Here is a 72,089-nt window from a genome sequence, read left to right as displayed (position 1 = left end):
CGCTTTCTTCTTCTCAGCCTCCTCTTCCGCTTCACAGCCACAAAATAAGCAGTGTTTTTGAAAACAAAAGCTGGATTCAAATTCACTTAATCGCGCTACAGTACGAGGAGGACTTACTTTTGAAGTATTTGGCCTTGGAATTAAATCCTCACGTTGCTGCATAAATTGAACTTTTCCGGATGTATGATTTTCTGCAATCCACGCGAATTGTAACGGACTTTTGACTTCTTAAATAATCAGCGTTCTTATAACTTCTCCCGACTCTTGCATCGATTAAAGTTGGCATTCCACGACTGCCCAGCACATCAGTTTCACCTTCAGTCAAAAGTTTGTTGCAAATAAAGCTAAATTGTGACATTTTTCTTAAATATTGATCAGCACAAACAACTAGACGCTTGTAATAAATACGTTAATTCACTCGAATTGCACGTTTAACTCTAAAAGAAGCATGTACGTCAGCCCACCTAGAAGGGGTCATTAAAGGGCTCAGACTGCGCCATCGAAATTTTTAGGGGGATTGTTTTGAGGGGTATTTTTCTCAGTTTTTGGAGGGGGGCTCTTGCTTTTGAGGGGGGCTCCGCGATATTGAGGGGTGCGCTCATGCCCTTAGTGGGTTGGGCACCCCTGGGTATGTGAACGATGCCACACGGACTAGAATAGCCAGATGTTATTCAAGGCCATGCGAGTAGAGGGGATTCTGTAAGTGGGGACTGGCTGTCTTTTGAGAGTACGCAATATCTGGGAAATGGTTTGGTCTTGGAGATAAAAATCATAAGGACCATTTTTATAGAAAATTTTGAGGTCTACAACTTTGGTCTGAGGTACTTTTCGATAAAACTTATCGTTTTTGAGAAAAATCCAAAAAACCTAAAATTTTGACCTTTGACCCCAAATAACTTTTTTAGCGCACATGGGATCGACGGGGACTTTTGGCACTTTATTTGTAATGCTAAACCCAAGGTCTCTACAAAAATTTAGCTTTCCCGGAATTTTTGTTATTTCAATTGTCTAAATTGACCGGACTATCAGTAAAAAGTACTACTTTTAGTCATTGAAATGAATAGATTGAGCAAAAAAAAAATTAACTTGAATTCTGAAATTTTGAATTCAAATTATGTTTTTCGCAATCACGAGTTGCGACAGGGCCCTACTCATTGGGGGCTATTGTTTCTAGAAACAGCTCCTGCCCTCCCCAAGCCTACCCCTCCTCCTGGGCGGTTACGCGTGTATATAATATAGTTGTGTGTCAGTGTGCAGGCATGTAGGCGTGTGTGTATATGCTTGTGTGTGTGTATGCGTGTGTGTATATGCTTGTGTGTGTGTATGTATGCGTGTGTGTGTATGCGTGTAGGGCATGGACGCTATCGGCAGTGCGCGCTCAGAGACTTTCAGCTGTATTATTAGTAAAGATTCGTTGTGCGTGTGTTAATTGATTTACTTTTTAAATAGAAAGTCGCTACGCGAATTTGGCGATGAATTATGCAGTTTTTTAAATTTAAAAGCTACTGCAAATGTAATTTTGACGTAAGTTGTTTTTCTTTCATTCAACGAATTTTCTTTAAATTTTTAGCACTGGCATCGCTGTACGGGTACTGCTAGTAATTTATATACAGTCGATCCCAAAAAAGTGTCCGTACACTTATCATTTTCAATGAAATAATGCTCTATCCATTAGTTGAAATTAATATTTTGGGATGGGTAAGCAATAAGATCTATAATTAATTCTTAACAAAACCCTACAAGAAATATTTTCATTGTAAAATAAAATATGATTTCGAAGAAATTAAGAATCAAAAAGAATCAAAAACTTAATCTCACAAAAGTGTTCACAAAAAATATTTTTAAATAATTGGTTAGTAACCTTTAAAACAAATCCATGAAGTTCCATGAAAAAAAGCGCTACAAACAGTGATTATCAGCTTTTGGTTCGGAAATGATGCCCTCCATTTTTTTTGAGCAATCACGATTGCTTATTGTTCTCATTTGACCGTTTTTGAGGTCCGTGCCTTTTTCAGCTTGGACCAGAAGCCTTTGCAGCACCACCGCCCACCGTCCTCTGCAGGCGGCGCGGCGCGGCTGCTCCGGTCCTGAGCTACCCGCTTCTCCTGGTTGGAGGCGTCCGTGTCCTACACACACGCACGCTCACACACTCACACACACACGCCTACATGCATGCACACAGGTCTACGCACACACACAAGCCTACACATTTACACACACAACTATGCACACGTAACCGCCCAGGAGGAGAGGCTGGCTTGGGGGGGAGGACAGGAGCTGTTTCTAGAAACAATAACTCCAGTGAGTAGGGTCCTATCTCAGTTCGTGATTGCGAAAAGCATAATTTGAATTCAAGATTTCAGAATTCAAATTATTTTTTTTTTCTTTTTTTGAGCAATCACGATTGCTTTTTGCTTTTATTTGACTGTTTTTGGCGTCCTTCGATATTATTTTCCCACCGCCACCCTCCGCACCATCACCGTCGACCGTCTACTCACGATGCTGCTCCTATAGCGAAAGCCGACTCCAGGTTGCATCCATGTCCTACACACACGTGCATACATACACAACTACACACACAAGCACACATACATACATGCAGAAACACATATACACACATACACCTACACACACGTATACATACAGACACATACACACACGCGTACATACAGACACCTACACATACACACACAAATACCCACACATTCATGCCTGCACACAGACACAAACACATATGCCTACACACATACACATACCCCCCCACACACACACATATTCATACACACTTATGCCAGCACACAGACACAAACACACATGCCTACTCACACATACACATACCCCCTACACACAAACACACATACCCCCACACACAAACACACATGCCTACACCCACATACACATACCCCCTACACACAAACACACATACCCCCACACACAAACACACATGCCTACATACACACACTCGTGATTGCGAAATACATAATTTGTATTCAAGATGTCAAAATTCAAATTAATTTTCGAGCAACCACGATTGCTTATTGCTTTCATTTGACTGTTTTTGGCGTCCTATCATTTTATTTTCCCACCGCTACCCTCCGCACCATCACCGTCGACCGGGTCCTCTCCTCACGATGCTGCTCCTATAGCGAAAGCCGTCTCCAAGTTGTATCCATGTCCTACACTCCTACACACACGCGCATACATACAAAACTACAGGCACACATACATACACAAACACATACACACACAAACACATACACCTACACACATATACACCTACACACATATACCTACACACATACCTACACACATACACCTACACACACATACCTACACACACATACACCTACACACATATACAAACACATACACACACACAAACACACACACACACGTATACATACAGACACCTACTCATACACATAACTACCCCACACATTGCACACAGACACAAACACATATGCCTACACGCACATAAACATACCCCGCCCCCACGCACACACATTCATACACACAACTACCCACACACTTATGACAGTACACAGACACACATGCCTACACACACATACACATACCCCTACACACAAACACACATACCCCCACACAGAAACACACACTCGTGATTGCGAAAAACATAATTTGAATTCAAGATGTCAAAATTCAATTTATTTATTTATTTATTTATTTATTTTATTTTTTTTTTTTGTTAGGCTTGTTGACAGGACTTTAATCTTTTTTTTCCTTTCTGCTGCAGCTGTCTCCTGTCCCCTGTTTATGTTGCATTAATAGTTCATTATTTATTGAGCTTCTGTTTTTTTTTTTTTTTTTTTTTTTTTTTTTTTTTTTTTTAATGGTTTTACTTGCACAATAAAACATGAAGTAAGTATTAATTTAATACAAAACCTGTTAAGTTACAGAGAAAATTCTAATTTCCATAAAGAACTTTATCTTTGTGCTTTGCAGCTGAATATTCTTAATATTTTTTCAATTTTTCCGCAATTTAAAATAAGTTCTTGTAGGTAGAGTTTTAACCTCGATTTAAACAAAAGAAAAGATAGCAGCATGTTTGAAAATAATAACAATAACAAGCGTTTTTTTGTTGTTTATTTTCACATTTAATAAGCTAAATTTATAAATTTTTCTATGTCAATTTGTGTTACCTGATTTGTGATGATTATAATTTTTCCATTATGCATAGTTTCTACAGCTGAAATAAGCATTAATTTTATTGCCATATTTGCTGCCTCAAGGTATTGTCGGCTAATTTCCGGTGTACAGGCGGAAACGGACGAGTCCGCTTAGTTGAGTCCGGACGAGTTATCTTTCAGGGATGTGTTTTTCTGATACAGATGTGGTACCGTTTGCTTCTCGATTATTTCGACTCATTTTTTTAAAGAAATGACAATTTATTCACTGCAGTAATTTTTAAATCTAAAGTAAATTCGATCTATTTTCTCATTCAAAAATTAATTGATTTGTTTTGTTTACAACATAATTTTTAGCTTTTTTTTTTTTTTTTGAGCAATCACGATTGCTTATTGTTCTCACTCGACCGTTTTTGGCGTCCGTGCCTTTTTCAGCTTGGACCAGGCCTGCAGCACCACCGTCCACCGGCGGCGGCGCGGCTGGTCCTGAGCACTGTCCCCCGAAACTTGTCCCCCCCTCTTGATATCAGCCCCCTCTTTTAAGGTCAATTCAAAAAGGACAACATGAAAACACGCATTAATAAAAACAACACACAAAAAGTAAAGCATAGACAAAAACAAAGGGGTTAGGGGGGGGGCTATAAAAATGTTGCTCAAAAAAAAATTCCTGCCCCCAGGAACTCAGTCCTAAATCCGCCTATGCTCCCGATATCTTAAACCGGCGCTGGGGAGGGGGGGAGTCCATGCAAGGGGCGGACTGGTCCTCCCGCCCCGCCTGTGTGCCCTCGAACGCACGCCCTCTGTGCATCCTTATTCTTTTTTCTTGCGCTCAACCGTTTTTGTCAAACGACTTAGTTTCCTTTTTTTTTTGCGCCCTCAAACCTGTACGATTATGTTTTTTTTTCTTTTTTTCGCCCTCGCTTTTTTTTATCATTTTATTTTACCTGCTCCCTGGAGTGTGTGCGCTTTCGCTCCCCCCCCCTTTTTTTGCGCCCTTAAAGCCTGTAAGCTCTTGTTTTTTTTTTTTTTTTTTTTTGGGGGGGGGGGGGGTCCTTGAACCTCAGCATCTTCATTCCGTTTTTTACCCAGCGCACACGAACCTTTTTATATTTTATTTTATTTGCGCCTTTGTCCCCCCCCCCTTTTGCGCCCTCATACCTGTGTGCTTTTTTTTTGTGCCCTTGTTTTTCTTTCTTTCTTTCTTTCTTTCTTTTTTTTTTTTTTTTCCCCCACCTTTGGTAGTCAAGGTTGGCGCTCTCTTGGGGGACCCAGTCCGCTCCTGTATCCATATCCATGCGCAAAACTGAGCCATCGAAGTTTTCGGGCTGGGGGAGGGCGCTTTTGACAGGGTTTTTGATTTAATCTTGGGAGAGGGGAAGGGGGACTTGTTCGGGGGGGGGTGATTGTCCGCAGCATTTAAGAGGCGTGCACCATTGCCCTGGAGGGGGGATGGACACCCCTGCTTGGAACTAACCAAAAGTTATCTGTGTGCGATGTGAGGAATGCATAATGAGTATGAGCCGTTTGCTACAACTGATAAGATTTTATTTTATTTATTTATTAATTTTTTTTTTTTTTTTTAAGAAACGATTTAATTGAAGGAAAAATTGTCTGACACTAATGAAAAAATTTCGTGTTTTCATCACGCGTTATACGCACGACGCAAAAGAAAGACGTTGTTTTCGTTCGCTCGCGGAAAAACGCGTAGTGAGAAAAATCTCAAATTGCTAGGAAAAAGAATACTGCTCTGTTACCATGAAAAGAAAACACAAAAAGTGTTGATCGTCGCCCACGCGGTTCAGAGCTCTTCCCATTGGTTGAAACTAACAGGGAGGAAATGCCGCCACCTGCACAACCCCCGGCGGCATTCCGTAAACTTCCGATGCGCCGCGTAGCGGACAGTCACCTGTTGCAGTGAGAGTGGCGGTGCTCCATGCTTGAACATTAATCGCCCTTTTTTCATATTAAAAAAACGTAAGTATTTTTGAGTAGTTTGGATTGGAACTGAAATTACTGCACTGCACTGCGTTCTGCGTAGCGGATTGGCAGGGGCCAAATGCAAAGAAGCGTCCACTGTCTACCCAGTTGGGTGAAGAAGGGTCATGGCATAAACTGCACCATTGAAATTTTTAGGAGGTGGTGTTTTAGGGGACATTTTTCGCTTTTCTGGCAATGTGGTATCTGGAGGGGGGGAAAGGGGGAAGGCGCACAGGTTTGCGGGCGCAAAGAGAAATAAAGGCACACAAGTTCGAGGGCGTAAAAAAAAAAACAAATAAAGATGAAATTTTTTCGAGGGAGAAGAAAAACAAAGGCGCACAACTTGGAGAGCACAAAAAAAAAAAAAAAATGAAGGTGCTCAGGTTCGAGAGCGCAAGGAAAAGTGAAGTCGCATGTAAAGGAAAGAAAGGCCTCACAGAATCAAGGCAGCAAAAAAAACTTGGGGAGGACTCACACCCTCCTCTGCAGCAGACCTAGCCAAGAAGTCGGCTCTTTCATTGCCTTCAACTACGAAATGTGAAGGGATCTACTGGAAATGAATGGTGGTGTCCGGGTGAAAATCTCTGAAGAAGATTCAAGATGTACAAACTAGTCTGATCACCAACCAAACCCCAATTAATAGGGATGTCAAATCAAGGCACGACTACCAGTCAATATCCAGATATCCTGGGTACCTATCCCTATCCTCCATCTGAACTGTACACTGCAAGCCCTTCCTGATAGCAATGCAATAAACTCTGATCTAAACATCGAGCGGAAATCTGAGTTTTTAATTTTAAATTCCAAAGCTCCGTGGTAGGAGTAGGTGTGTACATTCCACTCCCCAAAATTCCAACCCCCTAAAAGTTTTGCATATTTAATATTGTGTTCTACAGTAATAAAAATATGAAAGCGTATGTGAACTTATTGTTCACAGTGTATATTTATGATGTACATGTGATGCACACATGAATTTAAGGAAATAACGTGTTAAAAAAAGCAATGCAAAGAAGTGTTATAAAAACGATTAGATGTGCTTAAAAAAAAAATGCGCGAATTTTATAAAATTTCTTATTTTAATTATTAATTTCTCCTAATTCTTTGATCGTCCAATATTTGATCATTAACTAATTTGTTTCAACAAATGCTTCAACATAGAAGGAAGGTATGCTTGCTTAGTTCTGGACTAACTTCTTAATGAGCAGGGGGGTGCACAGAAATTTTGAGGCCCGCCACAAATGACTTTTCCGGGCCCCTACATTTCACGCCTAGGTTTAAAAATATTGGGCCCCCTTCAGGCTCGGGCAAGAGCAAACAGGTGTCCCTTCTCTCCCCCCCCCCCTCTGTGCACGTCCCTGCTAATGAGTAAACGAAAGCGAATTTACATCTCCAGGCTATAAAACACCTGGACGATATTTTCCTGGAAAATAAACTCTCTTGTGCTTTTAATCTTCCCCGAGGGAAGAAATATTGCCTCTGTAACTGGTAATTCTGCACATCAAAAATTCATGTCTTGGACGTAGAGAGATCATTATCAAGGTTCATTCACTGGTGAAATTAAAAGCAATTTTATAAGGCAGCGCTATTGGTTAGTATTTTGCCGAGTATAAATGGTAATCATGAATTATTTATGCTATATAACTTAAAATGAAACAGAGTCAGGGGCGTATTTGTATTATTATTCGCTCTGGGCTGTTGAATCTGACCAACTTCTAAGCCATTGAGTCATACACAATAACACGCACTAATAAATTACTTAAAGATAGCAAAACAATTTCATAATAGTTAGAAAAGAGTTTTTTTTTTATTACCAAAGTAACACATTTACAAATGTGATATAGACTAATGCTTTTTAGTATAATTTACGTGTGCATATCCTCATATAAATAATAGCCGATAATCGAGTAACCCGCATATTTCATCCGTTTCAACAATGAAACTCGCATCATAATATGTTTTGGTCTCGTTTAAGAGTCATTTTAAAAAAAAAAAAAATTTAATTTAATTTTTTTTAAAGCTGGATAAAGTGAATGGGGGCCTGATAATTGACACCTTCAATTTTCCTGAAACTTTCAGGGTGTTTTACTAGTATGGTGATCAGAAAAAGTGAAGTTTCTTTCATCTCTAATTTGACTTGTTGGCCCTCGAGTTTAGGACAAACTTTAGGGTCATCAGAAAAAAGAGCTAAATATATGATTGCTTTGCTTCAAAAGCAAAGCCAATTCTTTTAAATAAGGATACTACTTGATACTAGGTACATGTTAGCTTAAATATTTTGGTGGCTCACTCATGGCTTTGAGGGCAAAGGTCAATTGAAACTGCAACTTTTTAAACTTTTTTTGGCTTGTTTAGGTCCGGATATCTGCTAAAACCGTGAGTAATCCTCGGAAATAAGTATATGATTAACTACTCACCACAGTAAAGTACTAAGAAAAATATAAAATAGCTTTCATTTCTCTTGACTTTAGTAGTTAAACGTCTCAAAGTCGATGAATATTGGGAAAACTAATCTGTGAAAAACGCTTTTTTGCTTCGGTTCGCAAAAAACTTGGAGTAATAATATTTAAAGTGTTTTTTGTTTACTCCAAGGCACTATTATTATTTAATTGAGGTAAAAGGAAGTAATGGTGATGCCTTCTTTTGATGGATGATCATCAGCTTGTTTTCTCTTTGAGTTGGAGTTTCAAAGGAAACCTTATGCTTGAGGAAAGTAAAATGTGGCTGGATTAAGATACCGCAACCGTTTGGCGAGATTGGCGGTGCATTATGAAGTTGGTGAGCTGCTTGATATTTTAACTAAACTTTTAACGTAATTTAGCAGTTTTTTAAAATGTAATTGGCGGATTATATTACATTTAATATTACATTTATACTAATATGGCATAATACATTTTATATATATATATATATATATATATATATATATATATATATATATATATATATATATATATATATATATATATATATATATATATATATATATATATATTGTATATATATAAAAGTCTTCTGTGCGGACGTTTGTCACCATAATGCTTTTAAACGGCTGGACCGATTTTGATCGATTTTTTTGTGTGTAATTAAGTTGTGGCAAGCATGGTTTAGAAGGGCGATGGATCGAATCGGAAACGTTTTTGTTAATTAATTAATTAATTAAAACATTGGATGGTTATATCTCCCAAATGATTAATATTTATTTTAACCTATTGTTGAGCGAGAACTCAAATAAATATTTAACCCATTGCCAAAGGACAATAAGAAAGCCAGCTCTGCTTTTTGTAATGAAATTTTCTACTGTGTATATCAATTGAGAATAGATAAAACGTAGAGAGAGAGAGAGAGAGAGTGAGGCCTTCATTTCTTGAAAGCAACGATTAAGTAAAGTACTGGAAGGTTCACGCAAAACGTGTGTTCTGTAGTCGTAATTAAACCATGTGACCGGATAGGTGCTTTCGGTTTTCCTAACCAAATGATCAGAAAGTACCGTACCTAGCAACATTTGTTTCTCGCCTCAAATTCATCTGAGTTTTGGCACCAATGTCAAGAATACTTTAAGGATTATCAAACTAATCAGTACATTATTAAAGGAAAAGATGATGGAATTTAAAAATGAAACAAATTTTATTTTCGTTATACAACAGGGTAGTTCTGTACACAAAAGATCAGTGCAGTGGAAGATCTTTATTTTGGGGGAAGAACAAATTCGGCAATATATGAAGTTTTAAAAGTTTTCGTTCAAAAGATCGGACCGCTAATCGGTCGGAGTTAGCTTCGCTCACTGATCGACTGGATTACAGTAACGTGGTGGCTTGATGACTTCGGATATAAACAGTAGAGTTGCGTGACCATTTGATTACATTTTAAAGCTACTGTTAATACAATTTATTGTATGTTATGTTTGTTTGGCGAAATATTTCAAATTGCAAAGAATTGTTTTTCGTTTTTAAAGAGTTTTTAGTCATTTTAGTTGAAGAATGTGTTTATTTTACATCGGAGGGGGGGGGGGGATGAGTGATTTTCGCTTATTTAGAGAACTGTTTTTACCTTTATCATTTTTCAAACGATATCCTTTCTTTTACATATGGGAGATGTTGCAGCGGGATTTCCCGCTGTTCTAGATGGGTAGTTTTTTTTTACACTTAATATCTGAGGACGCTTTTTATCCTTTGAGTATGGCTGAAGGAACAAACCATCAAGTACGGGAGAAAAAATAGTTAATAAAAAAAACTGCTCAGTAGGCATTAGATAAATTAAATTGTAATAAATGTACGAATTCTGACACCAAGCAGCTTAACACATTTCCTTACTTATTTTTTTCAACAGAACGGTTCAAACACTTGGTAGTTTATCGAAATTTTTTAACTTTTCAATTTACAAAGTTTAAACAGAACAACGTCTGTCGGATCCTCTAGTATATATATATATATATATATATATATATATATATATATATATATATATATATATATATATATATATATATATATATTAGGGTGGTCCTTATTTTTGAAGTTGTAGATATTTTACACGACGCCCCCTCAATTTGTTCCATTATACAAATAAATGATCCATGCAAAATTTTGAGTCAATCCATGAATATTAACACGTGCCCCTAGGGTCCCCCTTTTAAGAGTTTTGAAGAAAAAATTTGCCGATTTTCTCATTTTTATGTAAAAATATTCCTAGGTTTCATATTTAAAGTAATTTTGAACCTCAATAGATGTTACTACTTCCAGACCAACCATTCTCTCACTTTCATTCTGCAAAATTTTACATATTACATAGGTTATACGGCAGGTTGGCGTGTTATGTTCATGAAGAAAACGAAGTTACACAAAAGTGACACATTTATTCAAACATTTTGGACAATACAAGAAGGGAAAAGAAAATGGTAAAGATATTCCAAGGATTATCTACACGTGATTCGTACGAGTGCGAGGCGCGAGTAACTTGGCGCAATGACAACATGTAGCGCTTCATTTCACTTCAATAGCAAAAAGTTGAGTTGTCAGTATTTGTTGCCGCATATTCTCCTCCCAGTGTCAACGATATCTAGCGGGAAAATGCACATGACATCCAGAACGTGTAGTCCTTGGTTGAACAGTTGCTTCATCTTCTGATGAAGGAGTTGTAGGTTTCAATGAAGAACCACTCGATGAGGTAATTGGTTTATGTAGCAGATTGGGTAGTGTACACTTGAGGCTGGGGAGTGGTGCTCTGAGAAATATTGAAATTGCTCTGGGACTAATGAGGCTGATTAGCAGTCTGGCTGTACTGTATTCTCGATTGTTGTTGGCTAGCGGGAGAATGCTGGGATCCGGCCCGTTGCTGATGTGGCTGCTGTTGTGTTTTCTGCTGGGGTACAGGTTGCTGTGGTTGTTGCGATGCTTGTTGCTGCTGCTGTTGAGCCTGTGGTTGTTGTTGTTGCTGGGGCTGTTGCTGTGCCTGCTGCTGTTGAGCTTGTTGAGAGACTGGAGATTGCTGTTGCTGCTGTTGTTGTTGCTGCTACTGCTGGGGACCAGGTGAGTGACCAACAGGAGGGTGAGGTGTTGTACTAAAATTTTGTGGAACACCAGGCCCATGAGGTTGATTTCCACTGACTGCTTGACTTTGCCGCATTGATTGATGAGGTTGTCCAACAGGAGCTTAAGGGCCAGAGGCAAAACCTGGCGGGATGCGAAGTGCAACTTTCGCAACCTGATTTTGTTGATCGGGAGCAGTCATCGCTAATTCACAGTAGTAGCTCCAAATACAAAAACTTACTAATCAAAGTCCTCAGGAAAACAATGACGCAAAATGCTTCATTAACACGCATTCTTAAGGCTGCATTCAGATAACATTAACTGCATACATTTTTTTAAATAAGTCCTCAGGTCACCAATTTACGGCAGGTTGGCGTGTTATGTTCATGAAGAAAACGAAGTTACACAAAAGTGACACATTTATTCAAACATTTTGGACAATACAAGAAGGGAAAAGAAAATGGTAAAGATATTCCAAGGATTATCTACACGTGATTCGTACGAGTGCGAGGCGCGAGTAACTTGGCGCAATGACAACATGTAGCACTTCATTTCACTTCAATAGCAAAAAGTTGAGTTGTCAATATTTGTTGCCGCAACCATGTACACCAATGACCTTGGGACAGGCATACCGCTATTCGCGCTCGTTTCAAACCAAGCGGCAGGGAAACATTTCTTTCCACCAAGATGGACACAAGGGATTCTAAAGGCCATTAATGAATGGCCGAGGCCGTTAATGAATGATTTTTGACAACAACACATTGCCTCCTCCAGGCTTTGAGTGTGTTGTTTTAGAAAAAATTTTGTGTATGTAATAGGTGTGGCAAATAGGGTCACTAGGTTTCCATGCTATAAATATAAGTAATGATAATTATATTTTAATTCGCTGTTCTTTAGTTATGTACTTAAATGTTTATGCATTCTTATAATTTAAATTTTGAAAAATCCTCGATTACCCTACCATAAAAATAAACTCTATTTTCCATATCTAAAACATAAATTAAAAAAAATTCCAGATCAGAATAATGTAAAAATCTATACTTTAAACTGTCTTCTATTTCAGTACATAGTCCTTTATTATCATCAAATTCCTCTTGCAATTTATAAGATTTAGAAACTGAAATGGGTATCTATCCTAGCCTGTTGAACCTTTTTTCTATGTCTGGTTTACCACAACGCAAAAAATCTTGACAACTATTGAGAAATGCTCGCATTTCATCAATGTTAGACAAATGCCATATTAGGAACAAAGATACTGATTATTTATTAACAGCCTATGTAGGTGCAGTAAATTGAAATCCAACTAACTTTATGATCAATCGTACATCCCTTAAGAGAGCAAGAGAAAATCTTCGAGAGGTAAAATCAGATTTCATGAATTTAAATTTAAATTTTTTAATTATTCCCTGGGATACAAAGCTACATCCAGATGTAGCTGGAAAAAACGCCAATAGGCTTACCATGATAGCTTCAGGTTCCAATGTTGAACAGCTACTCAGAATTTCTGAGATATCTCTTCAGTTGTATATGATATCTTAGACGATTGCTCTTTATTGCTAACTGTTCAAGCTGTAGTGTTTTATACAGCGGCTTACAATACCGGCCGTGTAAATTGTGCATGTAATTTTTTAGAGCAAAAGCTGAACGGTGATATATTGCATTTGTATTGCTATCATCATGCACTTGAAATCGTACTGCAGAGTGTCTTTAAAGAAGTTCTTGCCTTTCTTAGTTCTAGACTCGATATTCCATTATTTAAGCTCTTCAAAATTCAAAAATTACACATACCACTTAAATTCTAAAAGAAGAATTTGATGACATATTATTGTTCGTAGAAAGCGGAATTAAGAAATATTACAGAGAATTCTCATAACGTGTTGGGATATGTTTTCGGCAACCTGGAGCTTATCTGTGAGCCAGATGGGTGGCAAAAGGAATTTATTGTTTAAATATTTATATATTTAGGAAACAATTTAAATTGACCTTACATGAAGAGATTGTCCGTAAATGCTGTTTTACAGTTAAATGTTGTATGAAGATATAGTTTTTCGAAGCAACCCATTCTAGGCCTTTTAAATTAATATAAAGTGGTTTTCCATCTCCAGCTCAGTTACTTTCCTATGCCGGGCTGATGAGTGCTAATAAGCACGAAACTGCAGTCCTCGGCTGGAAATGACTGAGCTGGCGGTGTATTTCATGTATTTCTGCATTAGCCCTGGCGATTGGGCGGTAATTTACTGAATATAAAGTCTAGTGTCTAAAAAATCTGCAGCGTACAAAATGATGACAAACATACAGCAGAAGCAGTGATTGAAAAATTCATAAATCAATTATGGTACTTAGGGGATGAACTAGTAGCTTTGTCCGTATTGGATGAAGGAATTAACTTTGAAGATAGGAAAAGACTACTTCAAAAAATATGCTTGCTGAATAGGAAGACGTGTCTGTTACTGTATAAAAAATTTCAATTAACAGTAGATGATTTGGAATACTTTCTTAGAAAAGATCTTCTTGTTTATAGAAGCAATTACAAGTCAATAAAACCGTTTGATAAGTTACAAACACCAAAAGATGTTTTCCTATTTGATCCTGATTCATGGCAAAATGAAGGAAACTATTTAAAGGGAAGAGATATCGTTAAAATGCTGAAAGTTGTGAAAGATACAATTGAAAGAGGAGCACAATTAATCGAAGAATTTCACAATCAATTTACCAAATATGAGTCACAAAAGCAATTTAGTATTTTACAGACACTCCAAGACTATCGGAAAAAAAAAGGACACGATTGAGATACGGTGAGAAAAGCGTACGATTAAGGTCAAGTTTCTAAAGGAATATTTCATTCTTATTCAATGTAAAATCTTTAGACGATATGAAGTAATTAAAAAGATTAATTTTAGTGCTACCTCGCTGTAAAAATATTTTGCAAACATAGGAGAAACGATGTACGGGGTCTGAAGTAAAAACTCGAAGATTTGTGGGAAAATTATCAAAAGTGTTAAAGTTCAACGTCCTAGGGGCACGTGTTATTATTGACCGATCGAGTTCAAATTTTGAACTGATTACTTTTTAATATAGTGTCACAAAACTAGGGGGCGTCACTTGTTGAATTCCGAAAAAAAAATTTTCCTATATAAATAAGGACCACCCAAATATATATATATATCTCACTACTATTATATATGCGAAAGTTTGTCTGTATGGATGTATGGATGTTTGTTACTCTTTCACCAAAAACTACTGAACGGATTTTCATAAAACTTTACAATAATATAGCTTATGCATCAGAATAACACATAGGGTAGTTTTCGTCGCGTTATGGGGGGCAAAACCCCCTTAGGGGGGCAATAAAATACAATTTTTGTATACATTCCCTAATATTGGGATGAAAAAATACTTGCACATATTTACATTATATGTCCATCGAAAGCTCTGATTTTTCTGCTGAAGATGGCACCTGTTCGAAATTCCTAAGTAGAATAAAAAACGAGTTATGAGCTTTTTAGTTCCATGTTCGAAGGCTTTCCTCAACTCAATACAGTATTTAGTGTAGCATCTCAACTCCCTGTCGATAGCGGCAATTGTTGTATTGTTGACTATCTTTGCTTTTCGTGACTGTTCAAGGCTTTTCTGAAGTCAAATCTTGAAGTAAGATTTTTGCACAAGATTGGCAAATAATACATGATTTGGCTGATCATTTTCCACTTAAACGGAACTTTAATGTAATTAATGGTTTTTATTATTATTTATGCTGATTGAACGCTTACTCATTATCCAATCAACCAGCAGATCGCCAAAATTTTTGCAGAAAGATTTCCGTAGCTGATGCATTTGGCAGTTTTTTCAACGTCGCTGTTTTTGAAGCCGAAGACTACGTCATAATGTTTCTCAGCTTTCACCATGTGAACAAAATATCGCCAATCAAAGAATTTTCAAAAGACTTTTTTTACTGTGTTAAATAATCCAGCAACTAAATTAGGCAAATCCATAAACAGCACAAAAACTTCCATTAATTTTCCTTTTTGCACAATTTCAAACTATCACCAGATTTTACAACTTATTTTGGAAACATTTCGGATGAAACTGTTTAGCGCCATTTTATGGTGACCAAAAGTATCTCAGAATCTGGCGACGATATCTCTGTAACGAAAATTAATATCATATCGTTTTACAAAGGAAGGAAAGAAGGGGGGAGAATCATTGAAGGTACCCCAAAACGACTCTCGCAATTTCGGTAAAATCGCACCAAGAGCCCACAATGATTGAAATTTCCCAAAATAGCCAAAGCAAGTATAAGGGGATTACGAGCGCAGCTACTTTTTTTAAATCACTTCGTACTTCATTAGTCATACAGAAAAGGTTTTAGACTCCATGTTAAAAAAAAAGTATCAACAGATTAATCTTTTTAAACATGAGAAGATTAATTTCATGTTTTGGAAATTTGTATATGCTTAAATATAGTGCTTTCGTTTCTAAATCAATACTATTTTGTTCTTTATACTTATTGCTATTTTAGTTTTATGAGTAAGGAAGAAACTCGATTTTTAATCACGTCAAAAAGATGTGTTTTAAATTCTTTCACTTAAAACAGAAAACAAAAGCAAGTAACGATTTTTTCTCTTAATTATTACTGACCCAGGCAACGCCTGGTATTTTCACTAGTATATATATATATATATTAATGTTTTTGACGGGATTTATTCATACATCAGTACTGGATTATCAGCAATTACAAACAATTTCATTTCAACAGCAGCGCAGTCAGAATACACCTGCTGAGGAGGGGGCGGGGGCCATAACAAGCCTTACATGTTATGTACAATACGACTTGCCATATACATTTAAACCTGGGGGAGGGGGGGGGGGGTTCTGGGGTTGACCCCCTTGTAGTCCAAACTCCATAAACCAAGTTTTCACATAACTTCGGGTCCCAATGAGAAGATCTTTTGGAAATGGTTCCTATGAGCATTATAATATAAACCATGCAGCAACCAAAACAAACATTGGTTTTGAATAATAATTCACGTTTCAAACCGAGGTCATTAAATCTTCTCCCAGTTGTGAAAAGATAATTCATTTCTGCTCTCGAGCTAGAAAAGATCGTTTTCGTGATTTTCAAACAATCCTCCTAGGTGCGTTCAATGGATGTCGCGCATCGCTGACGAACTCCGAAGACCCCTCATTAGCCACCGGCGTTATTAGATGAGTCACCAAGCCTTCCGGGCAAACCGCAAGGGCAATTTGGAACGACTTGACTCCTTTTATTTTCTTCATTATATCTCCAACCGGACGAGTTTCCTCAGCAGTTCCAGTTGTTAATCCAGCGAGGACGATTAATGAGTTCGTTTTTTTGTTGGTTGTGCTTTTAACCCGAGCAGAGTCTGATTTACCAAAGGCCCTTAGATTAGACCTACGAGGATGGCTCCCCGAAAATAATACGCCATCCTCATATATATTATAGCGAATGATCGAGTAACGCTCCTAACGTCACCGGCAATGAAACTCGCGCCACGGCATGATAATTTGATAATGCGTTCCAGTGATGTTTAAAACGCAGGGAAAAGCTTTACTGTGACAAGGCTGAACTGGATTCGGTAACTTCACTGTTTTACTAGTACGAATGTCATTTTAGGAGAATGAAGAAACGAAATAATGGTCTACAGTTAACACTATCAACTGGAGTTATCCACGGGAGTGAGGGTTAAAATTTCAGCAATCAAAATATCACCAAAGAGGCAATGGCTTCGTTCAAATGTACAAGCAGTTTTCACCCGTCATACCTCGACGGGTGATTTTCTAGTATATAGATAGTTGCAACAAGTAACAAGATATCGTTTTACTTCGTTTATTGCGATATTTAAAATCAAGAACTGTATAGGGGAAGAACTTCCTGGGGGTGCTACTCCGCATTGCTGGAATAGGAGTTGCTCGGCTCTTGGACGGGATCAAAAGGACTTAGCTCTGAGCTGTCTTAAAAGCCCCATCTAACCAGTAACCCATCTCTGTGAGAGCTCTTTTATTTCCTTGTCTCATAATAATGAGTAAAATAAAAACGGTTTAAATTTAAAAAAAAAAAAAAAAAACGAGCTGATGTGTACATCACATGACTTCATTTTACTCAAATTTAATGTAATTTTCTCATTATTGGCAGTTTTAATATGATTCAACAGTTTACTCTCTAAATATCACCAACAGTGGCCAAATTGAAACCAGATTTAAAAAAAAAAAAAAAAGCCAAATTTGTTGCCAAGTTGGCGACAAAACTTGGCAACCAAAAGACTGGTGATATATCGCCAATTGTCCGCCAAATTATAACACCACGTGAGTTTACATCGAAATTAACAATGGTTTCCCCCCAAAACGAGCAAAAGACCCCCTTTGGAACATACGAATGCAACCAAAAAGGAAGGTGCACAACTAGACACCACTAGGAGTCTGCGTACCAAATTTCAACTTTCTAGGACATTCCGTTCTTGAGTTATGCGACACACATACACACATACGCACAAACACACGTACACACAGACGTCACGAGAAAACTCGTAATTAACTCGGGGATCGTCAAAATGGATATTTCGGGTGTCTGTACGTTCCTAGGCACATATCCACCCACGTGTGGTCGGGTTGAAAAAAAACTCAACATTCATTTGGGGGTGAGCAAAATGGAAATTAAGGTCGATTTTTGAGTGAAAATTTTTTCGCGAATACAATACTTCCTTTTTTGTAAAAGGAAGTAATAATAATAATAGCTTTTACAGAAAAAAAAGAAGACAAATTTTGGAATTGGTGGTAGTGCGTAAGGAAGTACGGTATTTTACGGTTGGCTGAAAAACCGAACGTACAATTTAGTCCAAGATACAAGCTTTAAGTCGCAAGCTTATAGTTGTCAAAAAAAAAAAAAAAAAAAAAACTTTTAAATAATTTTATCTGCATCAGGTTGAACATTTTCTCAGCAAAACCGCAGGCTGCGGTCTAATGCAAATATTGTAGCAGTTGAACACGTGAAAATCACACTTGTTTACGTCCTTCGCGTACACAACCAATCTGAAGAGATAATCGAGACGCAGGGTGTTTTATCTCTAACTTTTATGAATGGACTATGTTCGTATTTTAATCACTTTATCCAAATAAAGTAAGTAACGGATGTGTGCTTACTACATCCTGTCTTTAGATCAAGCAAACTGTTTACAATACAAAGGGAGTTTTGATAGCATAATAAACACGATCCCCATCGGATAGTCTAATTGAAAAAATAATCTGATATATATAGTATATATATATATAAATGGCTGTATGTGGGAAAGCTATTTTTTACGGTTTTTACGAATATTCTATGCATGAAAAGATCCAAAAGTTTAAGGTTGAAAAAATCCAACCTTCAAATTTTTAATTTTTTCTTAACCGCGAATATTAAAGTCAAGTGCTAGAAATTTGTCAAACATTTATTATTTTTTTATACGTATTTAAGCTCTTTAATTTCCTCTAAGAAGTAGTACAACGAGAGTTACTAAGATCACATATTGTTCCTTGCGCTCTGTCTTTTTGCCAATTTCATCGCTTCCGGACCACTCTTTCTTAGTGCTGCATTTTCAATGTCGAGTAGTGTACTGGTCACAGGCCTGGATTTACGTACAAGCTAAGCAAGCTATAGCTCAGGACCACCGCTTTGTTAGGGGCCCCCAATTCTCAGAAATAAGCATGATTCGTACCAAAAAAAAAACTTTAAATAATAAATATCATTTTCTAGTGCTTTGAAAATGTTCTAAAGAGTGGCTATAAACCAGAAATGGGAGAGAGGAGGTAAGGAGAAGAAATGCCAATACGTATATGACAAATTCAGCTCCTTGGTACTAAAAAAACCTTTGTAAGTTCCTGCGTTTCTGAAACACATTACAAATTTTTGCGACTCACATGTATCTCGCTATTTATATAATTGCGAATGCAGTATTTTGGAAGTTGTTTTGTTATTGTCTGTTTATATCTTACTTCTGCGTTTTGTCTATTTGATTAGCACGAAAAAAAAATACACTACCTCTATTTCTTTTTGTTTTCTGGCTCACTTGCAACTGAAAAAAAGTGGTTGTCATGAAAAAATCTATAGTTCATTTTTCCTTTTAAATTTAAAATAACTGTTAATGAGTTAGAACAAGACTGTTAAAATTTACAATCAAGTACTAAAATATCAGAGACTGGAAAGTACAAATGAAGTGCGTTGAATAATTTTAATTGTTTTAGAGTTCTTGAATATTATTATATAAGTCTTTGAAAATCTTAAGCAAAGTGGGGTCCAACTTTTCTTCTTATCAAGTGTATAAATTATGAATTGTTCAAATGGGCAGTATGTACTCTATTGATACTTATTTTCTAAATCTGTACATCCTTTTTCTTAAAGCATTTTTTATTATTGATCATTTTATATTTAATTCATTGTTCTATTTGTCGATGGGTGGGAGGGGTGATTAAAGACTAATTGTACCAAAAGCCAATGTGAGCAAGTAACAATGCATTGTCTTTGCTCTTCCAGCACTCTTTCTCTCTGTCAACTGCGGTCATTGATTTGTCGAATAAAAACAATTTTTACTGATCTTAATTTGCGAAAGAGTATATAACTTTAAAAAAGTTTTGTTTGCTTATCTCTTTTCTGATGTTTTTGTATTTCCAACAACATGTTATAAGGCTTCAAAATGCAGAATTTTATATCTATTTTTGAAAATTTCCTCCGGGGAAGAAACCCCACCGGACCCACCCCAACAATTGGGGATATTCTATATTCCACTTAAAGGGGAGTCCTGGAGTCACTCTCTTGATACCATTACCCCTCTTAAGGTCAATCCAAAAATGACATCTGGGAAAACACTAGAAAAAACTATGGAAAAAGTAAAAGTATTGCTGTATGCATCAGAGGAAAGCGACAAACACATAGTAAAAAAGAGAAAAAAATAAAAAAAAAGCCTCTTATACCACCGAAAGAAACGTTGTTCAAGCTACAAAAGGGGTCCCATACCTGAAATAGCTTAGGGCCTGGTTAAATATAAATCCTGCCCTGGCTAGTCAAAAACTTTAAACTTTATAACAGGAATTTAATTATTAGCTTCAAGTGAATGGTCCGGACCTGAACATCACCACTGAAATAAAAACCGTTACTTCAATCTTACCAAATACTCTCAAAAACCTCAAAATATTTAATTATTGACTGTTATTGTGCTAATATACGTATCAGCACTCAATAATTAAACAGCAGAATTTTGACAAATCATTCACTGAAATCACGAAGTCTCTAAGTGGTCTATAGTTACTGAGATATAAGCAAAAGCAGGCCTCAGAATTTCTGTGAAAAACGTAACAAGTAATATTAAAAGTGTTTAAAAAAAGCAAAAATAAAGAAATATGAATAACATCCCAAACGGTACCAGTAGCTTATTTATTAATATTTAGTAGTTCATTACAAACTATTAATAAATAAGCAAACCGAAACATAAAACATAACAATAAGAATAACATGTAGTATACCGACTGCCCAGTTATATCATCTAGAGACTTCAGTTTCGCCTATTTTATGGACTCATCACTTGTCTATTTCAAACTGATGACTCATCAGTCTGAAATAGACAATAACCAATGTGGAGGCAGATGTCATCTCATTGGAGCTGAGTGCCAACAAACTGGCAGCGTGGCAGCTAAGGAAATATAGCGAGACAGAGCCGCCGAGAGCCAAGCGCGGGCCCCTTGTCAGTTTGGTCGCCAGGGCTCCCTCACCCCATGCAACTTATTAAATTAAAACTACTCTGATCTCGAGCCGTGCTCCTAGTTTCTGACTAGACTGACTTGGCCTCTTGTCGGCCCTGCAGCGAGTGTCCGCAGCAGTGGCACGTTTTGTTTCAATAGACCAGTCTGAACCGTACGATTGCTGCGGACTCTAATTACAGTTCTGTCACAGTGATCAAGAATTCTTTGAGAAGCATTGCCGCTACTAATATAACACAATTTTATCTTTCCTGCGCACTTCCCTTCATCTCCTGGAAGTAGAAGCCTTCCGCTTTCAAAATGGAAAATCACAAGCAAATGAATTAGTGCTCTTCATAATCATTTGCTATGCAATTAGGTATGAAAGCTGTTTGCCTTTTTCATGCTGCTCTCGGATTATTAACGTTGTCATGTTTAGCAGAGGCCAAGAAAGCAAAAGGTAAGCTGTCAACTAGAGTTTGTTGAATTTACATCTCAAGGCTGTAATAGTCGATAGTATTTCGTACAGCGATTAAAATAAAGTTTCTGTGGTTAGATTTCACATTGAACTCATTCCGTGCGATACATCGCTGTATGAACAAAATATTATGTGAAATCGGCAGGGCCTTCAATTTACAAGTTCAACCGCACCATGTCTGCGGTCTCTCGCTGGTGATATAAATTTACTTCACCAGTTTGTTGGCACTCTCAGCTTCAGTGAGATGACATCTGCCTTCAGTTCGGTTAATCCCTATTCCAAGCTGATGAGTCCAAACAAGGACGAAACTACAATCTCTTGATGGAATGACCGGGCTGTGTGTCGGTGCATTGCATCATGTAACCATGTATAAGGGTGGAAGTGAAAAAAACGGTATTGAGAAATATGCGAAGCCTATATGCGGGAAAGTTGCCTCTTACCAAGCCTATTTATCATGCAAAATTTCAGCTAAATCAAATAGTATCTTTAGCTACCCATTTGACTTTGAATTTTAAGTGATTAGCCTGATTTTTCACCAAACTGGAGAAAATGGAATGATTAAATATAATTACCTCTCATCTGAGACTTTGTGTGTTTGAAATGGAACTCTTCATAAATAAATATTTAATATATAGTTAGTGGAATTACCTAGGCGATTGCAAAATTGCTTTCAAACGTGTATTAAGCGCGCTAATCGCAATGCTCTACCAGCGCACTTTCTTATTGCGTTCACTGGTATCAACTGTGTTCTTTGTTCTAGTTGGTTCTCTCTCTCTTTTAAAGTAGTTCATTTAGTTTGAATTAATTCAAACCATTGAAATGATTACTTCAAATATAAATGAAGACGCTGTTTTTGCATATAAACAACTTGAAAGGGGAAAAAAAAAACGCAATCAAGGTTTTTCTTTAACATCGTAAATGAGATCAGCTTCAATTTTTATAAGTGCAACTGAATTCCAGTCACTTAAAGTCAAATAGTTATCTGCATTGAAATTTACTGTAGGAATTTTGAATTATTAACTGTTGAAAAGAAAAATGAGGAATAACACTTTTCATAAGAATATGCTGTAAATTGACGGTCGAAGGGGTAATATTTTGATTCAAATTAAGGAATTAAAAAATAAAGCTAGAAAGACAACAGATGACCAAGCTGTTTTACTCTCATAGCTTAAATCAAAGTATGATATCCTTGTAACTCCTGTGTCTGGTAGATACATGACATTAAAATACGCATATTAACTTTTGAAAGCAAATTATTGATATTTCTAAGTAACGCGCTGCCGTTTAAGTGCAAAAAAGTTGTCAATACAGGTTTTTAAAAGTGGAGTCATAAGGAAAATTGGAGTCATAAGGGGTATTATACAAATGAATTACAATAACGCCATTTACTCCAACATTTGAATGGAAATAAACGCTGGGCCAAAAGGATATGATTTAGAAATTGGGAAACAACTCGAGTCCTTTGAAGATATGACTGTAGCAAACTTTTAAAAATTAGATGTATCTTTGGCAGAGGTTTCTCCTGATGAACTTAGTACAGCTCAATGGTATATCTACAAAATTTAGAATGGAATTTCAAACAAAAATATTTTATTCTGCTTGTTAAGAAAGAATACAGTCATTGTAGAAGGTTAACGACAACAAATAGAACTTTTCGGTTTCGAGAAAATGCCCACAAGAGTACGCGAAAGTTTCGACACAGAATATGTTGTTAGAGTATACTTTATAATAAGTAAATCTCTAAATTATCACATCGGATTGGAAGTGAATACTTTTACAAGTTACAGCATAATAAAATAACGTAGTCATGCCAAGAAAATATTTCATTGTCAAGGCTGACCAACAATAGGCGAGAGAGATGGTCCTTTAACAGCTTTTAAAACGGAAAAAATGGCTAAACTCGATAATTGTTTAATTGTTTTTAAGAACTCAAGATTCCTACAGTAAATTTGAGTGCAGATAACTATTTGACTTCAATGTGACTGGAATTCAGTTGCACTTATAAAAATTGACGCAGATCTCATTTACGATGCTAAAGAAAATCTTTGTCTAATAATTGCGTTTTTTTCCCCCCCTTTTCCTTTCAATTTGTTTATATGCAAAAACAGCGTCTCCATTTATATTTGAAGTAATCATTTCAATGGTTTGAAATAATTCAAACTAAATGAACTACTTTAAAAGAGAGAGAACCAACTAGAACAAAGAACGCAGTTGATACCACTGAACGCAATAAGAAAGTGCGCCGGTAGAGCATTGCGATTAGCGCGTGTAATACACGTTTGAAAGCAATTTCGCTATCGCCTAGGTAATTCAACTACTATATATTAAGTATTTATTTATCAAGAGTTCCATTTCAAACATAAAGTTTCAAATGAGAGGTAATTATATTTTATCATTCCATTTTCGCCAGTTTGGAGAAAAATCCGACTAATTACTTAAAATTCTAAGTCAAATGAGCAGCTAAAGATATTATTTGATTTAGCTGAAATTTTGTATGATAAATAGTCTTGTTAAGAGGCAACTTTCTCCCGCACAAAGGCTTTGCCAGTTTCTCAATTTCTTTTTTTCAGTTCCTAGTGATCACCCTCCCTAAGCATCCCTCTAAAAATCACGAAGACCTCGCCCCCCCCAAAAAAAAAGCCCCCCAAAAGTAAAAAAGTATCCCCCACCCAAAAAAAAAAAAAGAAAAAAAAACACCCTCCTAAAAAAAAACTTAGTGTTTAGAAGCATCCAACCGTGGGTTTTAAATTCACTATTTAAAGGGAGCAAAGAGACTCGCGGGAGCAAAAAACTAATGTAATTTCGGCGCATCGAATTGTTGAACATGCATCACTTGACACAACTTTTCTGTTCGACGTAGACCGTGTAACAACAGGCAGCGCAGTTAGTAATAAATAAAGCAAAAGCAATCATAAAAAGAAGAAAAAAAACTATGTATGCAGTAAAAAATGTGTTGCAATTGTAATATTGAATGAAATAAAGTCAATAATAATAATAATAATAATAAATAAATAAATAAATATGTATTTAAAAGAAATAATTATGTATTAAAATCCTTTAATGAATAATATAAAGGTCGGAGCTTTGTTTTGATTGTCAGTTAACTTCAACAAAACTTCCGTTTATAATTTTCCGTGGAAAAAAAAAAGAGAGAATCATATGTAAAATAAATGAAACGGAAAAAAGAAGAAACAGTGCTAGGGGAAAAGATAAAACGTCAGGAAAAATAAATTAATGAATATTTAAAACTAATTAAAAAAAAAACCGCAATGGACATAAAAGCCACTAGCCACTAACCACATAAACATTGAAGTGGGAATACATGAGATAAAGCAATGGATCTTGTGATTCGCCATTTACCAATCATACAGACAATTGAATAAAAAACAACAAGCCGCAAAAAAGTCAAACACATAAGCAATTTTAATTGCTTAAAAAACGATAAAAAATAACTAATTGGCAGAGCGTAGACCTTTGAAGTAATTTGTAGTACCACATTAATTTTACAGTCATTATTGAGATAGGTGGAAAGGGGACAAGTGCCTCCCTTTTACGCACTTTTGAAAATATAATGCTAATAAGTGCATGCATGATACATAAACTGACATAAGTTTTTTTTTTTGTAGATGCCGAATGTCCACCCTATCCTTATATTTCCCTGGAACATGGGAATATTACAAACATAGGAAGGCAAAAATTCACGTTCCAGTGCGATCAGGGATATTTTCTCGCTTCGGAAAGAATAGTTCGATGCTGGAAGGGAAAGTGGAGCGATACTAAGAAGCCCGTCTGCCTCCCGAGAGGTAAAATGTATTTCAGAATGTTATTTGTCCCACAGGAATAATAGTTTTTTTTTTTTTTTTTTGTTTATTGAATGGCATTAGTTGCTGCGAAACATTGCTGTAAACATTTTTATTGAGAACTAAAAACTTTATGAAAGGAGCAACAGAGTTATTTTCCTGTATTTTCAGTAAAGCCGCCGTGATTCAAGGCGGGCCCCTTGTCAGTTAGGTCGCCGGGCCGTATGTAAACAACTGTACTGCCCAAAAGCGTAATAGAAACAGTTGGAATGGAAATGAAGGAAAAGGATGTAAGTCAGTACGAAGGAGTTTGAAGGGGAATTTACGTCTATAAGACATGGCCTTGCGTCCGTAGCCGAAACTGCCACTCCTAGTTTTGCTCCTATAACGTTCGATAACGGCCAGCGGTGGAAAAAAAGATGGTCATTTGGTGAGCTGGTAGCGGATGAGTGGTCAACGCTAAAGGTGAGGTCCCGACAGGGCCCGCTTAACATCTGAAGTTAGGGAAGCTAAGCCTCTTTTCAGGGCCCCCATCTTTTGTTTTCAGGATATATTGTCTCAAAATTTTATGCACATTGAAACAAAACTCACAAATGCTACATGTATTGCTTCTAAAAACGGCCAAGCAGACTTCCAAATAAAGTTTATCCCCCCCCCCCCCCCCCGACGTATTGAACTTTCGTACACTAATTTTTATTCCCATTCATAGTAGATAAGTTGGTGTTTCAGATTTATCATTTCATAAAATTTATAAAGTGTCATAAAAGTATATTGTAGCACATTGGGGCAAATTCCACAGATGAAAATAGCTTACTACCTTATTTTATGAACTGTGTCATCACTTTTTAAAATTCTTCCAAAATCTTTATTCAACGAGTTCCAAGGTTTGAATACATCCAAAAGCAGAAACTGAGAATTTTAAGTCATTTTGGGGCCCTCTGTTAATTCTCAAGCTTCCTGAGCCTATTGGGTAGTCAAGCCCTGGGTCCCGATATTGCTTAAGCTAATAAAGGTACACCCAGTGTCTTCTGCTGGAATATTCTTCTATGGCGGTATCGGAAGTGGAAGCCTCATGCGCAAGTTAAATTGGGCCAGAGAGCGAAGTGGATGGTCAGAAGGTTGAGCTGTGTGACCCGTGAACGTGAACATTGAAGTGGGAATACATGAAATACACCGCCAGCTCAGTCATTTCCAGCCGAGGACTGCAGTTAGGAAAGTGACAGCTCAGTCACTTTCCTATGCCGGGCTGATGAGTGCTAATAAGCACGAAACTGCAGTCCTCGGCTGGAAATGACTGAGCTGGCGGTGTATTTTATGTATTTCTGCTTTAGCCCTGGCTATTGGGCGGTAATTTACTGAATATTGAAGTGGGATTTGGAATTTGGTGCAGCCTGGAGGATTCTCAAAACGTTCCGTCCACTTTAATTTGTACTGTCATATGCCCAGCACGGGAAAATTCCCGAATCAATAACTAGGTTCAAGTAAGTTACGACAATTCTTTAAAGAAAGAAACAGCTTTATTTCTACGAAGTGGCATGGTTAAGAAGCAGCTTCATTGCAAAGTTAAAATTGCAACAATATTACTTTTATAAAATTTAAAAACTAACCTCCCGTTGGATTACTAAAATCACGAAATAATCCATATTGTAATAGGGATTATTTCGTGATTCAGTGGCAGTTTTGGTTTCGGAAACGGACGCAAGGCGAAATCTTATACGTAAAATTCCCCTTCAAACTCCTTCGTACTGACTTATACCCTTTTTATTCATTTCCAACTGTTGCCATTACGCTTTTGGGCAGTACACAACCTTTACTCGGCTAGGGACGTTGCAGTAGTTTTGAGACTTGTGATTGGTCAGACGAGGCAAATGCACGTTATCTATGATCCCCCAAATGCAACGCATGTGAAAAATTCTGTTCTTTAAAAAGGTCTGAATTTAAGTTTGAATATTTCATTCCCCACTCTTTCGGAAAAAAATTCCAGAAGATCTTGTTTCAAAAATTAAACAATAATTAGCGCATGCAAAACAAGCTACGAAGGAGATGAATAACTTTTTTAAAAGGTCTGAATTTAAGTTTGAATATTTCATTCCCCACTCTTTCGGAAAAAAATTACAGAAGATCTTGTTTCAAAATGAAACAATAATTAGCGCATGCAAAACAAGCTACGAAGGAGATGAATGACTTTTTTACGCGAAAGCCAATCGGCCGTCTCTCCTATTTTTTGTATGGTCTCTAGCAAAATAAAGGTTGCTTATATGCCGCCGGGCCCCCATTAGCCAATAAAACCTACAAAACCTATACTGCTCCGACGCCAAGTTGCCCCCTCCTCAAAGGACTAAGTGCTGAATTTTCTACTAGGTAGGCTGACATGACCTCTCGGCTGCCCTGTGTATTCATAGCAGGAACAATTAGTTCTGTTTCAATGAATAATTAATCTCCAAGCGTTTAAGTTGATATTATTCCTGAGAACTGATGCTGGGATTCTTTTATTCATTGCTCTCTCAGAGCAAGCTGATGAATTACTGCTTTAATTCAATTCAGAAAGTTAGTCTATTTTTATATGTTTATTTGGATCTTCCCCACTTGTAGAAGATACTTGCAGTGAACCACCGCCTGTACCCCACTCCGAAATGCACGGAAACTACCGATCCGTAGGGTCGTCGGTGCTGTACATGTGCCACACCGGCTACACTTTACTCGGAGATAGTACTAGGACGTGCCTGGACGGAAGACGATGGACTGGTCTTACGCCTATTTGTGTGGGTAAGTAGTCCTCATACATGAGATATTCTTTGCTTTTCCCCTAAGGGCTGGTTTTTGCTAATGTAATTAATCAATGGTGCCTAACCTTTTTTTTTACAGGAGGGTATCTTATACTAAGATGAATCTCGCCTATCTGGCCATGTGTGACGCATATAAATACAAAAAAAATATTTTTTTTTTTCGAGATAACATATGAAAAAACGTGCCTCCCCCCAAGAGAAAGGGCGCACCTCCCCTAAATACCACGAAGACTCGCCGAGAGCAAGATCTCCCCCAACAAGCCGCAGTCTGCGCCATGTCCCCTCCCCCTCCAGATGGGCTTCTTTGAAAGAGCTAAAACAGTTTTAGCCATTTGGGAGACTCTTAAAATCTGGGGCCCTAGGCCATGGCCAAGTTAATCTATTTCTTAATCAGGGGCACCACGAGGTTGTATTTTTGGGAAGAGGCAACCTCTCAATTTACCGAATGAAACACTGAATTTTATCACCGAATAATGAAAGATACATGCATACACATTGCACACATACCTACATCCAATTAAAAGAGACATTGGGTGTCATATAAAAATTAATTTCAATATTGAAATACTATCTCTGACTTTGCTGATTCGTCAGAAAAAAAATTCCCGAATAAGCAGTGTTTTGGGACGTCAGATAGTGACTTCCAGAGCCGCGTCCAAGGGGAGGGTTTTTGGGGGTTAAACCCCTCCCATTGAAAAACAACAACAACAACGAATTATTAAATGATTTTTTAAAATGTATTTTAAGTTTTAATTAGTTTTAGAGTTAATGCAGTGATACAGTGTTCACCCTCTCAGAGGGTGAACACTGTACACACATATTGCAGAGGGTCCCTCTGCAATATTTCCCCATCTTTAAAAATTAACACTTTCCTTGTAGGATTCCCAAGCACCTTGATTGCTAAATGTTTGAAAAAAGAAATGGCTGAAGAATCTGGCAATGCTGAGCATGCAGGGGATACTTATTTAAAAGGAGTATTAGACAATGATATAGCCAAAAGAAAAAAAAAAGAGGGACAGGGGAAATGGTTACTTTGCTTATTACCATTAGGTTTTTTCATGACCAAAATAGGAAAGCTTTTTGAGTTTCGGAAAAGAATATATCCCCAAATCCCTTCCCTTGGATACGCCTTTGGTGTTGGGTGAATTTGTCGTTTCACGTATTAGAAGTATGTTTCTATGCGAAACAGCAATTTTTTGGTGTAAAATTAATATTTTCATTAAATTCCTGTTTAATATTATTTTATGAAAAAGAAAAGAACGTAACTAGCATTTGGTGGCATAAAAGAACTATGTGTTCAGTTTTTTCCACTTTTGCAAATTGTTGAAGAATTAAAAATAAAAATAAAAAAAGAAAAAAAGATATCATTAACAAAAAAAAAAAAAAAAGAAGGAGCTTCGTTATAGAACTAAAAAGTATTCAATATGTTTAGTTAGTTTACCTTCGACAATCTAAGTTATAAAGGGAAAAATTTTAAACCCCTCCCTTTTTGAAATCCTGGACACGGGCCTGGTGACTTCCAAATTTTTGCTCAAGATTGTGGTTCAGCCATTCAGCAATTTTTTTTTCTTTTCAATTTTCCTCATTTTTTCTTTCTTAAAATAATTTGGGTAAAATCAAGTGCAGAAAATCCTTGCATTATTGAAAATATGCCTGCATATCAGTTAACAATTATTTCAGAAATTTATGGTTAGATGGCGCCACCAAAGAGTAATAAGCTCCATTTCTCAAATGCCGCAGAATAAATGAATTATTTCCATCTTAACCATAGAAATCGAAAAGTGTATATATAGTGTTCATTGCATTTTTGCATGAATATATTTTGCATTCGAAATTTTACAGCTTTAATGTTGCAGTGAGTTTTGGAATCAGGGGCGTCCGAACGAGAGGTCACATCACAGGAAGGCACTGTGACCTCCCCAAAAAATTTCTCATTCAGGAAATTTTCTAAAACGATTCGGCAAGTTCGGAGACATTGCAATGTTTTTACTTCCTTTTACAACGAGCTGACGGGTGCATCACATGGGGGCACATTCGGGTCTAAAGAGGCAAAAGACTCCTTTAGACCCGAATGCGACCAAAATGGGAGGTGCACAACTAGACCCCACTAAGAGTCTACGTACCAAATTTCAAGTTATGCGACATACATACGCACATACATACATACGTACATACGCACATACATACATACGTACATACGCACATACATACATACGTACATACAGACGTCACGAGAAAACTCGTTGTAACTAACTCGGGAATCGTCAAAATGGATATTTCGCGTGCCTCTACGTTCTTAGGCAATTATCCACGTGTGGTCGAGTCGGAAAAAAAACTCAACATTCATTCAGGGGTGAGCACTGAGCAAAATAGAAATTAAGGTCGATTTTTGAGTGAAATTTTTTTCGCAAATACAATACTTCCTTTTTGTAAAAGGAAGTAAAAACGTTTTTTTTTTTGCCCCTTCTTGGGGGGGGGGGGAATCATTGTTAATTTCGATGTAAATTCAAGTGGTGTTATAATTTGGCGAACACTTGGCGATATATCGCCAGTCTTTTGGTCTGCAAGTTTTGTCACCAACTTGACGACAAATTTGGCGATTTTTTTCTTTTTTTTCAAATCTGGTTTCAATTTGGCCACTCTTGGTGATATTTAGAGAGTAAACTATTGAATCACATTAAAATTGCCAATAATGGGGAAATGACATTAAATTGGAGTAAAAGGAAGTTATGTGATGCACACATCAGCTCGTTTCTTTTTAAATTGCAGGTATTGTGTTATTATTATTGATGCATAGAATATGTTCTCATTAGAGGTGGGCATGTGTGTATGCTCATGTTTCATCATTCACTAATTTAGGAATTTCATTTGGTAAATTAAGAATTGCCCCCTTTCAAAAATTCGAGTTCAATGTGCTCCTGTTCAGAATAAAGAAATTTTAACTGAATTATAAGGTTTATAAAAAAGTTTCTGATACCGTGTTCTTTTGATTTGTATCGGAAAATTAAATTGTAAAGTAGGGCGTAGTCGAGAGAGCTTGGGAGACGACCCCCCCCCCCAACCGACCTTTCAACGACCCCCCACTCCTTAATTGCAATAAAATAACTGTGTGGCAGATAGGGAGATGGAAAGTTCACATCTCCCTACCTTTTCTTCAAGGGCAGAAATCGAGTAGAGATTTATGTACTTTTAAATATATTTAAGATTAGATTTCAATAGTATTGAAAAACAAAAATAATATGAAAATTAGAATGTGTTAAAAAAGAGAAACAAAAGTAGAATATCATAGCAGATGCATTTATTTAGAGCAAATGCAACAACTAAGATAGCATTTCTTAGACTGCAGACGGGGAAGCCGGGGGGGGGGGACATGGTCGTGCATATCGCGTCATTAAAAAGAGGAGGGGGATTTGAGAGGATTTTGATTTTATTGTAGGGAGTGTTCTCTTTTCGGGGGAGTGCTTCGTAGTTATTGAAAGGTAGGGGGTGCGTTATCGCACCCATTGAGAAGGATAGGCATCTCCTGCTACAGATGAAATCATTTAATTTTATGTACTCTTAATATTGAACATATTAATTTTCCCTTTGTAGAAGAATCTGAGCCGTTATCCAGCATTGCGGATCGCATGAAAAATGATTTCATAACAGAAATGGGAAACTACTCGTCGGATAGTAAGTATTTCAAACAATTTGAAAATAATAATATTTTTGTTCTGAAGTTCTGATTTTTTTTCCTCCCCGTTTTTTGAGAGTAAAGGGAGGAGGTGGACCTTTTATCTTCCCCAATTATCCAAAAACATCATGATAAATTAAAATGTGACAAAATTAATGAGAAAGAAAAACAACGTCAATGTTAGTTATGATTGCTGTTACTATTATTCTGTATGTTGCTGTAAAATGGTGTGAAATTTATAAGAACATAAATTTATGATCTGTAATATGAATAAATAAACTTAAATAACTAATTAATAGCTAATAAATAGCTAACTGGTAAAGGATCGAAAGGAAACCGGACTTTAGTGCGAGTTATTGAAAGTAAGTGTGCATACAACTTTCGCTTATTTATAGTGTGTGTTTCAAATTCGCTAAGAAAGTCTTCTGAAAAAAAATCCTTGTTTGCCAACGCATTTTCTGACAAACTAAGAAACGCTTACAAAGTAATTTGCAAATGCAGTAGAACTTCAATTTGCCGAACTAAAACCATCCGAATCGTTGATTCTCTGAATCAGAATTACAGTAAAAGAAATGACTATTAACTATCTGCGATTAGCAAAATAACGAGTCTGTCTACTAGTACAATTTTGTCTTTCCCTCCAGGGCTTTACACGCAGCGCGAACATTATTTGGATGATGAAAAAATCACCGTCTCATAGCACAGTTCTACCATTATTTGCTTTTATTTTACAGGCAGCACTTCTGGAAAAGTGTTGATTTTTTATTTGATTAACAAAGAGTTATTTTTCATAAAGCAGGTTTTTTTTCCCATTTCCAACATACATGCAGCAATTAATCAAAAATAGATTAATTAATATCGCACTAGCCGAATGGGATTCGGTCACAATTCATACGGAAAAAACTGGGGTTCTACAGTACATCCTAAAATGGAACTAGCAGAGCGTGGTTTCGATCCACGGACCTCTGGGTTATGGGCCCAGCACGCTTCCACTGCGCCACTCTGCTGCAGGGAGGAAGCGCAAAACAAAAAATTTCAAACCAAATTATTATTACGCAATCGGGGGAAGCTGCTTCTTCGGGCCCTCTGGTACTTCTGGGGGGAGGGCAGCAGAGCTCAGGGTCTTTGAGCAGAGCTGCTCTCCGTCTACTTTCGCGGCGGTCCCGATTGGAGTCGGTCACTTTCCCTCCAAGTCTGCAGCCCCTTTTTCCCCACCATGACTATTGTTGAGAGGCGGAGTCGTGGAATCCCAGTCGTGTTGACTTTGGGGTAAGACGGAGTCAGAGGATTTAAAATTCCGACAGAGAGTTGAAGTCTTTCATTTCAACTCCGACTGAGCAGGCTTGGTTTAAATCTGATCTGTTGTCTGAAATAAGCTACATAGGCTGATTTAAGACTGAGTTCGGGGGGGGGGGGGGAGAGGTGTGACGTAGTTGCAGCGGAGGGGCGCTCCACCCCGGGCGGCACTATTTTGGGGGCGGAAATTGGACACATTTGAAGTGGAAGAAAAAACGATTCAACTTATTTTCCCAAGAAAGGAATCATGCTTTTAATCGGTTACTAGAAGCAAAAAAAAAAAAAAGCTTCAAAGTGTAGGCAAACTTTTTAGTGTGACAATGGTAAAAAAATTATTTTGATACAAAACATGTGTTTTACGGACATATCTATTCAGTGGCGGATCCAAACGATCTTGTTGGAAGGGGCGAATGAGTAATGTATTATGGGGGGTGGGGGTGGGGGGTGACTAATGAAAATAAAATTTAAAAAAAGTTTTACGAAATGAAGCATGATTTTTTTTTTCTTGTGAATAATGTATATCGTTCAAAGAGTTCGAATAAAAGTTACAATTGTTTCGAGTACCACAAGCATAAAAAATCAGGGGGGGGGGGAAGAATTTCCACTAATATTCTGTATCTATTATCCAAATTCAACCCTTCAACTTTTGATTCGTTTGAGGACTCCTGAAATATTTTCAGTAGCCATTGTACTAGTTTCCTTATAAAAGAAATGTTGCAGTATCAAGAAGATGGCATTTCTTTTTACAAGTTTTCGTACCAAAAATATAGAAATACTAAAACTGCATTTGTAAATAAAATTTGAATATAGCATGAATTTATTTGTTGGTTGAGTTGTTTAATATGCATGCATAAGTAGGAGTGCTCGCAAGCGCTCCCCTGAAAATTTTTGTTAAGAACGCATTTTTAGACTATTTGGTGGTTAATAATAAGAAGGGAGGCTTGGAGATCCTCCCACCACGATTTTTTTTTGAAATTTATGGGTATATTTTCGAAAACACAATAATTTACAAAATTTGGGGGGGGGGGGGACCGCCCCACCCCCTCCCCGGTGGATCCACCACTGGCACTATTGCTTGTTTTTCTATCCCTTAGGAGGCTGCGGTGATCAGGAGAAGGGATTTTTTTTAATTGCACACAGTAGCGGATTTTTTTTGTGGGGGGGGGGAGCAGGGCGCCGGCCCCTTAAAGGATGAATTAATTAAACTACATAATTAGTTGTTTTTAAATTGAATTCTTTATAGCATTTTTTTATAGTTATTTAAGAGGAACACAAAACAAACACCGTATATTTTGACAAAAGTATTTTTGCAAGGAAGAATTTTGCTAAAGAAGTAATACTGGAGTCATAGGAGAAGCAGAATGCATTTAACTCACTGGTTTCGAATTCAAAGGAACGTAATACCGCGATTTTTCCACTAATTCTTCTTTGATAATAGATCCAATAATTAACTTTTCACAAAAAAAAAAATGTGTAGGCGTGCCTAAAAGAGTCATTTCGATGCAAGAAGTTATTTGCGAAATAATAGATTTCTTTTTCAGCTTATAAAATATGCAAAATGAAAGAAATCATATGATAGCTTCTTGGCAAAACCATGATACTAAATGGAATTGGCATGTAGTATCAACATGTCATCTCAACTGTACCATGGCTTTAAAAAAAAAAATCGGCAACTGCTTTGAAATTCACACAAAAATAGTTTCTGAATTCTTCAGTAAAACTTATATGTTATGAAGCTATGATTTTCTTAATCATGTAATATTTTACAGTTAAAATATAAATGTATTTATAAAACTCAAATGAGATATGGATTTATTCAATAACCTTGCCCTCGTGCAATGGCGGATCCAGACGATCCTCTTGGGAAGGGCGAATGATTAATGAATATTGTATTTAGGACTAACTAAAATATTTTTAAAAAGTTTAAAAACTGAAGCATGTCTTATTTTTTATTTTCAAGAATATTTGTGATAAAAAGAGTTTAATTGAATGTTCCGAGTGCCTTGAGTGCAAAGAATGAAAAATTAAAACATCAAAAAAGAAAAACGCGTATGGCAAACGCAATTGGAGGCCATCTTTTATGACGTTCGGAGAAGGGACGGGATTTGGAAATTTGATCCTTAAAATTTTTGAAATTGAAGTCCAAAAACGTAATTTTGGACGAACTTCGGTAACCGGAGGCTGGAGGACCTTCCTTCGGAAATTGCTAAAAAAATAGTCTTAAAGAAGCTATTGTTGGCCATCTTTGGCAGCGTTAAGAGAAGCGATGCAGATGAGAAACTCTCCCTCACGTTTTTAATATTGTAATTTCTAAAATACAATTTTAGGCAATTCTTAATGACGGTATGGGATGAAGACTTTTCCCCGGAAAGTTTCTAAAATCGAAAGCATGGGGTTCAGAACTCTCCCCCGGAAATGCGTTGATATTGAAGTTCCAGAAACACAATTTTCCACGTTTTTTTGTGATGTTAGGAAGAGAGATTATGTTAAAAACGCGATTGTATAATCCGACTTTGCCAACGTTAGGGGAAGGGATTGGTTCAAAGAATCTTCTCAGGGGGGGGGGGATTTTTTTTGAAGTTTTCAGCTCCAAGAGCAGAAAAATTTAGATGATCTAACGATGACAAGAGGGAGAGGAGGTTCTTCGTTGAAGATTTTTGGAATTTGTTCTAAAAGCTCAACTGGAGGTGATTTTTGTGATGTGGGAGGGGGAGGAGGGGAGGGGAGTTCTGTGGTCTGCTAATGGAATTTTTTTTGAATTTACAAACCTTTGGGGGGGAGGGGGGGGTATTGCCCTAGTCGCCCCCTGTGGATCCGCTACAATATTCCTAATTAAAACCGCTCATTGTACAGTATCTCGGTATAGGGCCTCAAATGTATTAGAGGCCCTATTTTCAAGTGTTGTTCGTAGAGTCCGCTCTAAAGGTCATATTTAAAGGCCTAAATATTAACAAAAGGGCCTTGTTTTTTAGGATTTGACGAACCTTTCGAATTCGACATTTAATGAACGGGCATTTGCTAAAAAGCTAAAACCTAATAAACTGATAATTTGGTAGATATTAGATTTGACAAAGAATTTTCTATTTATATACGTGATGCTTATTTATTGACAAATGCAAATGAATTGGTTATAAGGACACCCGATGAAAGGTCATTTCGCAAAGTCACGAAGAGTGACCGTATGTAACGATGTCCGACTGTACACTGGTGTCCAAAAGTTAAGCATAATTGTTATTCATGTGAGTAATGTGAGAAATATACATCGAAATAGGGGGAAACGTGGTATGCGAGTGCAACACGGTTACAAAATAAGGAAACTACTAAAGAAAACGGTAATATTTACTTTTATCATCCTAAAAAAATTGTTTAAATGAAAATTAGGCATATGAGGAGTTTACTCTTTGCACAAAAAATTTTCTTTAAAAGATGATGCTGAAGTTCAATAGTGTGTATGGCCACCTCTGACTGCCAGGCACGCTGCACAACGATTACTCATACTTTCTATGAGGTGGTGGATGAGTTGTGGGCTTAAACAGTTTCAAGCATACTGAAGCGCTCTTTTTAGCTCCGGAGCGGAGCTTGGCGGGGGCGAACGGACTGCAAGTTGTCTCCCGAGCATATCCCAGACATGCTCGATAGGGTTCAGATCAGGGGAGTTCTCAGGTCACGTCATTCGCTGGATATTTTCTGATTCGAGGAAGTCATCGACCACAGCTGTTCGGTGACATGGCGCGTTATCGTCCATGAATATGAACTCAGGACCAACAGCACCTCGAAACAAGCGAACATAAGGCTCAAGAACCTCGTCTCTGTATCTTTGACCAGTGACTGAGCCTATTTCAAAAATATGGAGGTCGGTGCGGCCATCCAACATAATACCCACCCACACCATTACTCCTGCTGACGCAAAGTGATGTCTTTCTCTTATGTTTTGCGGTTGGAAACGAGTCCCCTTTTCTCTCCAGATTGTTACCTGACGAGAATCCCCCTGTAGAGTAAAGCGGGACTCATCACTGAACATCACATTAGCCCACTGTCCCGGACTCCAATGCCGATGTTGCAAGCCCCAGTTTAAACGAGCGCGTTTATGCGCTGATGTGAAAGGAATGCAAAACTGCTGGTCTTCTGGCATTGAGTCTCCTGTAAATAGTTTGCCTCGAAATTGTTATTCCTGTGACCGGCACTGAGCGCCGAACCCAGTTCTCTGGCACAACTGTCCCTATGACGTCGTGCAGAAATTGCCAGAAAACGATCTTGGCTTGCGGTTGCGACTCTTGGTCGACCTGGTACTGGTCGGCGGGTAACATCTCCCGTATTTGAAAACCTCTGCCACAGTCTCGAGATTACACACTGAGGCACATTAAGAATACGTGACACTTAAGTTTGTGATCGTCCAGATTTTAGCATTCCAACGATTCTTCCTTTCGCAAACATGTCCAATTGGCGTCTTTGTGCTATTATTAGTTCTGTTTCACTAGATCCAATGTTTCTTGGTACAGCAATTGCATGAAACGCGCCTGAACTCTCTAAAGCGTGCGAGCTGTTTTATCCAAGTTCCGAAACGCGCACCTAATTCGCGCATGGCACCATCGACTATACTATTTTGCATTAACATATTGTTTCTTCTTCAACCAATGAATCTCCATAAGTAACTTTATATAATTTTACGAAAATTTACAGATTTTTCTCGTATTTTATGAATTATGCTTAACTTTTGGACACCAGTGTATATATGTGTGTGTATGTATGTTTATAAGCGAAACTCTTTCCACTATGAAATATTTCTTATTGCACCACTGGTGTGAAGTGGTCCTATATCGGTAAAAATGTCGGCCTGATGGAAGAGTGGGAGCCCTGTATTATACTGGGTTTAGTATTTAATTGGCTTGAAACGTTAAAGATATCTTACGTCCACATTGAAAGTATATTTGTGCATAATATTTATGTACTTAAAAGTAGATTCATTAGCCTGTAGGGATCCTAAAAAATAAATAAATAAAAAAAAACACACATATAAAAATAAAAGTTATGAAAATATTGTACTGAGGAGGGGAGTGCTATTCAATTTCCCGGGCATCCTCCGAAAGATTTTTCTGTGTCTGCCCCTGACTGTAGAACAGAGTTTCTCAAAGTGTAGTCCCGCGGGACTAGCCTGTAAAAGGTTAACTATAGCAAAGGCAACAATGAAATTGAAAAAATTTTCTTTCGAAGATAAAGTTAGCAATGGATTTTTAACAACTTTTTTGAAAAATTTCCTTTTTGGAAAAAAATGACACTATATTTTCAGGAAAGGGACAAAAAGAGTAAGAGAAGAAGAGTCTTAAATGGTCGGTAATTTACTGCTTATACCTATGGTCCAAAATCTGATTCAAGCAATTGCTTCGATTGGTCATTCATTACTGAATTTTCATTAAGACCGAATGAATTTTATGTTCATTTCAGAAAATCACTTTTTCACTACTCTAATAAATAATGCGATCATTACATTCATATTGTACAATCACAATCATTACATTCAAACGAAAGTTTTATAATCAGTAAAATGCCTAGGTAGGCCTTTCCAATTTACATGAAAAGTAATTGTTTTTGATTCACAACCTCCTCCGTCCTCTCTTTCACCTAAGATTATTATATTCCTGTTATTCTAAACAAAACCTAAAGTCACGTTTTTAGGACGTCATTTTCAAAAAGTTTCCAGTGAAAGATGTCTAACTTTCGATCATATTTTGTGAGATTCTGCCATCATCTAAATATTGCGCATTATGCCAGTAATATTACAATTTGATTAGTCATTCAGGGTATCTTTGAGTCCCCCGGCTAACTTAGTGCCACCTCATATTTTTAGTTTATTTGACTTGGAAAAAAAAAAAAAAAAAACTAGTTGGGGCAAACAACCACGTTTTCAATTTTGATTGTATTCGTTCTGCTCATAGGCCGCTACTGCTTCATATTTAGGGGAAGTTTCTTCGGGACCACCTTCAACAGTCACATTTTGATTTTAAATGACGATTTTAACAAGAGAAATACTAATTACTGACTGATAGTTTATTTCCATCAGGTGTTGCTTCGCAAGGTAGGCTGCTTGACACTTCATCGATAAAGGAGGGTCTAGAGCTCGTGATTTTGTTCGATCGTTCCAGCAGCATTGACCCAAAGGATTTCAGAATTGGGAAAAAGTTCGTCAAGTTTTTACTGAACCAGTTTGGAGTCCGGAATGGCGAAAATCCAAGTAATTTCTCATTCATATTTAACCCTATGAATAACTAATATAAGATTAATAAGAATCACCGAAAAGCATAAAAAATGTTCAACTTACTTATGTTATAGCTTGTCTCACTGCCGAATGAGATAGCTTAAAATCTTAAATTTTGCGTTAAAGTTTAGTTTTTCAAAAATGTAAAATGTAGTTTTTTCTACTTTACTGTAGCTGGCACACGCGCCGCAGTACTGACATTCGGAACCAAGTCTGACATTATCTTTAATGTCGATGAGGTCTTGATAAGTGGACCGCAAGCTGCGAACATGGCTATAGATAAAATAGAGGTAATATTATAGCATATTATGTATGTGCCCAAGTTTTAGTATTCAAGGAAAACATTACACTGATTTTTTTTTTATTTTGAATGAACCTCATACTGATTCAAAATCTTAGAAACAGCGTTGCTTTTACGGAGGTAGCTCAACTTCGCTCACATAACAATTATCTTTCTCTGATTCCCCCCCCCCTAGGAGGAAATGATCTCGCTCAATGTTAAAGCTCTCCCAGATGGAGTTGAACAACGTGCTCTCTTACATCAGCGATTCATATAAACAAGGTCTTATGAGTTGTGCTTTAACCTTCTTGTACATGCGTCACTGACAAGCAGCGTTTGGGTGAGGTAGTGTGTGGTGCTCTCGCCGGTTTTTCTATTACCAGGAAAATGTCAGAGCGATTGAAGTAGCGCTACTGCAACTGCATCACATTTGGCCGAAAACTGGGCGGCATTCAAGTGGAAACCATTCGGAAGCAACAGCTTTCAGGGACATTGTTCCAGTTCATTCCTCGCACACTTGATTTAGGTTTTTTCGGGGAAAAAAAAACAGACTTTTGTGGATCATCAATAAGCGCTTCACTCTCCTGATATTGCCTTCTGCAACTCCTGGTTGTTTCCAAAAATCATGAAGCTATTGAAAGGAACGCGATTCCAGACAAGAGAGAACATTGTGTCTGCAACTACGGATGAGTTAAACTTTATTCCGAAAGAGGAACGCCTCCAGAAATGTCAGCCTTAGACAAGTGTGTAAAGTCCCAAGGAGACTTCCTTGAGTAATTATGAGTCCCATTGCATGGATGTCTCCGTGCTTCTTTGTGGGTGGACGCATCGCTTCGTATGCCGGAGGTTCTGGGTTAGAATTCTCACCGGTACTCTAGGTGTTATTTCCTTCTCTTTTTGTAGTAAATTTTTCTTGTATTTTTTCAGAGGCAAAGGCGCTTTGTTCGTTTGACTCAGACTGCGCCATTTAATATTTTTGAGGTATTCATTTTATAGAGTTTTTTTTTTTTTTTTAAGCCATTTGGGGTGCGAAGAATTGCTCTGTCGAACTCCAGGGGAATGGGCCATCCTCTTTGGAGAGATGGTAACCTTTGTGGTAAGTTATGTGGATAGGTAAAATTCAAGACCACATAACACCAGTCACCTACTTGTAGCTCAGTAACAACCTTTGTTTTATTTGATCTGTCATCAAAATTCACTATCGTTTTATTTGATCTGTCATCAAAATTCACTATCAAATCTTTTGCAGGATCATCTGCATGCCATGATTTTGCCCTTCATGGCTGACATAACATTCATTCTTTTGATACCTGGAGTATATTTTACATTTTTGAACAGATTATTTTCAAGTCAATATCTACTTAATTGAATAAAATACTTTAGTTGAATGTGTAGGATCCTTTATTACGTTAAGGAAATCAGTTGATGACTGAACTTTTATGTTTCTCAATTTACTGATACTTTTCTGCCTAAACCAAAAGGTTACCTTTTCTTTCAGCTGTCACCTCTTTACCATGTATATAGATAACAAATATTCAATTTGAATTTTTGTTTGGGTATGGAACTAATTTTCGCTTTGGTTCTATTCTTTTTCTTCAAGTACAACCCTTTTTAAGCTCATATTCATACATGAAACATTATTTCATTTTTTTCACGGAGGCATAGTTTTAGAGTCAGCACACAATATTTTTAGATGAATCATTTAAAACAGCTTTACCTTAACACTCAATTGTAAAGATCCAACATTTGAAGAAAATCATACAAAAACGTTACGTGTTTATGAAGCTCTAATAAATATTTTCTATCAAATGTAGAAAGATGAAACTTCAGGTATATGACTAACATATCAAGTTAATTTATAATATGAGATATTTTTCTTTTTACCTGCTAATTTAGGTTAGAAGAAAAACTTGACTACTTTACGCGTTAAGTGTGTTACCGAAAGAAAAGGTATGAGTATTTTCTAGGGTTGAAATGTTAATAAAAGTCTTACTTTTAAGTTTTTAATTCATAGTTATGGTAGAACATTTGTTTTAATGTTATTTCATAGTTTTTTCAAGAAAAATTTAATTATTAAGAAAAATATGGCTTTTAAATTTAACTACGCATTTTTTTGGTGCTGTCTGTGTGCTACCAAATATGTCCAAAATTTCATAGAAAAAATGTTTTTATCAAAAAATTGATGCTCAAATTGAGAACAGTAGATATTTTTTAATCTAAAAAAAAAGATTTGTTTTTAATTTGAGTGAAAAAAATAATTCAGTGTGTCAGGACCACTTTTCGTGGAATCGCTCATAGAGTGGTTTTTCAAATTGATCGAGGTTTTGTAGTGTGTTTTTGCGTATCATGGCATAACGTCTGACTTTCTTTTTTAATAGCAATGAAATTTTTTTTATACTTTGTTTCTGTTTTGTTTTTTACTTCGACAACCCATCATTCTTCTGAAAGGGTGAGAAGTTCGAATCTCATCTTCTGTATGGTCCCTTAATACTTTAAACTCGAATGTCTCCTTCAGTTTTGGTCGCACAAGTATCAAATTTTTTTGTGTTTGTACATAATATCTTTCGATGGAGATTATTGTTGGGAATTCCAAATAATATTATCAATAATTCACGTTTATTTTGATATATTTGGCATTAATTAAATTCCCATTTTCTTTTATCTTGCAAAGTCACAAATGCTAATGTCAATGTATATAACGTATTTCCCGATCTTAGACACGTGCGTGCCTTACGTCATGAAATGACGAAATTCCTTGCCCATTTGATTGGCCGCCGTTCTAACATCGGGAAATGCACATTTCACATGCAAATGACTCTGGCTGACTATATATGTTGCTTCTGTAGCTCAGTTGCTCTCTCTCTGTTAAGGCGCCGTATTTTAGTTTCATAGTCAGCGCAATTTCAATGTCAAGTGCTACATTTAGGGCATGGAAATAAGTGTACAAGTTATTATTTGTAATGTTCAGTCATTAGTCAGGCAGACAAAGTTACTGATCTGGGGGTCTTAATAAGTCAGGATATAAAGTTTAGCCAACAGTGCAGCATTGCTAGTAACAAGGCCAATAAGATGCTTGGGTTTATCAATAGATCTATTTCAAACAAATCTAAAGAAGTTCTTCTGCCCTTATATAGAAGTTTGGTAAGACCTCATTTGGAGTATGCTGTTCAGTTTTGGTCTTATCTTAAGAAAGACATTAATGTATTGGAAAGGGTTCAAAGGCGAGCAACAAGGCTAATAAATGGACTTTCTCACTCAGACTATGATTCCAGGCTTAGAAGGTTAAAAATGTACAGTCTTGAGCAAAGAAGAGACCGAGGGGACATGGTTCAGTTGTTTAAATTTATTAAAATGAAAGATGTTACGGGGCTGAAGTTTAGCACTGAAAACAGGACAAGGGGTCATTGTTTTAAGCTATTTAAATCTCAGGCTAACATGGATATTAGGAAAATTTTTTATTATAGCAGGGTAGTGGAACCTTGGAACAGTTTACCGGAAGAGGTGGTAATGAGCAAGGGAGTAGATAGTTTTAAGAGGGCCATTGATCTTCACTGGGGATTGTAAATTGACTAGGACCAGTCTAGCTGGGCCCAGAGCCTGTTGCTGGTCGTCACTTTTGTATTTGTATTTGTATAAGTCGGCTACTTGCCGTCATGTTCTCGATTAGGCATTTTATAACTGTAAACATCATCTGCAAACCTTAAGTTTAAATAATTGAAACTTCGATTGCTTAAATGATTCTTCATTTGTCATAATGCAAATTTACAAATAATGGTTTTACCTGTTTTACAAATCTATCTATGCTTCGAGGGAATTTACTTTGCAATATCATATTTCATATGTAAATAGCTCGCCCAGGATAACACTATCATATTACCAAGGAGGAAATAAAGACATAATTTCAAATACAGGTATTGATTTCTGAAAAGGACTCCAGTTACACTCTGCAACTAAAAATGTACTTATTAAATTAGTCATCGGTGCGATAACTTCATTGATAAAACCTCATCGCACAATAATTATTTCCCTAAATATAAGTTAGGGAACCTATGCCCCGTATAACAAAGCTAAATTTTGTATTTTTTGACTCGTTTTCATTTTTGCTTCAAACTTTCAATACCTTAACTCTGCGTCTGATTTTGGACATTTTTGAAATTGGAAGTATGCATCTAGGACTAACGGTTGCGAGAATAGAAGTCTTGCAGGTTAAAATCGAACACCCTATATGCATGTCTCCGTTTAACTCGCAAGACCTCTAGTACAGGCTAGTGTCCATTGAAATGTCATGATACCTCTTTTTTGTACATATATAAGATTTTTTGGTGGTTTCTATAACAATTCGACTGGCTGATTTCGAATCAGTTGAGGGCCAGATGCTAAACGTTGAGCGTTTTTATAAAAATGGGAAAATTCAAGATGTCATCCGAAAAAATTGTAAGGTTGGATTTTCAGGTATTAATCATTTTTCAAACTATAATCTGCTTGAAAATAGAATGTTTTACTAAACATAAGCATTAACAGTGAAACATATGGAGCATAAAAGTTTTGATTTAGCTTCGCAATAAACTCTAAGGGGTGAAAAAGGCTAACGTTTCAGATAAAACTCTATTATCATGGGTCTTTAGATATTATTAGCAAAACACTGACAAAATAAAACAACAGCTCCTACTTCGGAACTATTACTTGGAATATTTGTGGATTGAAAAAATATTTGGAATCAATAAAGAATGGTGAGGTACAAAATGCAGTCACTTGTTATGTCAAAGAGCGTCACACTAGTGTTGCTTCAGACTCAAATGACAGACAAAAAGTTTGTGAAATACTCGCTGCCTGCATTGATGCATTAAATAGCCCTGATCACCCAGCAAAGGCAGTGGTCAACATTTACTCTGGTATAATTATAAATGATACAATTTTAAATGTAGAAGATTTTAAAAATTATCAAGTCATAGTGGCATGCATATGAGAAACTGTCCTCAAGGATTCCACCAGAAATTAAAACAATACGGTTAAAACAATGCCTACATTCCCCAAACGAAGTTTAAAATCGATGACTCACAATATTTGCTTGATACAGGATTAATATATGCTAAACTAAACGAATTAATGGCATCATCAAGGAGATAGTCTTCTTACAGAAATTATTACATCATCAGCTGGTTCCTCATTCCACTGCTTTATTTGATTTGATGATGATGGAAATATGAGAGATCCAAATAAATCTGCATTGAAGTCGAAACTGAAAGTGGATTACGGGTAAGCGGTAGGAGTCGCTCAAAAGTGATTATATTGATGCTGTAGAAAACCATATTAAGCAACGCATACAAAGTATTCCACGGCCAACACTTCGTGTTTGGCAGATGCCATAACTTCAGCACCAAGTCATACGAGAAAAAGGTTTCTGTCGTGATTTTTAACTCAACGAAGAATCATCACTTTGCTAAAAGATATATTAGACTGAAAGTAGTAGCAAATAAGTTGCAAGTAATTAAGATTGTTTGTCAGCAGACACGGTTTAATGAATGTTTCTCCTTCCTCCAGGCCGATGTATAAATTTTATTGGTAAAGATTTTTTTCAATTGAAATTAGGGTTGGACTGTAAACAGACTCCCATTTCTCATGGAGAAGTGATGTGTCTGTGGCACTTCTTTGGACGTCTTCTGCGAACGTTCTTTGCAGCTCAACGTCTTTATATAAAAACTTGTGAATGCATCAGGGAACTGAGTTGACCGCACTCAGTTTATACTCACAGGGTCGAAGTATCATTAGCAATAATGAGGTCAGAAAGAAACAAGAAAAAAGATCGTTCATCCAAATTTCTTAGCAGCACATGCTTTAACTGGCTGTGATACAGTGTCATTTCTTTCTTCTATTGGAAAGTCAACGTCCTTCTCCTAAAAAGGCCAAGTTTGTATGAGGACATAATTCATCTAGATATTCCAATGGCAACAATAGATTTTACACTCAGCACCAAAATTTATTTCCAGTTTATATGGCCACTAGCAGGATAGTTCTCTTTTCCCACTGACTCTCAGCCTTCTTGATTACGGCTGGGAAAAATTGAAAGTTGATTACAGACAGCGAAAGTCATCCATGAAAACTATCAGTTTCCAGCGAAATGCTCAACTTATTAATGAGGTTAGACTCTACTGGATGTAGAAGTAGACTGTGCTCAGGTTGAAAATTCTCTATGCCATGTCTTGGATTTTGTTCTGCTTAAAAGTTATGAATTTGACTGCATTCATTCTTCAAAACCATCAAATGAAAATAGTGACAGCGATAATGGTTGCGACAGTTAAAAAAATACTTTTCAGAGAAAATGAAAACACAATTTGTGCAAAGTCATCTGATTATATCATTTTTCATTTTTCAATTGATCTTCGTTTCAGCAAACTAATTGCTCTATTATTGTATGTATATGCGTAGTGGTTTTATTCCTATCCAATTTTATAAATATATCTTTCCAATAAGAGTAGAACCTGATTAATACGGGCTAATAGGGGATCCAAGTCTTTCGAATTAGTGAAATAAGGGATCAAACAAAATAACCTATGAATTGTACCAAGGTTCACAAACAAACTACGACACGCAGGAACAATTCTCAACAGCCCTCCAGCTTGCTGCGCTGCTATTGACTCCATTCGACGTTGCTGGCGCTACTGTAGCTTCTCTCGCCATGCCACGTGCATAACAAAGGCCTGCAAAAATGCATTATCGAGCGGGCTCGCATTGTACTTATACTATAGGTACTTCTAAATGACTGTCCGGATTAAGTGACGTTCGGTTTGACGGGGTTAGGATGAATGAGGGTCTATAGCAAATTTTGTTCCGACTAAAAAATACTGTCATTTAAAAAATTCTAATAAATTTCATTGCACGTATGTTTCTATTATTTTGCTTCTCGCGTCTTATAGAGGCCATCTCGAATTTCGCCGTTTTGACAAAAAGGCTCAAGGGTTATCGTCTGCTGCTGAACGGATTCGGAATCAGCAGGTCAAAAATAGTATAGAAACAGTCAAAAAATATTACATATGTTCTAAGGGATTTGGGGAACCATATAAAAAGGTAGATTTCGTACTTTTTTCCCCAGCTACTTTTTCGCTTCCTTAATTCTGCATCTTATTTTGACCATTTTTAAAACTCGAAGTATGCATCTAGAACTAACGATTGCGAACAGTGGCGCACATAAGAGAGGGGTCCAGGTGGTCCAGACCCCTCCCATAGGTCTTGACTTTTCCCTTGATTGATTGCGATTGTTTGAATTTTGTGCGTAGATTAATTTCAAACAAAGGTAACAATAAAGAATAAATACCTTTGTGCTGAGAATTAAAAAGTCAGTAATCCAACGTTATTAAGCACAAAACTTGCAAATGATTGCAGACACGTGTTTCGGTGCTACAAGGAACACCTTTTTCAATGCAAAGAAGTGTGAGCTTTTGGATGAAAAGTAACACCGAAACACGTGTCTGCAATCATTTGCAAGTTTTGTGCTTAATAACGTTGGATTACTGACTTTTTAAAGGTAACAATAGTTTAAGATCTCACAAGAGAAAAAATAAAATCACCATGCTAAAAGGTTTTTAAAAATAGTGTGCACTTTTCCTATAACGAATTGCCTTTATGAAGCAGAATGGTGATTATAAATGAATAGACTGTAATAACCATGTTTTTAGTTTTGTAATACAGATTAAAATGAGATTCTATGAGTTCGAATACATTTTTTAATTATGAGAAAATTAAAAGCGTTTATTATTTGCTTTCTCGTTACTTATTTCTTTCTCCGGAATAGATAAAATCAAGTCAATATGTTTGGTGGCATATTGGAGCATAATATGAGAATAAGGCTTTCGATTTGGACCCTCCCCTTGCAAAATTCCTGTGTGTGCCATTGGGTGCGAAAATAGAGGTCTTTCTGGTTAAACGGGGACTCGCTGTATATATGTGTAAGATCATACACAATTCATCATTATATTTAAAAAAAAAAAAATGTTGGGAAACGGAAAAGTCTCCTTATTATTGAAATAAGCAAAGAAAAAGAAATCACAGTGATTGCGTCAGGATAGACACCGTTTGAAAGTCGTACATTTCAGAATATTTCTATCATTATTATTTCCTTTCCACAGCCGAATGGAGGTGGCACCAATATGGTAGATGCTTTGACTTCAGCCTACGCAGACGTGGGCCCTAAACTACGTAAGAAAGCTAAGAAAGCCATCTTTTTGGTAACGGACGGCGAGCCAACCATCACAGACATCACGCCGGAGGACGTCGCCAGATCTCTCAAAGACAATGGTGGTAAGAAAATCCTCTTCAAATGCATTTGGCTTCAACCGGCTGTTTTGCTGTCTGGCGAGGAGTCAGGGTGTAACCAGGTGGTTGAACATGTCTAGAAAAGATGCTTTTGATTTAGTTATTTTTTGGGTATTTTTTGAACAATTAAAATAAATTTAAACAACATGAAAAATTGTTTTTCGGCACAGAAAAATTGTGCAGATTCTGGTTGTATTCTCAAATTTTGGTTTCATAAAATAGAGAAAAAGTTGTTGACTAAAATCGAAGTATTATATCCCGTAGACCAGAGTTGGGCAAATTTTAATTGCATGAAAGATTAACAATTGATTAATTGGTAAACGTAGCCACAACAACTGACAATTGATCAATTGTAATTGTGTAAAATTACAATTACCGATTAATTAATTGTTAATTGTAGTTTACTACAGTAAACAATTAATTAATTGTTAATTGTAGTTTGCTACAATTAACAATTGTCAAATGTTTCGTGAACTTTAATTAAAACTAAATCTTAAAAGAAATTTACTGGTTTTGTATAATATACTGTAGAGGCGACAGGTCTACCTGGGACGTGGACGCTGGACGGATACCATATTATTATCTATTTCAATACACATGTTTCAACTAATACAAGATCAATGCTCACCAGTAACTTTATTAAGAGCAATAAATTATTTACTGTTGCATATGACTTTTTTCAAGAAATCTTATGGCTCCAGCGAAATTTCCTCAAAAAAGGTATATTTCAATTAAAAATTCAAAAACATTTTTTTTCCTATTTTTTTTTTACTAATAAAATTCTAAATAACATCTGAGAGAAATTTCAGAAATGTATCTTAATTATGTACATGATTAAAAAATATATATAAAAAAAATTAACAGAGCGGTCCCTGAGACCTCACGTCCCCTCTTATGTCCTTCTTTCTCACCTCCTCCGCTATAGGTTAACCTAAAACAATGATTTGCACGAACTTAAAACACTTAATTAAAACACAAACATTTACGCGTGGAAAAAGCTAGCCTAGACGAGACTAGTTCACGCGGCGAGCAAGCAGTCAACACTGAACGTAATAATACTTTTGACTCTTTACCCCGCGCTATACCTATTCATACATAAAGTTAATTGTTAGTTTAAATTGTTTCATAAATCAATTTAAAAAATTAATTGCAATTATTTTAATTGTGAGAAACGATTAACGTACATTAATCCAATTAAATTAATTGCAAAGTGCAATTAATAGTTTAATTGCAATTAATTTAATTGCAATTGATTTAATTGCAATTACTTTTTTAATCAATTAACAAGGCAATTGAAAAAATCTATATATATAATTCTCTTACGTGCCGGCAAATGAAGGGGTGAATTTCTAAACCTCTGTTGGCAACACTTCGCCGATAAATCATGTAAACAAACTTCTACGTTGTTTTGAAATCTTGAATCACAGAATACTCAACGAACTTTTTTTTTTTTTTTGAGATGAGTTTGAGTCGGGCTGTGGCCCATTTCAACCTTAATCAGCAAAGAAAAGCTCAAAGAAGGCAGGAAACCGTTCTTGAATCCAATTTAAGACGAGCCATTTCCAGAGTTGTATTCTCTGATTCGCTGCCGATAATTTTTAGCGGCTGGGGAATTTTCAGTCAGCAGTTCCTTCAACAGATCAGGTGCGTCACACAATGCCGGTAACCGCACCTTTCCGTCATGGCAACATTTAGTATATTTATTTGCAGTATTACGCTCTTTCTGCCAATAAAGAGCACCACAAAATTCGCATTCTTCACACATTGCTCCACAATCATGTTCATCGGCAATGTTGTTTTGAACGCGTAGGCGCTTTGAGCGTCGTCTATTCTCTGCTTCAGTACGACAGTTCAGTTCAAAATGAATAACCGAGAAAGAATTTACTTTATTCCTTTTATTCTCAGCTGAAAGGTTTCGCCAAATTTGTTTAGGGTTATAGTAGTTTTAGTATTGTGCAAGCAAAGTAGCCTTGGCGAGTTTTCGCGTTTTTAGTTAAACCATTTTTTGTTCGTGACGTGGCAAGGATTCAGAATAACAACAAGAAGGACAAACGTTTGAGAAAATATGTTTGGTGCTCTCTGAGCCTGTTTTTAGTCATGGCCAGCTCTATGTGGCATTATCAAGAACAAGATCTTTTGAAGCAGTGTCAGTTGTGGCTCCCAAACGGGACATTTTTAATTGTGTATATGAGGAAGTTTTCTCAGATTAGAATATATAAGAGTGTAAATATGTAAATATATAAGAGTGTAAATAATGTAAATACATCCCTCGGGGGAGCCTGTAACCCCTAGAGGGCGCGTCCCCAGGTGGCGGATAGGGGAATGCCTTCATTGGTTTTCCAATGGGTGGTAGAAGGGAAATAAAATACCTTCCGCGGACCAACAGGTAGAAGTGCAATCTCTCCAAAGCAATGACAGACACTTTTGTATCTATAATGGTAAAGTTGTGCACATTGCCAAGGCAGTCATCTTACATACAGCAAAGTTAAACTGTCGAAAATCTGGCTAAAGCAGACAAATTAACATTATGAACGTAATTTTCATATTGGTTAAATGGATGGTGACCTAAATGCAATTACCAACTTTAATTTTTACGGAAAATTTTAGCTAGGCTAATGTATTGGCATACAGCGAGCGAGCGAAGCGAGCATGGATCGCGAAGCGATCCACAGGGAACTGCGTAAGCAGTTCCGGGGGTTGGCGAGCGATAGCGAGCAGGGGGCGATAGCCCCCTAGTAATTGATTAATGCCCAACACTGCCGTAGACTTAAGTCAGAGATAAATATGACTGAATTAAAAGGAAATGAATTCAAACCGCAACCACACTTGCAAAATTTCTGTTTTTGAGCCTTAGGGAGCTTTATTTTCCCTTCTGGCTCTCTTCTTACCAATTTTTCTTAACATTTTCTTACTATTCAAAATTGAAGGTATAAATATTTTTACCATTTTGTGACATGACAGTTCACGGCATTTTCAGGTTTCGAGATCTTTACTGTTGGAATTGGAAAGGGCATCAATCGCAAATTGTTATCAGACTTGGCGTCCGAGCCATTGAGAAGCCATGTCTTCATTCTGGATAAGTATGGAGATTTAGACAACATAATGAAAATTATCAAAGCACGTCCACCCGAAGGTGAGTGAATTCCGAACGATTCCAAAACACAGAAATCACAAAATCTGTTCAGGTAAGAAATTCATACGAACATTCTTCAGTTGAATTTACATGGAGGGGATCCAAGACAGTGCCGTAATCAAGGAGCAGGCTCATGGAGTCTGAACCCGTAATGAGTGAAATAAGTCGAAACGAAAAGGTACATTTGTTTTTCGCTCACAGTTTTCATTTTTGTATACATAAGAAAACCCGAGTTTGAGTACATGAAAGTTTCATTGCACCCACTTCGAAATAAAATTCTGACTACGTTACTAAACCAAGATATAATGTTTTATCAAATCTTCACTAATTTTCAAAGCTAAATTTTCGCCCAAATCCAAGAACGGTAATACGGTTATTCATTGGGGGTGCTTTATACAGGGGTGCCCACCCCCCTAAGAGCAAAGGCATACCTCCCAAACAACGAAGACCCTCCCCCCAAAAAAGAGGAAAATATTCCTTAAAACAACACCCCCTAAAATTTTAATGGCGAAATCTGCGTCATGACCCCCCCCCCCTCCCTAGGTCGGCACCCCTGCTTTATATTGAGATCCGTGGAGTGAATTGCACCCATTAAAAAACAAATAAACGCTTTTAAAATCTTTACTTTTGTATTTTCATAAAAATTATTATGCTGCAAAAAATCTTGTGTAGTGATTTACTCCCACCTATTTTTTCACACCTATCTATTTCTCTCTTCCCGCTATCCATGAAGCTTTTACCTAGAAATTACTTTGCACTACAGTAGCTTCACCGTTGAGATGAAAGTACAAAATCTGAGGTGAAGGTTTCTTGATTTTTAATTTAATACTAGAAAGTCGCCAGTCAAGGTATAAAATTGCTTCTACTCTTCTACATTTTGACGAAGCAATTGCCTGTTTGGTGATATTTTGATAGTTGAAATTGTAACCCTGTTGACCTTTATTTTACCAGTAACAATCTTACCAGTAAAACAGTTAAGTTACCGGATCGAGTTCAGCCTTGTCACAATAAAGCCTTTCTCTGCATGTTAAACATTACCCGAATATATTGTCAAATTATCATGCCGTGGCGCGAGTTTCATTTTTGAAACACGCGCGTTACTCGATCATCGGCTACTATATGTATGAGGATTAGTTCTTGTTTTGAATACTTGCTTATAAATAAAATACTCTTAATTGATTTTAGACCACATTCAGAGGCTTTCCTAGCAGCAAAAGATTTTAAAATTTTCTTCTTATGCTGCAAAAAAAAAAAAAAAAATCATTAGCAGAGGGACGATTGATGAAAAAGGCTTTTTTTAAAAAAAAATTTAATGGACACTTAATTGAAATATTTACATCAATTATAAAATCTGTCAGGATAGCAAATCGAGCCAAACTGGTAGCCTTATACAGTGAAATCTCCTTGAGCCTCGAGTAGTCATTTGTTTTAAGCTGCCACTTCTTTTAACGGCCAATTTATTAGTCCATTGACCTGTTAAAAACACCCCTAGCGAATCTTGGATTAGAAAGAATAACTATTTACTATATATATATATCTTTACTGAATTATCGACACATAGTCCATTCCATTTCAAAAGGTGCAGAAAAAAAAAAAGGATAGAACTTTGTTTCTGTTAAAAATCATTTTTCTTTGCTGCCAACGCTGACTTGAATTCTTACTTTTGTTTTTGTGTACAAGTTCAAAATGTAATAGTTATACAACTCCAACTGAAAATTAAACATTCAATCAAAGAAAAATATTTACTTTAGAATAGAAAACAGAATAAAGAAATGGTCTTTTCCATCATGGGAGTTTCTAATTCCACGTCCCCCCCCCCCGAAAAGAAAAATAATAAATACAAATTTTGTCAAGTTATTTCGTTCTGTTTGGAACAACTTGTCTTAACAGACATGTGGACCTTAAAAACAAGTACACATGACTTTGAAAAGAGGTCAACAATTGTTATATTCGTTAAATTGGACGCCCCCAATTTTACGACGAATTTTAAAATTAAAAAGTACGTCTATTGGGTACATCCAGCTTTGAGCACAGCTCACCTACATAATTGTTTAAGCGCTCAGTACCTGATCTAATTGCTGACTTCGTGCAGGGGGGACCCGGAGAAAGATTACTATGACCCCTATAAAAACTTGATTCAGCGAATTTCGACAAACGATTCGGCAAATTTGAACACAATAATGCAATTTTTTAAATATGATTCCCAATGTTTCTTCCCAGTAGATGTCCATTCTAATTGTACCCCCAATTACGCTCATTAATGTGTGATATCATTTTCCATTAGGTTGAGATATGTGCAAGCTCGTATTTCATCATTCGGCAAAATTCAGTGTTTCATTCGGAACATTGATAATCCACCCCCCCCCCCCCTCACCTAAAAATTTATTTAGGGACTCCCCTGCTTCGGGAACTAATGATCAAAGTGCACACACTCCAAGCATGGACAAAAACTTTATGCATCGGAAAATACGACACATACAAAAAAAAAAAAAAAAACATTCTTATTACTATTTTGAAAATTAATTTCAAATATTTCACTAACGATATGGAATGTAGCTTTGGTGACCTATTTTGATATTTTATTTTCAGTCCCCGCTGTTGGTCCCGGTAGATGTGGTTACGTAAAACGCAAAAGCAATTACCTGCTCAAGTGGTCGTGGTTGGCAGCTATTTATGTAGACTTTGGTGACGATTTGCGGTTCTGCAGCGGTGTCCTCATTTGCAGCGATTGGGTTATGACAGCAGCATCTTGCTTTGTACGGAAAATCAACAATACTCGAGAGTTAATTCCAATGGATGAAATGGTAAGAATTAGGAGTGTATTTTAAACCCAGGGTTGTTAGAACTGTACTTCACCTACTGTTTTACGGCGTTCTGCTACATGAAATCAGCAAACATAATACCAAATTGTACCTACAGTGGCGCATACTGGAATTTTGCAAGGGGAGAGTCAAAGGTTGAAAGTCCCATTCCTATATCATTACCCAAAACGCCGTGAAATATATTGACTTGATTTTATCGATTCCCGAGAACGAAAAACAGTAAAAAATAAGCTATTGAATAAATAATTAGCATTATTTAATGAAATATACTTATAAAATAACAAGAAAGCAAAATCAGTGGCGCAGCGACACAATTTTTCTGGGAGGGGTTTTCAAAATCGAAAATTGTTGCTTTCTTTCCCATTCATTTACAATGCGTAATTATTCAATATCAAAGAGTTTCTATAGATTAGTAATTATTCATTCAAAGTACTTGCTCAAAAACAATTAATAATTCGTATTGATGTCACTATGAAGCGAAGAAAGTGAGGAAAAGCACAGAATATTAATCATTAGTTTTATTTTAATCTTATATTCATTGTTTGTGTTTTTTTGAGTTTTCTGTGTGTTTTTTTTTTTCTTTTTTTTTTTTTTTTTCGCAAGATCATTTAAAACCTCCTCTTCAGATACATTCATGTCTTTATGAATGTCAAATGCTAGCTAATAACGGTTTCGATCTTTTGATGAGAATTGGTAAAGAGCCTCAGAAAATCTAGTACGGTAGCTCTCTCTCTCTCTCTCTCTGTAGGCTTCCTCTCTCTAGATTTCCCTAAAAAGGATTTGTTCAGTGATGGACATGCTGAGGGACCATGAGCTTAATTGACACGATTTTAGCTATCTTATACCAGTGGGGACATAGGGTGCTCATCATGAAATATAACTTCTATATTTAAGAATTGAAAAGTAATTTCTGACTGCTTCCCAATCATTAAAAGCAGTAAGATATTTTGTTGAAACTTATTCCGCTTGGAAAAGCTCAAATACTCTGCTCTTTTCCCTTGACTTTAACGGAGGAAATGAATGTCCTTGTGTTCTGGGAGGGGTTTTAACCCCAAAACCCCTCCCGTGGCTGCGCCACTGAGCAAAATAATTTACGTTTTTTTTTCTCAACATTAAAAATTGGATTTAAGTTAGCTCTGAGAATCACATTTTAATCTGTAATTACCAAACTAAAAACATGGTGAAATTACAGTGTATTCATTTATAATCACCGTTCTTCTGCTTATAGGCAATTCGTTATAGGAAAAGTGCACTATCTAAAAAATAATAATTTAACATGAGGATTTTATTTTTTCACTTATATTATTAGAGCTGAAGTTATTCTTACCTTTGTTTAAAATTATTCTACGTACAAAATACATAGAATCGTAATCAATCGGAAAAAAAGCAAGACCTGTGGGAGAGGTTCGAACCCCTCCTTGTGTGCGCCACTGTGTAAATTGGGACAGGGCTGTGGGGTTTGCTTTGCTCTCGTAACACTTGTTTTTAATTACTGATTTTGTTACTTCGGAGTTATAGCTAACTGGAGTTTCTTTTTTTTTTGGGGGGGGGGGAGGGTTGTAGTTAAGGGAATGGAATGCGTTTGGGCTACCTTTCCCGGAAAATTTTTGAATTGGAGGTCCTAAAAACGCAAGGTCATCTTTGCAAACACAAAGAAGAAGTTAAATGAATCAATTAAACAACGTTTTGAAGCACAAAAATTACAAATTACTGCAGACACTTGTTTGGAACGCATTTTTCAGTGCAATGAAATGAGAGCTTCTGGATGGAAAGTCTTTCCTCGAATGACTTTTCATCCGGAAGCTCACACTTCTTTGTATCAAAAAAGGTGTTCCTTGTAGCACCAAAACACGTGTCTGCAGTAATTTGCAATTTTTGTGCTTCAAAACTTTGGTTAATTGATTCATTTAATTTTCAGCACTATTCGTTAACAAGGAAGAAGGTTTGGATATGGAGTCTCTTCATTGGAGTTTTTTTTTTTTGGAATAGAAGTTCCAAAAGGAAAATTTAAAAATAATTTTAATGACATGAAGGGAGAAAGCGGAAATTTTTCAAAATTAAAGTCCAAAAACAGAATAGAAGGTTAGTTTTAAAAGCAAAAAGAAATAAACGGAGACCCTCATCTGGATTTTTTAAGAAATTCAAAGCCTAGTATAGGGGGAGGGGGTGCTGCAGCCATACAGTCCCTCTCCCAGATTCGCCACTGCGCACAGTATTGATGCTACTCCAAAATGATGATATTTTTTCCCTGTGCATTTTAATTTTTAAACTATGCAATGATGTTATTTTAAATTTAGGGATAATGTGCTCTACTCCTAACCCCTGGAGTAGAGCGTCTACTCTTAAGATGATTCCATGTCAAAAACAATGTGCCTTGCACCTCTCTTGTCTTTTTGGTCGTATGAACTGGTGTGGAGTCAAATTGAAATGTTCAGTTTACATTGCCATGCTGAAGTGCTCTTAGGTCCATAGAAGTACAACAGCTTCTAAAATGTCCTTCTGGTACACTGATTCATTTTACGGCCCCCACAAAAAACCAGAGATTTTTTGTCTCTTGTGCTGATTCCATCATCACAGACAAAGCCTGACTTTGGATTTTGGCAATTTTTAACATTCTCTAAGGTAATTGGAGTATTTAGAGACCAATTCCTATCGTATTTATCGTATTAGGGGTTATGAGTTCATTGAACGGAAAATCAGTGAAAAGTATCTCTTCCAGGGCAGACTTGCGGCCCGTCTCAAACGTTTCAGGCATATTTGGTGTCATATGAATTTGTTTTCTTCAGCAAAAGTCTGAACTTTTTGAAACTCGTAAAGCTTCTGTTCGAGCGGTTTTTGCCCTTAGTCGCACTTATCCACAAATTCCCATCTTACGAACGACTTCTCTCATGGAAATCCAAGGATTTCATCGAATCACTTTTGGATGATCTGAGGATTAACTAAAATGTTCACTGTTCGTTTATGTACACTTCCTGGACATCGACTATCATTTCCAAGCCACTTGAAGCGGCATACCGCGTCAAAAACTGTTTGCCGAGGCACAACAAGCAAACGAACTGTCCTCCTACTTGGTTAAACAACTTTAAAATAGTAGGTCTTTTGTTTAAAATTATAAGAAAACTGAAAAACAATACACCAACTAGGAGATATATTGCAAATTATTTTCTAATAAAGTGAGAGACAAAAATAAATGAAGACACTCATTAAAATGAAATTAGTTTACTTCCGTGCGATGATGCAAACTTTGTCCGAGTTTTTTTTTTTTTTTTTTGCCGCACCCTGTATACTGCCGTGGTAAGTACATAAGTAGAATATGCAGCTGAGCTCAAGCTGAGATCAGTGGCGGATCCAGCCGATTGTTTTGGGAGGAGCCATCCGAAATTTTGGAACAAACTCCCCAGGGCCGAATTTAGTTCCATGCCGATCCTAGGCAAATTTGAAATCTGCCCCCCCCCCCCCTAAAAGAAGCAAAATATCCTTGACTCAAAAAAACGTAAAAAAGTGTTCTCCAAATTCAAACTTTCAAACTTATGAAGAAATGATGGCGTTTCACATTCTGAGCCGCCCCGTTGAAATGATCACAGTGATCTCCCACAAAATTTTTTATTCGGTAAATTTTGCTGACGTTTCGGCAAATACCATTATTGAAAAACATTTGACTTTCATAAGATGAGGGAAAGTAATAATTATTAAATTACAAGAAAAAATTGTCTCTGTGGAAAATGAAAGAATGCTAATATTTTACTTTCAAGAATAACAATTTAATTCAAAAAATATGTATTATAATAGCAAATTTGCCACCCCCTGAAAAGTTTGGCGTCCTAGGCAGCTGCCTACTCTGCCTATTGGGAAATTGGGCACGGATAACTCCCCAGAAATTTTATTAAAATGAAGTCTTAAAAACTCAATTTTCGGGGTATCGAGACATGAGGCGAGAGGGTGGATTTAGGAATCTCCCTCGAAAATGTTTCAAAATTTAAATTTCCGAGTAATTTTTAAAATTCGGAAACTAAAAACGCTTTTTGTCTATTTTCGATGATGTATGGAGAAAAGTCAGGTTTCGGGCGTTGGCCCCAAAATACTTTTTGAAAATAAAGCTTAGAAACCAAAATATTCTGTCATTATACATTGAGAAGTTAGAAGAGGAGGGATGCTCTTCTAGCTCTTCAGTTGTCCAGCCTAAAAATGCACCTTTAGGTAATGTTTACTTACATTAAAGGAAGTGTGAAGGTGCTTAGAATCCTTCATTCCTGGAAATATTTTGTCTTTGAGACTCTACAAATTTGATTTTTAACTATATTTATACATATTTTAGAAAGGGATGGAAGATTCGTGAGCTCCTCCAAAAAACCTCCTTTTAAAGCTATCATCACGACATAAAATAGGGAGGGAGGGGGTCCTATCAAAACTCGTTTGTAGTTGAAGTCCCAAAAAATTCATTTAAGTTGCTTTTAAGCAAGTTAAGTGATAAGGGCTGGATAAGCTAATTTCCGTTGACATTTTTTCCAAATAAAAGACTTAAAATGCAATTATTTCCTACACATCAAGGCATTTGTGTAAGGGCATGGGAAAAGGGGTCCTCCCCCTAGTTGAAGGTTCTCCCCCTCGAAATTGAAGCCATAAAAACAAAAATTTAGGCTCTCTTTGGTCTTGTGAACAATAGGTACACTCTGAGAACCGCAGTATTTAGAGATCGTCCAAGTGTCTGTAGTTAAAATCAAGAAATGACGTAAAAGATGGAGAAAAATTTTGGAAAAAAAGTTTTGTTTTGAGGATAGGGATATAATTTATCTCCCAATTAAGGCCTATACTTCTTTTTCAGTAAAATACATGTGTTAAATTTTGTTATCTTCTCATAATATTTTTTTTCCTTAAAAAAATTACTACAATCATAAGGCTTTGGGAGGGGCCATGGTCCCCCTCTAGATCCGCCCCTGGCTGAGATATTGTGTATAAAGTCTGGCTCATCCATATATTTGATTCAGATGTCTTTTTTTTTATTTTTCAGATTTTTTTTTAAAAACTAGTTCTTGATCAAATGACCCTTAAACATTTTATTTATTAAGTAAAATATGAAACAGAGAACAAGTTAGTTTCAATAACTCAGTTTTGTTCAAAAGTGCAGGTATGACTACTTTTACTACTGTGCTTAGCATAGCACGGCCCAATAGTTAACTGAAACTCCAGTTTAAGTTTAAGTTCAGCTTTAGAAACCATTACGCAGTTTTGGTTTGGGGTTTCTGTTGGAAAGATTTAAATAAAAAAAAAAAGTTTTGATTTGGACTTGCACTGGATTGGAAAAAATCAAAACTCAATAGCTTTCATTTTCAGACAGTAAAGTTACATTGTAAGGAAAGGAAATCATACTTATTTTTCTTTCAAAAATTACAATTATTTTTTCAAGTTTTAAAGGCAATCTAAAATAGAAAATGTACTTGTTATGCTTAGACACACCTTACCCAATATTATTGGTTGAACGACGACTTGACTTATTTTTGGTGTTTGACAAAAAATATCTCAGTTATAAAAAAAAAGTTTTTTTTTCTTTTTTTTTTCCTAGTTAAATTTATCTTTATGTGTATTTCTGTCGAGCAGAAAAAATGTGCGAGTTTCATATTTTTTAATGCTTAACTCTTTATATGTTCCAAGAAACACAGAACTATTAAGAAACCCTATTTTTATTCACAAAAAAAAAAAAAAAAAAAAAAAAAAAAAAAAAAAAAATCAATTTCTCCATTTTTTCCGAAAAAAAAAGCGTTTTTTTTTTCCATTACTTCAAAATTTCTGGAAATTTTACATCCCTAGTTATGAGCCAAAAACCTTAAAATAAAGTTCGTAGTTTGGGAAGAAATGCTCATATCTTCTTGAATATCAGTAATACTTTCTCGAAAGTATGTGAAATAATGAGGTCGTTTCCAAAATTTTAAAAGTATTTTTTTCTGAAAGAGCATGCTTAAAAACATAGGATCTGACCATTTTTTAAATAATTTATTTAAGTTTAATATTTTTAAAAAATTACTTAAATCGGTGGCTTTTATTGTCTACACTTCTGTCGTGTGACATCACAAATGATGAAATGCTATTCAATGTTGCCATTCACAGAACAAAATATTTAATTCGCATCTTCGTGTATTGGCAACGATATGTTTGATAGCAAGCGTACTGTTCAACCACGGATTGTATGGAATTTTCAAACGTCCAGATAAGACAAATCTATCTGAATGAGGGGGAGAAGTAAAAATTTGATGCCGGTATTCCGTTCATTTAAATGAGACTCAGCTTCTGCAAAAGCTGGCATCGCTAAAAAATAATAGATTCGTCTATTCCCGGCTGTAAAACGGATGATTGTCTTTCCATACAATCTGTGGTCAGACAGTAGAGCGCAATTTTAATTCGCTGTTTGATTATCAAAACGTGGAAACGTAGTAGAAAGATGCGCCAAATTGCATCATTTGTGACATCATAAAGACCACGCCTTGTTTGAAAAATCGGACATTTAAAAAAATTAATTAAAAAAAATTGTTGGGAAAATGAAAGTATTTTCTGGGTCCATGTAATTTTTTTTTGCTCATTCTATCCATTTCAATGACTAAAAGTAATACTTTTGACTGAAGGAAACCGCCCCATTGAACATAGTAAGCTACGTAATTATATTCTGAAATTTGCAGCTTATTTTCAGCTATTTACAATGAATGGTGATCCAAACATATTTTTGTTTTCTTCAATTTGTTACCAATCCCCGAAACGAGAGGGTGATGTAACTTTTATTGGAAAATGACAACTGGAGCACCCCTTTTATGTAACAAAAGTTACAAAGCAATTGTTCTCTTATTTCTTGAAAAATCCTTAAAAATGTGAATTTTTGAAAGTGTACCAATACCTTTGGTGTATGATTATACTGTTCAGTAGATTTTACAGGCAAATCTGTTTAATCTCATAAATGTTTTTATTTACTGCAGTCAGTTTTTGTGACATTGGGAGAACAGAAACTGGTTAATGAAGATAGCAGTCAGCTGAACTTCTACACGACTGAAATGAAAATCCATCCGCTCTTCAACCCAGAACAAGATCTGCAGCACAATTTGGCTCTTCTAAAGTTAAATACTCCTGCTCCTATGGGAAGATTCCGTCCGGCATGCTTGCCACCTTCAGGTAAAATTAATTCCAAACTATATCAATTCAACTTTTTCGTCATTTTTGTGTGGCACCTACATCACATTAACATATTCTAACTTTTTTTTTATACTGTTATTATCTATTTGAAATATGAAACTTTTATAAGGAACATATAGTAGCTTTAAATTCAAACATTACTACAAAAATTCTAGTTTTAGAAAAATAATCTTCTCGCTAGAAATAACCATTTTAAATGAATAAAAACTAGTAATATGCTACCTTATATACGATTCCCGAGCAAATATGATTAAAAAAGAAAAAAAAAGCTCTAAAGATACAACTTTGACTAATGGGATAGTTTGAATTGGGATTAAGTAATATATAGTATATAAGGCCCATACAGTAAGTTGCCGATTATGCGCAAACCAGTTGTCTACAGTACGAATTATCCGCGACCACGAGACACAGGAAGTTTAAAAAAAAATTAAAATTTACTAAAAGTTTTGAAACTTTCTTTACAAAATTCTCTATTTATTTATTTATTTATTTTTTTTGCATCCAAAGCGTTTTAATTCCGCACTAGATAGCTCAATATTCACAGCTTGAAGAAATAGGTATTGTAGCAACATTTCCCTAATGTGACAAGCGCAAGATCCAAGACTTAGCATAAAATGTCGAACAGGTCGGCTTGTCCTCCGCAGCAGTTCTCTGAAGGCAACTCTGCTTCTGGGGATCATTGAAGATCTTCGGGACAAAGCAAAACGGTGAAATATCCTATTTTTAGTGCCACCTACCTGGTAATATGCTAAACTATGAAGTAACATATGCAGTTTATTCCAGGCAGGAAAACGACATCTCTGAAGATCAAAGCATATTACAAACGATTTTTAAAAATCGATACTCATATTGAAAAAAATTGCTGTAAGTCAAAAATTATTTTTGTAATTATAAAATAATAAAGTTCGTATTATTAATATTTAAATATTGATTGAGATCTTCTAATATTCGGCTCAGTATTTATTTATTTAATACTAAGCTTATCTTAAATGTTTTGTACAATTCAAGTGCAAGTGGTGTAATAGTTAATTTCATTTACTTATTAGATCACACACTTGCACATTCATTTATTATTATTCATTCATTCCTTCATTTAAGAATTCATTTATTTATTCATTCACTTATTTTACTATTTTATTCACTCATTTTTTCTCATGTATTAATTTATTCATTTGATCAAAAATACTTTTAATAATAAAGTTAAAAATGTTTTATTAAAAATTTTTTTTTTTTTCATTTTCCCCTGTAAAAAATAAAAATTTCCACTATTTTTTGAATGTACAAATTTAGTGCTAAAAATTCAAAATAATGTTTAAATGCATTCCTTAACAAAATGTAATTTTCAAAACTAATTTCCAGTTTGCTCAGTTAAAAAGGCAAGATATCTTAACTATTTCACTTTGCCCCACATTCCCCTATGAATGAGAAAAAAAAAAATAACAATTTTAAAAATATGTAAACAGGGCAGTTGTTTTTCAACAGCTGCTATATTTTTGCACTAAACAGTCTTATACATGGAAATTTTAAATGTTCCTTTTCAATTTTCTGCATTCAAAGAGCTCCGTTTTAGGACCGTTTGAAAACGTTTTAGGAGTACTATGTTAAGCTTGGACACTCATTTCCTGCCCCTGGTAAGATATCCCTCAAATATTTTCAGATAACGTCATGAAATTACACCTCATTCTTAGCATCAATGCTTCCATCGCTGGATGGGGATTACCGCCTCAAAAGCATGTTCCGGCTGAAGACTTGAACGGAGGAACAGTAAGGCAGGATCTGTCAACCATTCGAGTGGAAGTGGCTGAAAAAGGAGAATGTCGTAGAATCGCTGGATGGAAAGAAAATATATTTTGTGCTGGACTCGGGTATGCATCATTTTTGTGTGATAATGTTTTCTTAAACACACTGACCCTGCATAGCTGCTATCAATGTTAGGGAAGTTTTCTGACCATACATTATATCTAGTAAACTATCCTCAAGTTGGAAAATTCAATGAAATTCCAAAAGTTGACTTTTTTGCTAGAAGATAGCAAAAAAAGATTCTTTTCTTTCTGATAAATGAACATTAGAACTCTTAGTATATTCTTTTTAATGCTTAATTTAAATACTAATATTGCATTTCATGGCTACCAAGATTCCTTAGAAGTAGCTGTTATATAGTAGAAAACCTTAAGACATTAGACACGCGTATGCACATACATCTCGTTTTTCTAATGACGCAGTTAATGCTTTGTCATTTCGCTGTTCTTCAATAGTAAATAACTTCATTTTAACCAAAGTTTTTTATTGTGTTTATCTGCTTCAAATACTTATCATTTTCTTTCATCTTTTTGAGAGGGCACTATTACTGCTGGGGAGAGTTTTAGCAGCTCCTGAGATAAGTGATTTTTTACTGTAATTGTTTATTTTTACTGCTTTAGTTTCAGTATTTTTAATGCATTTTATCATATAATTAATGTTTTTTTTTTGGGCTTTTAAGTTTTATTTTTGATTTACTTGTTTTCTTAAAGTGTTTTTCTATTCTTTGAACTAAGCCTAAATTGTATTGATTTCTTTGTTGTTAAGCCTGAGTGCTCTGTTAAGTGTGCAACTTGTTTATTTAAATTTACTGCTTGTCTTAGGATTTAGTAATATTTGTACCTTTTACTTCCAATGCTTTCTAATTCTAATAATTAGCACTAATTTTTCCATTTTGCATTTTTGTATTGACTTTTTAAGTGTATCATTTTGAGCTATAATGGAGATTATATGCATTTTGAAGGAGGTTAAGAGTGGTAAAGGGGACAAGTGGATTTCTTGTGACTTATGTCAGATGTTATGCTTGTTTAAGGGGAAGGATAAGTCTGAGAAGGATTTCATTTGCACCAAGTGTGTTGACTCTCAGAAATCAGAATTAGGATGATTACTTTGGAGGCTGAGTAAGCATTAGGCTGTAGGATTGTAGATGGGGTAAATACTCCAAAGGGAAAGGGGGAAGTTAGTAAAAAAGAGGTGGGCATTAGCTGTGTGTTAGATAGTGGGAATATTTCAGAGATAAAGGGGGAAGTTATTGGTGAGGAAAGACTGGGAAACAAAGGGTATAATTTTGGGAGATTCAATGGTGCATGAGGTGCGAAACTCATTAGGCGGAGTTAGACGTAAGGTGGCTAGATGTTGCTTGTCAGGGGCTCGAATGAGAGATGTAAATATGGTTGCTGAAAAGAAGGGGGTTTTTAAGAAAGAGGATGTAGTAACTTTGTGGGTGGAAACTAACGATGTAGGCCATAGTAACAACGATGAGTTTACAAAAGAACGGGATCCCCTGTTGGACAAAGCAAACAACTGTTCGGCAAATGTCCAAGTGGTTGGTTTGCTTCCCAGATATGGAGTGCATAGGATTTGGTTAAATCAACGGGCTAGGTGTATGAACCTGGTACTCAAGGAAATTTGCATAAAGTGTAGTATCAGGTTTATTGATGTGTGGAGTAAATGTAAACGCGATTGGATTGCTAGGGATGACCTGCATCTGAGTTCTATAGGGGTCAAAATGGTTAGTGGTTTGGTTTTAGAGGCTTCAGAATCAAAAAACTAAGTTGGAACGGGGGGGGGGGGGCATAGTTTAAGGAGCCGAATTTGAAAGGGTACTATCTTTATTGGGATTTTAGTAGAAATGGAAATAGGGTGGCTAATAAGAGAAAAGAATTTAACAGTTGGGATTCAAATATTCACACAGCATTAAACGAAATTAAGATGGGCTTACTAAAGGTTTTTTTATACCAATACTTGTAGTATTAGGAACAAGATGGCAGAATTGAAAGCATAATAATAGACGAGAGGTTATTGGAGTTACCAAGATATGGGCTACCAAAAATGATGCTGATTTATTATCTATTGCTGGGTATAATTCGTTTAGACAAGATAGAGTAGGTAAAAGAGATGGTGAGGTTTTATTTTATGTCAGAGACATTTTAAATTGCAATGAATTGGTAATTAATGATAAATCTAATGAGATTGATATGATTTGGCTGGAGTTAATGAAGAATAAGGGCAAAAAATTACATTTAGGGAACATTTATAGGCCACCCAACTTAAGCCAGGGTCAAGATGAATAGATGTTTAGTTTTATTAGGGACATTTCCAGCAAGGAGTCAGTCATCATAATGGAAGATTTTAATTTTCCAGGAATTGATTGGAATAATTTTTACCACAGTAATAGCAGAGAAGAAGAATTTTTGAAAGTAATTGGTGACTGTTTCTTAGATCAAATTGTAACTCAGAGTACTAGACAGGATGTGATTTTGGATCTAGTTTTCTGTGACATAGAAAAATTCTATTCAAAGGTTATGTGTAGGGGAAACATATTGGAGATAGTGATCACAACAGTAATTAGGTTTGGGATTAAATTTGATATGCAAAGTAGAGAATTTTAGGTTCGTGCCCAATTCCAGAAATACTGATTTTGTGGCACTTAGGCAGAGTTTGAAAGCAGTTTTTTCTTTCGGATTGGACAATAGCAATGTGACTCTTCAGTGGGCAGAGTTTAAGGCAAATCTAGCAAAGACGGTTGGGGATTATGTTTCCTTAAGGAGAAAGGGTATCAACACAAAAATTTGGCCGATGTGGTCCTCCAGGGAAACTAAAGATGCTCTAAATTACAAGCAAGTCACTTTTAATAGGTTTAAAGAAACTGGACACTGTGCAGATAGGCTCCAATATTATAAGGCAAGGCGTAAATTTAAGTATTTGGTACAGATTCAGAAACAAGAGTTGGAGCAAAGACTGGCAGATAAAATAGACAGAAATCCTAAGAGTTTTTTTGTAAGGAAAGGCAAATCTTGTGCAACTAATTTATTGCATTTCTATGACAAAGTTACCATGAGTTTAGACAATAAGAAGCCTGTAGATGTTTACATTGATTTTCCAAAAGCTTTCGATAAGGTACCACATGTTGCTCAACTTAGCAAATTAGCTGATATAGGAATAGGAGGGAAAATTTTCATTTGCTTAAAAAACTGGCTGACCGAAAGGAAACAAAGGGTAGTTGTAAGGGGAAATTATTCTAAATGGAGTGAGGTTTTAAGCGAGGTTCCTCAAGGATCAGTGTTAGGATCTATTTTGTTCATTGTTTTTATGAACGATATTCATAAAAATATTTCTGGCAAAATAAATTGTTTTTCTGATGATGTCAAAGTTATGGGGATTGTGGAAAATGAAGAACAAGAAAATCAGAGTGGGCTGATAAATGGGATATGGCTGTTAATGTTGGGAAGTACTACATTTAGGGCATGGAAATAAGTGTACAAGTTATTATTTGCAAGGTTCAGTCATAAGTCAGGCAGAAAAAGTTACTGATATGGGGATCTTAATAAGTCAGGATTTAAAGTTTAGTCAACAGTGAAGCATAGCTAGTAACAAAGTCAATAAGATGCTTGGGTTTATCAATAGATCTATTTTAAATAAATCTAAAGAAGTTCTTCTGCCCTTATATAGAAGTTTGGTAAGACCTCATTTGGAGTATGCTGTTCAGTTTTGGTCTCCTTATCTTAAGAAAGATATTAATGTATTGGAAAGAGCTCAAAGGCGGGCTACAAGGCTAATAAATGGACTTTCTCATTTAGACTACGATTCCAGGCTTAGAATGCTAAAAATGTACAGTCCTGAGCAAAAAGAGATCGAGGGGACATGATTCAGTTGTTTAAATTTATTAATATGAAAGATGTTAAGGGGCTAAAGTTTAGCACTGAAAACAGGAAAAGGGGTCATTGTTTTAAGCTATTTAAATCTCAGGCTAACATGGATATTAGAAAAAATTATTATTTTAGCAGGATAGTGGAGCCTTGGAACAGCTTACCAGAAGAGGTGGTAATGAGCAAGGGAGTAGATAGTTTTAAGAGGGCCAATGATCTTCACTAGGGATTGTAAATTTACTAGGACCAGCCTAGCTGGGCCCAGAGCCTGTTGCTGGTCATCACTTTTGTATTTGTATTTTAGGGAGGATACTTGTATTGGAGATTTGGGTTCACCAGTTGTGGCTGCCGAACCTGGAACAGGACTTCATCGCGTTTTGGGGATTCTCAGTGGAAAATCTGCCTGTCTGAAGGGCTTGAATCAATATGCAGAGCTAACTAAGTATATTGAATGGATAAATGAGGAAACAAATCAGTGTAGTCTTTCACACTGGATGGCATGACATACGTAACGAAATAAATGAATGACAAAACCTGTTCCATTAGTAATATCTCATCTTCTACATCAACACGGGTAAAATGATTCACTAAGAGGAAATTTTCCATGAAACAATATTTTGATAGTCCATCTAGCCAATACCTCACAAAATCATTCAATTTAGATGCTGTTCATTCAATGTTTTTCACAGCAAAAAAGAGTGAACTTGCTGCAAATTGCACTAGTTTAAATGAATGTATTACTAACGTTTTGATGAACAAAAATTGCAAATTACTTCAGACATGTTCTTCGGTCTTACAAGGAGCTCCATTTTCAATGCAAAAAAGTGTGAGCTTTTGGATGAAGACTCATCCAAGGAAAGCAGCACGGTGGAACAGAATACAGTATAAATAGCAAAACATGGAATTTAATCAAACAAATAAGACAAAATGACACTTTGAGCTGAAATTTATCACATAATTCCATCAAGAAAAACTATTAAGTAATAAACTTCCAAGAAATCCCATAAACAACGCAAGTTGTCCAATAAATGAACTCACTCCAAATAAATTAGCAATAAATTTAAGGACGGGAAAAACTAGTATGTTGTGGCCATCACGAAACTTTCTTCTATATTTTTCCTTTTTCTGATCCCTCCTCATGCTTGACGAGGAAGCAATATTCCTAACAAAAACAAAATTACACATGCAAAAACTTGACGACCATCCCAATGTCTGAATTATTGTAAAAACAAAACAAAGAGCGAAAATTGAAAGTTACTTTAAAAGTCTTATTTGAATTAATTACAAATATTTTATTTATAAACAAACATAAGATGGCAACAGTTAAAAATTTTAAATCATTGAGATAATATTTCCGATCATTTCCATACAATTAAAATCACGAGAAATACGCAGACGACAATCTATTACGATTTATCTTTCTTATTGTTGCATTAATAAAACTATTTTTATTCGCAAAAAAAAAAAAAAAAAAAAAAAAAAAAATCAACACCTCTTGGAGTGATTGGAGTCAAAATTGAACCCAAAGCCTGTTTATGTATGAATTCACATATTTTCCAAATTTCAACCAGAAGGTAGCATTACTTCTTGAGATAGGGCAGTCACAATGGAAAAAAAGAACGGGCGATTGCGCTACCCCCTTTTTAGCTATTGACACAAAAATAAAATCAGCTCTTATACCCACTAAGGGCTACTTGTCAAAAAATTTTTGTTTGATTCCGTTCGTTATTTCTTGAGATACAGCAGTCACAATTGACGACAAAAAACGTTCTATAACTCAACCCCCGTTTGAGCTATTGACACCAAAATTGAATCAGCACCTGCTCCTGTTAGGGGCAACATATGGACCAAATTTTTTTTGATTCCGCCAGTTACTTCCTGAGGAATAGCAAGCACGCGTAACTCAAAAAAACGTCCCATTGCTCAACCCCCGTTTGGAGGAATTCGCACTAAAAACCAATGGGTACAAGTTCACATAGGGGTACATATGTGTACCGAATTTCGTTCAATTTCATGCGGTAGTTTTTGCTGCAGAGCGGCCACAAAAAAACTGGTCACACACAGACGTGACACACATACACACAGACAGACAGATGTTTTCCAAAAATAGTCGAAATGGACTCGGCACATCACAAAACGTTCAAATCCGTCAAAATTCGAAAATTTGCACGAATCCAATACTTTCTTCTATATATTAGATATAGAAGAAAGTAATTATGTACTGAAACAATGTAACAAATAGAGAAATGCAGGAAAAAGTGTAGGATCAATAAATTGGAATTAGTCGATCACAACACAAAATAAGGAAAACCAAAAATTAAAAAAATATAAAGCAGAAATGTACAGACAAAAAACTTTTAAAGCCGGGGGGGGGGGGGGGGGGTGAAAGTTTACATAAAAATATAAGAAATGCAAAACCAATTATGAAAATGGAATCCATACAGAAAAAAAACACAAAATTGCAGTTAGACCGATAAATAATTCCTTTGTGCTGAATAGTAAAGTAAAAAATAACGTCAAAATGCACAAATTACAGATTACTGCAATTGCAGTAACCTGTAAATTGTGCGTTTTGATGTTGTTATTTCTTACTTTAAGTTAGACCGGTTCCTCAGGATGTGGAAGGATTCCAAAAAATCAAGATCCAACGAATTGGGGGATTTTTAGGATTATTTGATAAGAGTTAAAATCAAAGGGGGTGATTCAAGTGCCAACAGTGTTGAGCAATACTGGATTTATTCAGTTGCTGTTTTTCACACAGTTTTGATGTTCTTTTAAGAGAAATTTCAAAGAACAACGGGTCTCCAATGTATCCAAGTCTGCAATTGTAATCAACTTTATAAATCCCACAACAATAAAGCGGGTGAATAAAACCCTTAAGAGAAGAGAACGAAAGTTTATTAATGGGAGAAAACGCTACTTGGAATTGGAATCGCTTCAGAATCTTAGCAACCTGAAACGTTAGTAATTTATTCATTTCATTCCCAAGCACAAAGGTATTTATTTTGTCTTCATCACTAGCCCCAAAGCAGAATGCTACTAAATTTGCACAATACATCCCAGAACAGATGCCTGAGCAGCAGAACAATTCTGTTCAAATGTGAGAGGAAAACGCAGACAAATTTTCTGCAGAAATTCGACAGATTTCTCTAAAATTTCAGATTTTCTGCAAATATCTTCCAACTCAAGACAGAATTTTACACAAATTCTGCAGATTTATTTAAATTAGAAGGAAATCTAAAAGTCTCGGAAATTACGATAATTTGATGGAAAGTTACTAAAAATATGGAATTTGATAAGTCATCTGCAGGAACTTTGGATTTACTTTGAACTTAACAGAATTTGTGCAAAGTTATATCTTGAGTTGGAGGATATTTGTAGAAAACCCGGCCGTTTCTGCAGAAATTTCATGTTCTAAATCTGAAAAGATTCTGATTTTTTCTACCGTTTTTGGTCCCTCTTTTCCTTATTTTTTCCAATTGACTTTCATCCACTTCAATTTCCTCCATAAACGTATGTTTTGGAAACATGTCAACATTGAAACATGTCCATCACCAAAAATTGCGTGTCTTGTTTGAGATTTCAATCCTTTTACATCCTGAAAATATTTCAATTACTTGAAAAGTTTTCAAGTGTTTTATTATTTGCTACCCTAACTCAACTCATTTTATTTATTATTTCAGTAATTTATTTATTTATTAACATTATTTTAATTTCGTCTTCATCATGCCATGTAAAATTAACCAAAAAAAAAAAAAAACCGTGGTTTGACACCTAGTTTTGGATTTTTATAGCTCTTTCTATGCATTTTACAAAGCAGATAAAATATTTTTGAAGAATCTCAATCGGTTTAGGTTTTAACCGAAAAGCATAGCAACAATAAAGTTTCAAAAACCGAGAAAAAAAAACCCCTTCTGCATAAAACGATTTTGACTTAGGGCTCCGGATTTGATAAAAAGGTCAGGTTGGTTGCTCGTGTATAGAATGCTTGAAGTACTTGCAGAACATTTTTGATCAAATGATTTTATGTTGCATAACATCATCAAGTATTCTGCTTTGGGGATCACTAGTTTGTTTTAAAAGTTCGGTTTAAGACCATGAGAAATAGCGTATGCTATTTTTCTGTCACTAAGTAGCTGCATACTTTGTGACAAATCTGATTCTGGAGAAATGCGTTAAAATAAAACACATTGAGTGAATTTGATGACTTAAAAAGTAAATAGTTGATTTCAGGGGAGGACACAAAAACATTTTGTAAGGGGGTCAAGTTTCAACAGCCAGCATTTAATTTACTATGATGGTTCTTTTAAAACAAAGAAAATAAAAACGACTCCCAAATTTTTGATAACATTTTAAAGAAAAGAGGGAAAACGGTGTACCAGAGACTACAATAGGAGCAGGAAAAGTTAAAACTTGAAAATAGAATTTCGTTTCACTTAAAATATCAACTAAATGAGTTACTTTTATTGCTTGTTATAAGTTTTCGATTCAGTCATAAGATACAAAAATAAGAAAATAAGAACCATTAACTAACTTCAACCTTAGCACGTTTCAACTGGAAGCTTATTTACCCCCCCCCCCCCCAAGAAAATAAATAGAACACTGATTTTGGTTTTAAATGGGAAATAAATAATATACTGCAAATGAAAAACTGAGAAATTTTGGGCTCATTTGTTCAAAATTTAGTGTGTTCACAACCAAAAAAGTAACTGCATTATCCCACAATAGTTTAAAATTGGAAAAAAAAAAAAAAAGCTAGACGGCAGAATATGTTAAATTAGCTCCAACTTTCAAAATAATTGAAACATTTACAAGTCATAAAAGGATTGAAATTTCGAACACAGTGTACAACTTTCGACAAAGTACAAGTTATGAATTGTGAAAATTTGTTCAAGTGAAGGTCATAATTAGTCTTTTTTTTTTCAATCAACTAATTTCAATTTTCCAAGAAAAAAAAAGAATTACTTGGAAAACAAAATCTGATTTTTACGAAAATAATATGATGTTCAGAGTGCACAAATGAAATCAGGACCATATTTTTTAAAATAT

At 36.0% G+C, this 72,089-nt stretch overlaps 1 protein-coding gene across 1 annotated transcript; it reads left to right on the top strand.

Moving 5' to 3' along the window:
- The first annotated feature begins 21,703 nt into the window (after window positions 1-21,703).
- LOC129234609 (complement factor B-like) lies at window positions 21,704-67,571 on the top strand. Its single transcript, XM_054868638.1, has 12 exons — window positions 21,704-21,830; window positions 25,475-25,651; window positions 28,241-28,414; window positions 32,026-32,106; window positions 39,462-39,632; window positions 39,831-39,946; window positions 48,060-48,231; window positions 51,224-51,379; window positions 53,969-54,183; window positions 61,161-61,353; window positions 63,032-63,239; window positions 67,345-67,571. The coding sequence occupies exons 1-12, from the start codon at window positions 21,740-21,742 to the stop codon at window positions 67,541-67,543; spliced, it is 1,953 nt and encodes a 650-aa protein (XP_054724613.1). The 5' UTR covers window positions 21,704-21,739; the 3' UTR covers window positions 67,544-67,571.
- The last annotated feature ends 4,518 nt before the right edge of the window (window positions 67,572-72,089 follow it).

The sequence above is a fragment of the Uloborus diversus genome, chromosome 1 (genome assembly GCF_026930045.1).
Source record: "Uloborus diversus isolate 005 chromosome 1, Udiv.v.3.1, whole genome shotgun sequence".
Taxonomy (NCBI): domain Eukaryota; kingdom Metazoa; phylum Arthropoda; class Arachnida; order Araneae; family Uloboridae; genus Uloborus; species Uloborus diversus.
This window is presented reverse-complemented; position numbering and strand designations above follow the sequence as displayed.

Coding starts and splice junctions, on each gene's coding strand:
- LOC129234609 (XM_054868638.1), top strand. CDS start 21,740: ATGCAATTAGGTATGAAAGCTGTTTGCCTTTTTCATGCTGCTCTCGGA. Junction 39,947..48,059: donor TGGCTATAGATAAAATAGAG/GTAATATTATAG, acceptor TCCTTTCCACAG/CCGAATGGAGGTGGCACCAA. Junction 63,240..67,344: donor ATATTTTGTGCTGGACTCGG/GTATGCATCATT, acceptor TTTGTATTTTAG/GGAGGATACTTGTATTGGAG.